A 72,089-nucleotide genomic window follows, 5' to 3' on the forward strand; every position below is an offset into this window, starting at 1 on the left:
CTAATTTGGGCCAGAATTGTTGGCCAAACCAAACCAAACCAAACCAAACCAAACCAAACCAAACCAAAACAAACCAAACCAAACCAAACCAAACCAAACCAAACCAAACCAAACCAAACCAAACCAAACCAAACCAAACCAAACCAAACCAAACCAAACCAAACCAAACCAAACCAAACAAACCAAACCAAACCAAACCAAACCAAACCAAACCAAACCAAAACAAACCAAAGCCAAATTGCATTATCTCTTATAGTTTCCGAGATATGGACTATCGACATCTTACAATATTGGCTCTGCTTATAACTTGGGCCAGAATTGTAAAATGGTCTTATGAATTAGCGATTTCGCTCCAATTCACATTCCAAGTAATATTCGGCTTGCTAATTACGTTGCCGATTGTCAAATTGCATTATCTCTTACAGCTTCCGAGATATGATCAATCGAAATTTTACACCTTAGAGTCTGTTTCTAACTGGGGTCAAAATTGTAAAACGGTCTTATGAATTGGCAATTTCGTTCCAATTCACAATCCAAATAATATTCGGCATGCTAGTTACGTTGCCGATTGCCAAATTGCATTATCTCTTACAGTTTCCGAGATATGGTCAATCGAAATTTTACACCTTAGAGTCTGTTTCTAACTGGGGTCAAAATTGTAAAACGGTCTTATGAATTAGCGATTTCGCTCCAATTCACATTCCAAGTAATATTCGGCATGCTAATTACGTTGCCTATTGCCAAATTGCATTATCTCTTATAGTTTCCGAGATATTGACTATCGACATCTTACAATATTGGTCTTACAATAAATGGTCTTATGAATTAGCGATTTCGCTCCAATTCACATTCCATGTAATATTCGGCATGCTAATTACGTTGCCGATTGCCAAAATGCATTATCTCTTATAGTTTCCGAGATATGGACTATCGACATCTTACAATATTGGCTCTGCTTCTAACTTGGGCCAGAATTGTTGGCCAAACCAAACCAAACCAAACCAAACCAAACCAAACCAAACCAAACCAAACCAAACCAAACCAAACCAAACCAAACCAAACCAAACCAAACCAAACCAAACCAAACAAACCAAACCAAACCAAACCAAACCAAAACAAACCAAAGCCTAATTGCATTATCTCTTATAGTTTCCGAGATATGGACTATCGACATCTTACAATATTGGCTCTGCTTATAACTTGGGCCAGAATTGTAAAATGGTCTTATGAATTAGCGATTTCGCTCCAATTCAAATTCCAAGTAATATTCGGCATGCTAATTACGTTGCCGATTGCCAAATTGCATTATCTCTTATAGTTTCCTAGATATGGACTATCGACATCTTACAATATTGGCTCTGCTTCTAACTTGGGCCAGAATTGTAAAATGGTCTTATGAATTAGCGATTTCGCTCCAATTCACATTCCAAGTAATATTCGGCTTGCTAGTTACGTTGCCGATAGCCAAATTGCATTATCTCTTATAGTTTCCGAGATATGGGCAATCGAAATTTTACACCTTAGAGTCTGTTTCTAACTGGGGTCAAAATTGTAAAATTTTCTTATGAATTAGCGATTTCGCTCCAATTCACATTCCAAGTAATATTCGGCTTGCTAATTACGTTGCCGATAGCCAAATTGCATTATCTCTTATAGTTTCCGAGATATGGGCAATCGAAATTTTACACCTTAGAGTCTGTTTCTAACTGGGGTCAAAATTGTAAAATTTTCTTATGAATTAGCGATTTCGCTCCAATTCACATTCCAAGTAATATTCGGCATGCTAATTACGTTGCCGATTGCCAAATTGCATTATCTCTTATAGTTTCCGAGATATGGACTATCGACATCTTACAATATTGGCTCTGCTTCTAACTTGGGCCAGAATTGTAAAATGGTCTTATGAATTAGCGATTTCGCTGCAATTCACATTCCAAGTAATATTCGGCATGCTAATTACGTTGCCGATTGCCAAATTGCATTATCTCTTATAGTTTCCTAGATATGGACTATCGACATCTTAAAATATTGGCTCTGCTTCTAACTTGGGCCAGAATTGTTGGCCAAACCAAACCAAACCAAACCAAACCAAACCAAACCAAACAAAACCTCGCTTTTCGCTCCAATTCACATTCCAAGTAATATTCGGCATGCTAATTACTTTGCCGATTGCCAAATTGCATTATCTCTTATAGTTTCCTAGATATGGACTATCGACATCTTACAATATTGGCTCTGCTTCTAACTTGGGCCAGAATTGTAAAACGGTCTTATGAATTAGCGATTTCGCTCCAATTCACATTCCAAGTAATACTCGGCTTGCTAATTACGTTGCCGATAGCCAAATTGCATTATCTCTTATAGTTTCCGAGATATGGGCAATCGAAATTTTACACCTTAGAGTCTGTTTCTAACTGGGGTCAAAATTGTAAAATGGTCTTATGAATTAGCGATTTCGCTCCAATTCACATTCCAAGTAATATTCGGCATGCTAATTACGTTGCCGATTGCCAAATTGCATTATCTCTTATAGTTTCCTAGATATGGACTATCGACATCTTACAATATTGGCTCTGCTTCTAACTTGGGCCAGAATTGTAAAACGGTCTTATGAATTAGCGATTTCGTTCCAATTCACAATCCAAGTAATATTCGGCATGCTAATTACGTTGCCGATTGCCAAATTGCATTATCTCTTACAGTTTCCGTGATATGGTCAATCGAAATTTTACACCTTAGAGTCTGTTCCTAACTGGGGTCAAAATTGTTAAACGGTCTTATGAATTGGCGATTTCGTTCCAATTCACAATCCAAGTAATATTCGGCATGCTAATTACGTTGCCGATTGCCAAATTGCATTATCTCTTACAGTTTCCGAGATATGGTCAATCGAAATTTTACACCTTAGAGTCTGTTTCTAACTGGGGTCAAAATTGTAAAACGGTCTTATGAATTAGCGATTTCGCTCCAATTCACATTCCAAGTAATATTCGGCATGCTAATTACGTTGCCTATTGCCAAATTGCATTATCTCTTATAGTTTCCGAGATATGGACTATCGACATCTTACAATATTGGCTCTGCTTCTAACTTGGGCCAGAATTGTAAAATGGTCTTATGAATTAGCGATTTCGCTCCAATTCACATTCCAAGTAATATTCGGCATGCTAATTACGTTGCCGATTGCCAAATTCCATTATCTCTTATAGTTTGCGAGATATGGGCAATCGAAATTTTACACCTAAGAGTCTGTTTCTAACTGGGGTCAAAATTGTAAAACGGTCTTATGAATTAGCGATTTCGTTCCAATTCACAATCCAAGTAATATTCGGCATGCTAATTACGTTGCCGATTGCCAAATTGCATTATCTCTTACAGTTTCCGAGATATGGTCAATCGAAATTTTACACCTTAGAGTCTGTTTCTAACTGGGGTCAAATTTGTAAAACGGTCTTATGAATTAGCGATTTCGCTCCAATTCACATTCCAAGTAATATTCGGCATGCTAATTACGTTGCCTATAGCCAAATTGCATTATCTCTTATAGTTTCCGAGATATGGACTATCGGCATCTTACAATATTGGCTCTGCTTCTAACTTGGGCCAGAATTGTTGGCCAAACCAAACCAAACCTAACCAAACCAAACCAAACCAAAACAAACCAAACCAAACCAAACCAAACCAAAGCCAAATTGCATTATCTCTTATAGTTTCCGAGATATGGACTATCGGCATCTTACAATATTGGCTCTGCTTCTAACTTGGGCCAGAATTGTAAAATGGTCTTATGAATTAGCGATGTCGCTCCAATTCACATTCCAAGTAATATTTGGCATGCTAATTACGTTGCCGATTGCCAAATTGCATTATCCCTTATAGTTTCCTAGATATGGACTATCGACATCTTACAATATTGGCTCTGCTTCTAACTTGGGCCAGAATTGCAAAATGGTCTTATGAATTAGCGATTTCGCTCCAATTCACATTCCAAGTAATATTAGGCATGCTAATTACGTTGCCGATTGCCAGATTGCATTATCTCTTATAGTTTCCTAGATATGGTCAATCGAAATTTGCACCTTAGAGTCTGTTTCTAACTGGGGTCAAATTTGTAAAACGGTCTTATGAATTAGCGATTTCGCTCCAATTCACATTCCAAGTAATATTCGGCATGCTAATTACGTTGCCTATTGCCAAATTGCATTATCTCTTATAGTTTCCGAGATATGGACTATCGGCATCTTACAATATTGGCTCTGCTTCTAACTTGGGCCAGAATTGTTGGCCAAACCAAACCAAACCTAACCAAACCAAACCAAACCAAAACAAACCAAACCAAACCAAACCAAAGCCAAATTGCATTATCTCTTATAGTTTCCGAGATATGGACTATCGACATCTTACAATATTGGCTCTGTTTCTAACTTGGGCCAGAATTGTAAAATGGTCTTTTGAATAAGCGATGTCGCTCCAATTCACATTCCAAGTAATATTTGGCATGCTAATTACGTTGCCGATTCCCAAATTGCATTATCCCTTATAGTTTCCTAGATATGGACTATCGACATCTTACAATATTGGCTCTGCTTCTAACTTGGGCCAGAATTGTAAAATGGTCTTATGAATTAGCGATTTCGCTCCAATTCACATTCCAAGTAATATTAGGCATGCTAATTACGTTGCCGATTGCCAAATTGCATTATCTCTTACAGTTTCCGAGATATGGTCAATCGAAATTTTACACCTTAGAGTCTGTTTCTAACTGGGGTCAAAATTGTAAAACGGTCTTATGAATTGGCGATTTCGCTCCAATTCACAATCCAAGTAATATTTGGCATGCTAATTTCGTTGCCGATTGCCAAATTGCATTATCTCTTACAGTTTCCGAGATATGGTCAATCGAAATTTTACACCTTAGAGTCTGTTTCTAACTGGGGTCAAAATTGTAAAACGGTCTTATGAATTAGCGATTTCGTTCCAATTCACATTCCAAGTAATATTCGGCATGCTAATTAGGTTGCCTATTGCCAAATTGCATTATCTCTTATAGTTTCCGAGATATGGACTATCGACATCTTACAATATTGGCTCTGCTTCTAACTTGGGCCAGAATTGTAAAATGGTCTTATGAATTAGCGATTTCGCTCCAATTTACATTCCAAGTAATATTCGGCTTGCTAATTACGTTGCCGATAGCCAAATTGCATTATCTCTTATAGTTTCCGAGATATGGGCAATCGAAATTTTACACCTTAGAGTCTGTTTCTAACTGGGGTCAAAATTGTAAAATGGTCTTATGAATTAGCGATTTCGCTCCAATTCACATTCCAAGTAATATTCGGCATGCTAATTAGGTTGCCTATTGCCAAATTGCATTATCTCTTATAGTTTCCGAGATATGGACTATCGACATCTTACAATATTGGCTCTGCTTCTAACTTGGGCCAGAATTGTAAAACGGTCTTATGAATTAGCGATTTCGTCCCAATTCACAATCCAAGTAATATTCGGCATGCTAATTACGTTGCCGATTGCCAAATTGCATTATCTCTTACAGTTTCCGTGATATGGTCAATCGAAATTTTACACCTTAGAGTCTGTTCCTAACTGGGGTCAAAATTGTTAAACGGTCTTATGAATTGGCGATTTCGTTCCAATTCACAATCCAAGTAATATTCGGCATGCTAATTACGTTGCCGATTGCCAAATTGCATTATCTCTTACAGTTTCCGAGGTATGGTCAATCGAAATTTTACACCTTAGAGTCTGTTTCTAACTGGGGTCAAAATTGTAAAAGGGTCTTATGAATTAGCGATTTCGCTCCAATTCACATTCCAAGTAATATTCGACATGCTAATTACGTTGCCTATTGCCAAATTGCATTATCTCTTATAGTTTCCGAGATATGGACTATCGACATCTTACAATATTGGCTCTGCTTCTAACTTGGGCCAGAATTGTAAAATGGTCTTATGAATTAGCGATTTCGCTCCAATTCACATTCCAAGTAATATTCGGCATGCTAATTACGTTGCCGATTGCCAAATTGCATTATCTCTTATAGTTTCCGAGATATGGGCAATCGAAATTTTACACCTGAGAGTCTGTTTCTAACTGGGGTCAAAATTGTAAAACGGTCTTATGAATTAGCGATTTTGTTCCAATTCACAATCCTAGTAATATTCGGCATGCTAATTACGTTGCCGATTGCCAAATTACATTATCTCTTACAGTTTCCGAGATATGGTCAATCGAAATTTTACACCTTAGAGTCTGTTTCTAACTGGGGTCAAATTTGTAAAACGGTCTTATGAATTAGCGATTTCGCTCCAATTCACATTCCAAGTAATATTCGGCATGCTAATTACGTTGCCTATTGCCAAATTGCATTATCTCTTATAGTTTCCGAGATATGGACTATCGGCATCTTACAATATTGGCTCTGCTTCTAACTTGGGCCAGAATTGTTGGCCAAACCAAACCAAACCTAACCATACCAAACCAAACCATAACAAACCAAACCATACCAAACCAAACCAAAATAAAGCCAAATTGCATTATCCCTTATAGTTTCCGAGATATGGACTATCGACATCTTACAATATTGGCTCTGCTTCTAACTTGGGCCAGAAATGTAAAACGGTCTTATGAATTAGCGATTTCGTTCCAATTTAAAATCCAAGTAATATTCGGCATGCTAATTTCGTTGCCGATTGCCAAATTGCATTATCTCTTACAGTTTCCGTGATATGGTCAATCGAAATTTTACACCTTAGAGTCTGTTCCTAACTGGGGTCAAAATTGTTAAACGGTCTTATGAATTGGCGATTTCGTTCCAATTCACAATCCAAGTAATATTCGGCATGCTAATTACGTTGCCGATTGCCAAATTGCATTATCTCTTACAGTTTCCGAGATATGGTCAATCGAAATTTTACACCTTAGAGTCTGTTTCTAACTGGGGTCAAAATTGTAAAACGGTCTTATGAATTAGCGATTTCGCTCCAATTCACATTCCAAGTAATATTCGGCATGCTAATTACGTTGCCTATAGCCAAATTGCATTATCTCTTATAGTTTCCGAGATATGGACTATCGACATCTTACAATATTGGCTCTGCTTCTAACTTGGGCCAGAATTGTTGGCCAAACCAAACCAAACCAAACCATACCAAACCAAACCAAAACAAACCAAACCAAACCAAACCAAACCAAACCAAAGCCAAATTGCATTATCTCTTATAGTTTCCGAGATATGGACTATCGACATCTTACAATATTGGCTCTGCTTCTAACTTGGGCCAGAATTGTAAAATGGTCTTATGAATTAGCGATGTCGCTCCAATTCACATTCCATGTAATATTCGGCTTGCTAATTACGTTGCCGATAGCCAAATTGCATTATCTCTTATAGTTTCCGAGATATGGGCAATCGAAATTTTACACCTTAGAGTCTGTTTCTAACTGGGGTCAAAATTGTAAAATGGTCTTATGAATTAGCGATTTCGCTCCAATTCACATTCCAAATAATATTTGGCATGCTAATTAGGTTGCCTATTGCCAAATTGCATTATCTCTTATAGTTTCCGAGATATGGACTATCGACATCTTACAATATTGGCTCTGCTTCTAACTTGGGCCAGAATTGTAAAATGGTCTTATGAATTAGCGATGTCGCTCCAATTCACATTCCATGTAATATTCGGCTTGCTAATTACGTTGCCGATAGCCAAATTGCATTATCTCTTATAGTTTCCGAGATATGGGCAATCGAAATTTTACACCTTAGAGTCTGTTTCTAACTGGGGTCAAAATTGTAAAATGGTCTTATGAATTAGCGATTTCGTTCCAATTCACAATCCAAGTAATATTCGGCATGCTAATTACGTTGCCGATTGCCAAATTGCATTATCTCTTACAGTTTCCGAGATATGGTCAATCGAAATTTTACACCTTAGAGTCTGTTTCTAACTGGGGTCAAAATTGTAAAACGGTCTTATGAATTAGCGATTTCGCTCCAATTCATATTCCAAGTAATATTCGGCATGCTAATTACGTTGCCTATTGCCAAATTGCATTATCTCTTATAGTTTCCGAGATATGGACTATCGACATCTTACAATATTGGTCTTACAATAAATGGTCTTATGAATTAGCGATTTCGCTCCAATTCACATTCCATGTAATATTCGGCATGCTTATTACGTTGCCGATTGCCAAAATGCATTATCTCTTATAGTTTCCGAGATATGGACTATCGACATCTTACAATATTGGCTCTGCTTCTAACTTGGGCCAGAATTGTTGGCCAAAAGAAACCAAACCAAACCAAACAAAACCAAACCAAACCAAAACAAACCAAACCAAACCAAACCAAACCAAACCAAACCAAACCAAACCAAACCAAACCAAACCAAACCAAACCAAACCAAACCAAACCAAACCAAACAAACCAAACCAAACCAAACCAAACCAAACCAAACCAAACCAAAACAAACCAAAGCCTAATTGCATTATCTCTTATAGTTTCCGAGATATGGACTATCGACATCTTACAATATTGGCTCTGCTTATAACTTGGGCCAGAATTGTAAAATGGTCTTATGAATTAGCGATTTCGCTCCAATTCACATTCCAAGTAATATTCGGCTTGCTAATTACGTTGCCGATAGCCAAATTGCATTATCTCTTATAGTTTCCGAGATATGGGCAATCGAAATTTTACACCTTAGAGTCTGTTTCTAACTGGGGTCAAAATTGTAAAATGGTCTTATGAATTAGCGATTTCGCTCCAATTCACATTCCAAGTAATATTTGGCATGCTAATTAGGTTGCCTATTGCCAAATTGCATTATCTCTTATAGTTTCCGAGATATGGACTATCGACATCTTACAATATTGGCTCTGCTTCTAACTTGGGCCAGAATTGTAAAATGGTCTTATGAATTAGCGATTTCGCTCCAATTCACATTCCAAGTAATATTCGGCTTGCTAATTACGTTGCCGATAGCCAAATTGCATTATCCCTTATAGTTTCCGAGATATGGGCAATCGAAATTTTACAATTTAGAGTCTGTTTCTAACTGGGGTCAAAATTGTAAAATGGTCTTATGAATTAGCGATTTCGCTCCAATTCACATTCCAAGTAATATTCGGCATGCTAATTACGTTGCCGATTGCCAAATTGCATTATCTCTTATAGTTTCCGAGATATGGACTATCGACATCTTACAATATTGGCTGTGCTTCTATCTTGGGCCTGAATTGTAAAACGGTCTTATGAATTAGCGATTTCGTTCCAATTCACAATCCAAGTAATATTCAGCATGCTAATTACGTTGCCGATTGCCAAATTGCATTATCTCTTATAGTTTCCTAGATATGGACTATCGACTTCTTACAATATTGGCTCTGCTTCTAACTTGGGCCAGAATTGTTGGCCAAACCAAACCAAACCAAACCAAACCAAACCAAAGCAAACCAAACAAAACCAAACCAAAGCCAAATTGCATTATCTCTTATAGTTTCCGAGATATGGACTATCGACATCTTACAATATTGGCTCTGCCTCTAACTTGGGCCAGAAATGTAAAATGGTCTTATGAATTAGCGATTTCGCTCCAATTCACATTCCAAGTAATATTCGGCATGCTAATTACGTTGCCGATTGCCAAATTGCATTATATCTTATAGTTTCCTAGATATGGACTATCGACATCTTACAATATTGGCTCTGCTTCTAACTTGGGCCAGAAATGCAAAACGGTCTTATGAATTAGCGATTTCGTTCCAATTCACAATCCAAGTAATATTCGGCATGCTAATTACGTTGCCGATTGCCAAATTGCATTATCTCTTACAGCTTCCGAGATATGATCAATCGAAATTTTACACCTTAGAGTCTGTTTCTAACTGGGGTCAAAATTGTAAAACGGTCTTATGAATTGGCAATTTCGTTCCAATTCACAATCCAAGTAATATTCGGCATGCTAATTACGTTGCCGATTGCCAAATTGCATTATCTCTTACAGTTTCCGAGATATGGTCAATCGAAATTTTACACCTTAGAGTCTGTTTCTAACTGGGGTCAAAATTGTAAAACGGTCTTATGAATTAGCGATTTCGCTCCAATTCATATTCCAAGTAATATTCGGCATGCTAATTACGTTGCCTATTGCCAAATTGCATTATCTCTTATAGTTTCCGAGATATGGACTATCGACATCTTACAATATTGGTCTTACAATAAATGGTCTTATGAATTAGCGATTTCGCTCCAATTCACATTCCATGTAATATTCGGCATGCTAATTACGTTGCCGATTGCCAAAATGCATTATCTCTTATAGTTTCCGAGATATGGACTATCGACATCTTACAATATTGGCTCTGCTTCTAACTTGGGCCAGAATTGTTGGCCAAACCAAACCAAACCAAACCAAACAAAACCAAACCAAACCAAAACAAACCAAACCAAACCAAACCAAACCAAACCAAACCAAACCAAACCAAACCAAACCAAACCAAACCAAACCAAACCAAACCAAACCAAACCAAACAAACCAAACCAAACCAAACCAAACCAAACCAAACCAAACTAAACCAAAACAAACCAAAGCCTAATTACATTATCTCTTATAGTTTCCGAGATATGGACTATCGACATCTTACAATATTGGCTCTGCTTATAACTTGGGCCAGAATTGTAAAATGGTCTTATGAATTAGCGATTTCGCTCCAATTCAAATTCCAAGTAATATTCGGCATGCTAATTACGTTGCCGATTGCCTAATTGCATTATCTCTTATAGTTTCCTAGATATGGACTATCGACATCTTACAATATTGGCTCTGCTTCTAACTTGGGCCAGAATTGTAAAATGGTCTTATGAATTAGCGATTTCGCTCCAATTCACATTCCAAGTAATATTCGGCTTGCTAATTACGTTGCCGATAGCCAAATTGCATTATCTCTTATAGTTTCCGAGATATGGGCAATCGAAATTTTACACCTTAGAGTCTGTTTCTAACTGGGGTCAAAATTGTAAAATTTTCTTATGAATTAGCGATTTCGCTCCAATTCACATTCCAAGTAATATTCGGCATGCTAATTACGTTGCCGATTGCCAAATTGCATTATCTCTTATAGTTTCCGAGATATGGACTATCGACATCTTACAATATTGGCTCTGCTTCTAACTTGGGCCTGAATTGTAAAACGGTCTTATGAATTAGCGATTTCGCTCCAATTCACATTCCAAGTAATATTCGGCATGCTAATTAGGTTGCCTATTGCCAAATTGCATTATGTCTTATAGTTTCCGAGATATGGACTCTCGACATCTTACAATATTGGCTCTGCTTCTAACTTGGGCCAGAATTGTAAAATGGTCTTATGAATTAGCGATTTCGCTGCAATTCACATTCCAAGTAATATTCGGCTTGCTAATTACGTTGCCGATTGCCAAATTGCATTATCTCTTATAGTTTCCTAGATATGGACTATCGACATCTTACAATATTGGCTCTGCTTCTAACTTGGGCCAGAATTGTTGGCCAAACCAAACCAAACCAAACCAAACCAAACCAAACCAAACAAAACCTCGCTTTTCGCTCCAATTCACATTCCAAGTAATATTCGGCATGCTAATTACTTTGCCGATTGCCAAATTGCATTATCTCTTATAGTTTCCTAGATATGGACTATCGACATCTTACAATATTGGCTCTGCTTCTAACTTGGGCCAGAATTGTAAAACGGTCTTATGAATTAGCGATTTCGTTCCAATTCACAATCCAAGTAATATTCGGCATGCTAATTACGTTGCCGATTGCCAAATTGCATTATCTCTTACAGTTTCCGTGATATGGTCAATCGAAATTTTACACCTTAGAGTCTGTTCCTAACTGGGGTCAAAATTGTTAAACGGTCTTATGAATTGGCGATTTCGTTCCAATTCACAATCCAAGTAACATTCGGCATGCTAATTACGTTGCCGATTGCCAAATTGCATTATCTCTTACAGTTTCCGAGATATGGTCAATCGAAATTTTACACCTTAGAGTCTGTTTCTAACTGGGGTCAAAATTGTAAAACGGTCTTATGAATTAGCGATTTCGCTCCAATTCACATTCCAAGTAATATTCGGCATGCTAATTACGTTGCCTATTGCCAAATTGCATTATCTCTTATAGTTTCCGAGATATGGACTATCGACATCTTACAATATTGGCTCTGCTTCTAACTTGGGCCAGAATTGTAAAATGGTCTTATGAATTAGCGATTTCGCTCCAATTCACATTCCAAGTAATATTCGGCATGCTAATTACGTTGCCGATTGCCAAATTCCATTATCTCTTATAGTTTCCGAGATATGGGCAATCGAAATTTTACACCTAAGAGTCTGTTTCTAACTGGGGTCAAAATTGTAAAACGGTCTTATGAATTAGCGATTTCGTTCCAATTCACAATCCAAGTAATATTCGGCATGCTAATTACGTTGCCGATTGCCAAATTGCATTATCTCTTACAGTTTCCGAGATATGGTCAATCGAAATTTTACACCTTAGAGTCTGTTTCTAACTGGGGTCAAATTTGTAAAACGGTCTTATGAATTAGCGATTTCGCTCCAATTCACATTCCAAGTAATATTCGGCATGCTAATTACGTTGCCTATAGCCAAATTGCATTATCTCTTATAGTTTCCGAGATATGGACTATCGGCATCTTACAATATTGGCTCTGCTTCTAACTTGGGCCAGAATTGTTGGCCAAACCAAACCAAACCTAACCATACCCAACCAAACCAAAACAAACCAAACCAAACCAAACCAAACCAAACCAAACCAAAGCCAAATTGCATTATCTCTTATAGTTTCCGAGATATGGACTATCGACATCTTACAATATTGGCTCTGCTTCTAACTTGGGCCAGAATTGTAAAATGGTCTTATGAATTAGCGATTTCGCTCCAATTCACATTCCAAGTAATATTCGGCATGCTAATTACGTTGCCGATTGCCAAATTGCATTATCTCTTATAGTTTCCGAGATATGGACTATCGACATCTTACAATATTGGCTGTGCTTCTATCTTGGGCCTGAATTGTAAAACGGTCTTATGAATTAGCGATTTCGTTCCAATTCACAATCCAAGTAATATTCAGCATGCTAATTACGTTGCCGATTGCCAAATTGCGTTATCTCTTATAGTTTCCTAGATATGGACTATCGACATCTTACAATATTGGCTCTGCTTCTAACTTGGGCCAGAATTGTTGGCCAAACCAAACCAAACCAAACCAAACCAAACCAAAGCAAACCAAACAAAACCAAACCAAAGCCAAATTGCATTATCTCTTATAGTTTCCGAGATATGGACTATCGACATCTTACAATATTGGCTCTGCCTCTAACTTGGGCCAGAAATGTAAAATGGTCTTATGAATTAGCGATTTCGCTCCAATTCACATTCCAAGTAATATTCGGCATGCTAATTACGTTGCCGATTGCCAAATTGCATTATATCTTATAGTTTCCTAGATATGGACTATCGACATCTTACAATATTGGCTCTGCTTCTAACTTGGGCCAGAAATGCAAAACGGTCTTATGAATTAGCGATTTCGTTCCAATTCACAATCCAAGTAATATTCGGCATGCTAATTACGTTGCCGATTGCCAAATTGCATTATCTCTTACAGCTTCCGAGATATGATCAATCGAAATTTTACACCTTAGAGTCTGTTTCTAACTGGGGTCAAAATTGTAAAACGGTCTTAGGAATTGGCAATATCGTTCCAATTCACAATCCAAGTAATATTCGGCATGCTAATTACGTTGCCGATTGCCAAATTGCATTATCTCTTACAGTTTCCGAGATATGGTCAATCGAAATTTTACACCTTAGAGTCTGTTTCTAACTGGGGTCAAAATTGTAAAACGGTCTTATGAATTAGCGATTTCGCTCCAATTCATATTCCAAGTAATATTCGGCATGCTAATTACGTTGCCTATTGCCAAATTGCATTATCTCTTATAGTTTCCGAGATATGGACTATCGACATCTTACAATATTGGTCTTACAATAAATGGTCTTATGAATTAGCGATTTCGCTCCAATTCACATTCCATGTAATATTCGGCATGCTAATTACGTTGCCGATTGCCAAAATGCATTATCTCTTATAGTTTCCGAGATATGGACTATCGACATCTTACAATATTGGCTCTGCTTCTAACTTGGGCCAGAATTGTTGGCCAAACCAAATCAAACCAAACCAAACCAAACAAAACCAAACCAAACCAAAACAAACCAAACCAAACCAAACCAAACCAAACCAAACCAAACCAAACCAAACCAAACCAAACCAAACCAAACCAAACAAACCAAACCAAACCAAACCAAACCAAACCAAACCAAAACAAACCAAAGCCTAATTGCATTATCTCTTATAGTTTCCGAGATATCTACTATCGACATCTTACAATATTGGCTCTGCTTATAACTTGGGCCAGAATTGTAAAATGGTCTTATGAATTAGCGATTTCGCTCCAATTCAAATTCCAAGTAATATTCGGCATGCTAATTACGTTGCCGATTGCCAAATTGCATTATCTCTTATAGTTTCCTAGATATGGACTATCGACATCTTACAATATTGGCTCTGCTTCTAACTTGGGCCAGAATTGTAAAATGGTCTTATGAATTAGCGATTTCGCTCCAATTCACATTCCAAGTAATATTCGGCATGCTAATTAGGTTGCCTATTGCCAAATTGCATTATGTCTTATAGTTTCCGAGATATGGACTATCGACATCTTACAATATTGGCTCTGCTTCTAACTTGGGCCAGAATTGTAAAATGGTCTTATGAATTAGCGATTTCGCTCCAATTCACATTCCAAGTAATATTCGGCATGCTAATTACGTTGCCGATTGCCAAATTGCATTATCTCTTATAGTTTCCTAGATATGGACTATCGACATCTTACAATATTGGCTCTGCTTCTAACTTGGGCCAGAATTGTTGGCCAAACCAAACCAAACCAAACCAAACCAAACCAAACCAAACAAAACCAAACAAAACCTCGCTTTTCGCTCCAATTCACATTCCAAGTAATATTCGGCATGCTAATTACTTTGCCGATTGCCAAATTGCATTATCTCTTATAGTTTCCTAGATATGGACTATCGACATCTTACAATATTGGCTCTGCTTCTAACTTGGGCCAGAATTGTAAAACGGTCTTATGAATTAGCGATTTCGTTCCAATTCACAATCCAAGTAATATTCGGCATGCTAATTACGTTGCCGATTGCCAAATTGCATTATCTCTTACAGTTTAAGTGATATGGTCAATCGAAATTTTACACCTTAGAGTCTGTTCCTAACTGGGGTCAAAATTGTTAAACGGTCTTATGAATTGGCGATTTCGTTCCAATTCACAATCCAAGTAATATTCGGCATGCTAATTACGTTGCCGATTGCCAAATTGCATTATCTCTTACAGTTTCCGAGATATGGTCAATCGAAATTTTACACCTTAGAGTCTGTTTCTATCTGGGGTCAAAATTGTAAAACGGTCTTATGAATTAGCGATTTCGCTCCAATTCACATTCCAAGTAATATTCGGCATGCTAATTACGTTGCCTATTGCCAAATTGCATTATCTCTTATAGTTTCCGAGATATGGACTATCGACATCTTACAATATTGGCTCTGCTTCTAACTTGGGCCAGAATTGTAAAATGGTCTTATGAATTAGCGATTTCGCTCCAATTCACATTCCAAGTAATATTCGGCATGCTAATTACGTTGCCGATTGCCAAATTCCATTATCTCTTATAGTTTCCGAGATATGGGCAATCGAAATTTTACACCTAAGAGTCTGTTTCTAACTGGGGTCAAAATTGTAAAACGGTCTTATGAATTAGCGATTTCGTTCCAATTCACAATCCAAGTAATATTCGGCATGCTAATTACGTTGCCGATTGCCAAATTGCATTATCTCTTACAGTTTCCGAGATATGGTCAATCGAAATTTTACACCTTAGAGTCTGTTTCTAACTGGGGTCAAATTTGTAAAACGGTCTTATGAATTAGCGATTTCGCTCCAATTCACATTCCAAGTAATATTCGGCATGCTAATTACGTTGCCTATAGCCAAATTGCATTATCTCTTATAGTTTCCGAGATATGGACTATCGGCATCTTACAATATTGGCTCTGCTTCTAACTTGGGCCAGAATTGTTGGCCAAACCAAACCAAACCTAACCATACCAAACCAAACCAAAACAAACCAAACCAAACCAAACCAAACCAAACCAAACCAAACCAAACCAAAGCCAAATTGCATTATCTCTTATAGTTTCCGAGATATGGACTATCGACATCTTACAATATTGGCTCTGCTTCTAACTTGGGCCAGAATTGTAAAATGGTCTTATGAATTAGCGATGTCGCTCCAATTCACATTCCAAGTAATATTCGGCATGCTAATTACGTTGCCGATTGCCAAATTGCATTATCCCTTATAGTTTCCTAGATATGGACTATCGACATCTTACAATATTGGCTCTGCTTCTAACTTGGGCCAGAATTGTAAAATGGTCTTATGAATTAGCGATTTCGCTCCAATTCACATTCCAAGTAATATTAGGCATGCTAATTACGTTGCCGATTGCCAAATTGCATTATCTCTTATAGTTTCCTAGATATGGACCATCGACATCTTACAATATTGGCTCTGCTTCTAACTTGGGCCAGAATTGTAAAACGGTCTTATGAATTAGCGATTTCGTTCCAATTCACAATCCAAGTAATATTCGGCATGCTAATTACGTTGCCGATTGCCAAATTGCATTATCTCTTATAGTTTCCGAGATATGGTCAATCGAAATTTTACACCTTAGAGTCTGTTTCTAACTGGGGTCAAAATTGTAAAACGGTCTTATAAATTGGCGATTTCGTTCCAATTCACAATCCAAGTAATATTCGGCATGCTAATTACGTTGCCGATTGCCAAATTGCATTATCTCTTACAGTTTCCGAGATATGGTCAATCGAAATTTTACACCTTAGAGTCTGTTTCTAACTGGGGTCAAAATTGTAAAACGGTATTATGAATTAGCGATTTCGCTCCAATTCACATTCCAAGTAATATTCGGCATGCTAATTAGGTTGCCTATTGTCAAATTGCATTATCTCTTATAGTTTCCGAGATATGGACTATCGACATCTTACAATATTGGCTCTGCTTCTAACTTGGGCCAGAATTGTTGGCCAAACCAAACTAACCCAAACCAAACCAAACCAAACCAAACCAAACAAAACCAAACCAAAGCCAAATTGCATTATCTCTTATAGTTTCCGAGATATGGACTATCGACATCTTACAATATTGGCTCTGCCTCTAACTTGGGCCAGAAATGTAAAATGGTCTTATGAATTAGCGATTTCGCTCCAATTCACATTCCAAGTAATATTCGGCATGCTAATTACGTTGCCGATTGCCAAATTGCATTATATCTTATAGTTTCCTAGATATGGACTATCGACATCTTACAATATTGGCTCTGCTTCTAACTTGGGCCAGAATTGTAAAATTGTCTTATGAATTAGCGATTTCGCTCCTATTCACATTCCAAGTAATATTCGGCATGCTAATTACTTTGCCGATTGCCAAATTGCATTATCTCATATAGTTTCCTAGATATGGACTATCGACATCTTACAATATTGGCTCTGCTTCTAACTTGGGCCAGAATTGCAAAACGGTCTTATGAATTAGCGATTTCGTTCCAATTCACAATCCAAGTAATATTCGGCATGCTAATTACGTTGCCGATTGCCAAATTGCATTATCTCTTACAGCTTCCGAGATATGATCAATCGAAATTTTACACCTTAGAGTCTGTTTCTAACTGGGGTCAAAATTGTAAAACGGTCTTATGAATTGGCAATTTCGTTCCAATTCACAATCCAAGTAATATTCGGCATGCTAATTACGTTGCCGACTGCCAAATTGCATTATCTCTTACAGTTTCCGAGATATGGTCAATCGAAATTTTACACCTTAGAGTCTGTTTCTAACTGGGGTCAAAATTGTAAAACGGTCTTATGAATTAGCGATTTCGCTCCAATTCACATTCCAAGTAATATTCGGCATGCTAATTACGTTGCCTATTGCCAAATTGCATTATCTCTTATAGTTTCCGAGATATTGACTATCGACATCTTACAATATTGGTCTTACAATAAATGGTCTTATGAATTAGCGATTTCGCTCCAATTCACATTCCATGTAATATTCGGCATGCTAATTACGTTGCCGATTGCCAAAATGCATTATCTCTTATAGTTTCCGAGATATGGACTATCGACATCTTACAATATTGGCTCTGCTTCTAACTTGGGCCAGAATTGTTGGCCAAACCAAACCAAACCAAACCAAACCAAACCAAACCAAACCAAACCAAACCAAACCAAACCAAACCAAACCAAACCAAACCAAACCAAACCAAACCAAACAAACCAAACCAAACCAAACCAAACCAAACCAAAACAAACCAAAGCCTAATTGCATTATCTCTTATAGTTTCCGAGATATGGACTATCGACATCTTACAATATTGGCTCTGCTTATAACTTGGGCCAGAATTGTAAAATGGTCTTATGAATTAGCGATTTCGCTCCAATTCAAATTCCAAGTAATATTCGGCATGCTAATTACGTTGCCGATTGCCAAATTGCATTATCTCTTATAGTTTCCTAGATATGGACTATCGACATCTTACAATATTGGCTCTGCTTCTAACTTGGGCCAGAATTGTAAAATCGTCTTATGAATTAGCGATTTCGCTCCAATTCACATTCCAAGTAATATTCGGCTTGCTAATTACGTTGCCGATAGCCAAATTGCATTATCTCTTATAGTTTCCGAGATATGGGCAATCGAAATTTTACACCTTAGAGTCTGTTTCTAACTGGGGTCAAAATTGTAAAATTTTCTTATGAATTAGCGATTTCGCTCCAATTCACATTCCAAGTAATATTCGGCTTGCTAATTACGTTGCCGATAGCCAAATTGCATTATCTCTTATAGTTTCCGAGATATGGGCAATCGAAATTTTACACCTTAGAGTCTGTTTCTAACTGGGGTCAAAATTGTAAAATGGTCTTATGAATTAGCGATTTCGCTCCAATTCACATTCCAAGTAATATTCGGCTTGCTAATTACGTTGCCGATAGCCAAATTGCATTATCTCTTATAGTTTCCGAGATATGGACTATCGACATCTTACAATATTGGCTCTGCTTCTAACTTGGGCCAGAATTGTAAAATGGTCTTATGAATTAGCGATTTCGCTCCAATTCACATTCCAAGTAATATTCGGCATGCTAATTACGTTGCCGATTGCCAAATTGCATTATCTCTTATAGTTTCCGAGATATGGACTATCGACATCTTACAATATTGGCTCTGCTTCTAACTTGGGCCAGAATTGTTGGCCAAACCAAACCAAACCAAACCAAACCAAACCAAACCAAACCAAACCAAACCAAACCAAACCAAACCAAACAAAACCTCGCGTTTCGCTCCAATTCACATTCCAAGTAATATTCGGCATGCTAATTACTTTGCCGATTGCCAAATTGCATTATCTCTTATAGTTTCCTAGATATGGACTATCGACATCTTACAATATTGGCTCTGCTTCTAACTTGGGCCAGAATTGTAAAACGGTCTTATGAATTAGCGATTTCGTTCCAATTCACAATCCAAGTAATATTCGGCATGCTAATTACGTTGCCTATTGCCAAATTGCATTATCTCTTATAGTTTCCGAGATATGGACTATCGACATCTTACAATATTGGCTCTGCTTCTAACTTGGGCCAGAATTGTAAAATGGTCTTATGAATTAGCGATTTCGCTCCAATTCACATTCCAAGTAATACTCGGCTTGCTAATTACGTTGCCGATAGCCAAATTGCATTATCTCTTATAGTTTCCGAGATATGGGCAATCGAAATTTTACACCTTAGAGTCTGTTTCTAACTGGGGTCAAAATTGTAAAATGGTCTTATGAATTAGCGATTTCGCTCCAATTCACATTCCAAGTAATATTCGGCATGCTAATTACGTTGCCGATTGCCAAATTGAATTATCTCTTATAGTTTCCTAGATATGGACTATCGACATCTTACAATATTGGCTCTGCTTCTAACTTGGGCCAGAATTGTAAAACGGTCTTATGAATTAGCGATTTCGTTCCAATTCACAATCCAAGTAATATTCGGCATGCTAATTACGTTGCCGATTGCCAAATTGCATTATCTCTTACAGTTTCCGTGATATGGTCAATCGAAATTTTACACCTTAGAGTCTGTTCCTAACTGGGGTCAAAATTGTTAAACGGTCTTATGAATTGGCGATTTCGTTCCAATTCACAATCCAAGTAATATTCGGCATGCTAATTACGTTGCCGATTGCCAAATTGCATTATCTCTTACAGTTTCCGAGATATGGTCAATCGAAATTTTACACCTTAGAGTCTGTTTCTAACTGGGGTCAAAATTGTAAAACGGTCTTATGAATTAGCGATTTCGCTCCAATTCACATTCCAAGTAATATTCGGCATGCTAATTACGTTGCCTATTGCCAAATTGCATTATCTCTTATAGTTTCCGAGATATGGACTATCGACATCTTACAATATTGGCTCTGCTTCTAACTTGGGCCAGAATTGTAAAATGGTCTTATGAATTAGCGATTTCGCTCCAATTCACATTCCAAGTAATATTCGGCATGCTAATTACGTTGCCGATTGCCAAATTCCATTATCTCTTATAGTTTCCGAGATATGGGCAATCGAAATTTTACACCTAAGAGTCTGTTTCTAACTGGGGTCAAAATTGTAAAACGGTCTTATGAATTAGCGATTTCGTTCCAATTCACAATCCAAGTAATATTCGGCATGCTAATTACGTTGCCGATTGCCAAATTGCATTATCTCTTACAGTTTCCGAGATATGGTCAATCGAAATTTTACACCTTAGAGTCTGTTTCTAACTGGGGTCAAATTTGTAAAACGGTCTTATGAATTAGCGATTTCGCTCCAATTCACATTCCAAGTAATATTCGGCATGCTAATTACGTTGCCTATAGCCAAATTGCATTATCTCTTATAGTTTCCGAGATATGGACTATCGGCATCTTACAATATTGGCTCTGCTTCTAACTTGGGCCAGAATTGTTGGCCAAACCAAACCAAACCTAACCAAACCAAACCAAACCAAAACAAACCAAACCAAACCAAACCAAACCAAAGCCAAATTGCATTATCTCTTATAGTTTCCGAGATATGGACTATCGGCATCTTACAATATTGGCTCTGCTTCTAACTTGGGCCAGAATTGTAAAATGGTCTTATGAATTAGCGATGTCGCTCCAATTCACATTGCAAGTAATATTTGGCATGCTAATTACGTTGCCGATTGCCAAATTGCATTATTCCTTATAGTTTCCTAGATATGGACTATCGACATCTTACAATATTGGCTCTGCTTCTAACTTGGGCCAGAATTGTAAAATGGTCTTATGAATTAGCGATTTCGCTCCAATTCACATTCCAAGTAATATTCGGCATGCTAATTACGTTGCCGATTGCCAAATTGCATTATCTCTTATAGTTTCCTAGATATGGTCAATCGAAATTTTACACCTTAGAGTCTGTTTCTAACTGGGGTCAAATTTGTAAAACGGTCTTATGAATAAGCGATTTCGCTCCAATTCACATTCCAAGTAATATTCGGCATGCTAATTACGTTGCCTATTGCCAAATTGCATTATCTCTTATAGTTTCCGAGATATTGACTATCGACATCTTACAATATTGTTCTTACAATAAATGGTCTTATGAATTAGCGATTTCGCTCCAATTCACATTCCATGTAATATTCGGCATGCTAATTACGTTGCCGATTGCCAAAATGCATTATCTCTTATAGTTTCCGAGATATGGACTATCGACATCTTACAATATTGGCTCTGCTTCTAACTTGGGCCAGAATTGTTGGCCAAACCAAACCAAACCAAACCAAACCAAACCAAACCAAACCAAAACAAACCAAACCAAACCAAACCAAACCAAACCAAACCAAACCAAACCAAACCAAACCAAACCAAACAAACCAAACCAAACCAAACCAAACCAAACCAAAACAAACCAAAGCCTAATTGCATTATCTCTTATAGTTTCCGAGATATGGACTATCGACATCTTACAATATTGGCTCTGCTTATAACTTGGGCCAGAATTGTAAAATGGTCTTATGAATTAGCGATTTCGCTCCAATTCAAATTCCAAGTAATATTCGGCATGCTAATTACGTTGCCGATTGCCAAATTGCATTATCTCTTATAGTTTCCTAGATATGGACTATCGACATCTTACAATATTGGCTCTGCTTCTAACTTGGGCCAGAATTGTAAAATCGTCTTATGAATTAGCGATTTCGCTCCAATTCACATTCCAAGTAATATTCGGCTTGCTAATTACGTTGCCGATAGCCAAATTGCATTATCTCTTATAGTTTCCGAGATATGGGCAATCGAAATTTTACACCTTAGAGTCTGTTTCTAACTGGGGTCAAAATTGTAAAATTTTCTTATGAATTAGCGATTTCGCTCCAATTCACATTCCAAGTAATATTCGGCTTGCTAATTACGTTGCCGATAGCCAAATTGCATTATCTCTTATAGTTTCCGAGATATGGGCAATCGAAATTTTACACCTTAGAGTCTGTTTCTAACTGGGGTCAAAATTGTAAAATGGTCTTATGAATTAGCGATTTCGCTCCAATTCACATTCCAAGTAATATTCGGCTTGCTAATTACGTTGCCGATAGCCAAATTGCATTATCTCTTATAGTTTCCGAGATATGGACTATCGACATCTTACAATATTGGCTCTGCTTCTAACTTGGGCCAGAATTGTAAAATGGTCTTATGAATTAGCGATTTCGCTGCAATTCACATTCCAAGTAATATTCGGCATGCTAATTACGTTGCCGATTGCCAAATTGCATTATCTCTTATAGTTTCCGAGATATGGACTATCGACATCTTACAATATTGGCTCTGCTTCTAACTTGGGCCAGAATTGTTGGCCAAACCAAACCAAACCAAACCAAACCAAACCAAACCAAACCAAACCAAACCAAACCAAACAAAACCTCGCGTTTCGCTCCAATTCACATTCCAAGTAATATTCGGCATGCTAATTACTTTGCCGATTGCCAAATTGCATTATCTCTTATAGTTTCCTAGATATGGACTATCGACATCTTACAATATTGGCTCTGCTTCTAACTTGGGCCAGAATTGTAAAACGGTCTTATGAATTAGCGATTTCGTTCCAATTCACAATCCAAGTAATATTCGGCATGCTAATTACGTTGCCTATTGCCAAATTGCATTATCTCTTATAGTTTCCGAGATATGGACTATCGACATCTTACAATATTGGCTCTGCTTCTAACTTGGGCCAGAATTGTAAAATGGTCTTATGAATTAGCGATTTCGCTCCAATTCACATTCCAAGTAATACTCGGCTTGCTAATTACGTTGCCGATAGCCAAATTGCATTATCTCTTATAGTTTCCGAGATATGGGCAATCGAAATTTTACACCTTAGAGTCTGTTTCTAACTGGGGTCAAAATTGTAAAATGGTCTTATGAATTAGCGATTTCGCTCCAATTCACATTCCAAGTAATATTCGGCATGCTAATTACGTTGCCGATTGCCAAATTGAATTATCTCTTATAGTTTCCTAGATATGGACTATCGACATCTTACAATATTGGCTCTGCTTCTAACTTGGGCCAGAATTGTAAAACGGTCTTATGAATTAGCGATTTCGTTCCAATTCACAATCCAAGTAATATTCGGCATGCTAATTACGTTGCCGATTGCCAAATTGCATTATCTCTTACAGTTTCCGAGATATGGTCAATCGAAATTTTACACCTTAGAGCCTGTTCCTAACTGGGGTCAAAATTGTTAAACGGTCTTATGAATTGGCGATTTCGTTCCAATTCACAATCCAAGTAATATTCGGCATGCTAATTACGTTGCCGATTGCCAAATTGCATTATCTCTTACAGTTTCCGAGATATGGTCAATCGAAATTTTACACCTTAGAGTCTGTTTCTAACTGGGGTCAAAATTGTAAAACGGTCTTATGAATTAGCGATTTCGCTCCAATTCACATTCCAAGTAATATTCGGCATGCTAATTACGTTGCCTATTGCCAAATTGCATTATCTCTTATAGTTTACGAGATATGGACTATCGACATCTTACAATATTGGCTCTGCTTCTAACTTGGGCCAGAATTGTAAAATGGTCTTATGAATTAGCGATTTCGCTCCAATTCACATTCCAAGTAATATTCGGCATGCTAATTACGTTGCCGGTTGCCAAATTCCATTATCTCTTATAGTTTCCGAGATATGGGCAATCGAAATTTTACACCTAAGAGTCTGTTTCTAACTGGGGTCAAAATTGTAAAACGGTCTTATGAATTAGCGATTTCGTTCCAATTCACAATCCAAGTAATATTCGGCATGCTAATTACGTTGCCGATTGCCAAATTGCATTATCTCTTACAGTTTCCGAGATATGGTCAATCAAAATTTTACACCTTAGAGTCTGTTTCTAACTGGGGTCAAATTTGTAAAACGGTCTTATGAATTAGCGATTTCGCTCCAATTCACATTCCAAGTAATATTCGGCATGCTAATTACGTTGCCTATAGCCAAATTGCATTATCTCTTATAGTTTCCGAGATATGGACTATCGGCATCTTACAATATTGGCTCTGCTTCTAACTTGGGCCAGAATTGTTGGCCAAACCAAACCAAACCTAACCAAACCAAACCAAACCAAAACAAACCAAACCAAACCAAACCAAAGCCAAATTGCATTATCTCTTATAGTTTCCGAGATATGGACTATCGGCATCTTACAATATTGGCTCTGCTTCTAACTTGGGCCAGAATTGTAAAATGGTCTTATGAATTAGCGATGTCGCTCCAATTCACATTGCAAGTAATATTTGGCATGCTAATTACGTTGCCGATTGCCAAATTGCATTATCCCTTATAGTTTCCTAGATATGGACTATCGACATCTTACAATATTGGCTCTGCTTCTAACTTGGGCCAGAATTGTAAAATGGTCTTATGAATTAGCGATTTCGCTCCAATTCACATTCCAAGTAATATTAGGCATGCTAATTACGTTGCCGATTGCCAAATTGCATTATCTCTTATAGTTTCCTAGATATGGTCAATCGAAATTTTACACCTTAGAGTCTGTTTCTAACTGGGGTCAAATTTGTAAAACGGTCTTATGAATTAGCGATTTCGCTCCAATTCACATTCCAAGTAATATTCGGCATGCTAATTACGTTGCCTATTGCCAAATTGCATTATCTCTTATAGTTTCCGAGATATGGACTATCGGCATCTTACAATATTGGCTCTGCTTCTAACTTGGGCCAGAATTGTTGGCCAAACCAAACCAAACCTAACCAAACCAAACCAAACCAAAACAAACCAAACCAAACCAAACCAAAGCCAAATTGCATTATCTCTTATAGTTTCCGAGATATGGACTATCGACATCTTACAATATTGGCTCTGCTTCTAACTTGGGCCAGAATTGTAAAATGGTCTTTTGAATTAGCGATGTCGCTCCAATTCACATTCCAAGTAATATTTGGCATGCTAATTACGTTGCCGATTGCCAAATTGCATTATCCCTTATAGTTTCCTAGATATGGACTATCGACATCTTACAATATTGGCTCTGCTTCTAACTTGGGCCAGAATTGTAAAATGGTCTTATGAATTAGCGATTTCGCTCCAATTCACATTCCAAGTAATATTAGGCATGCTAATTACGTTGCCGATTGCCAAATTGCATTATCTCTTACAGTTTCCGAGATATGGTCAATCGAAATTTTACACCTTAGAGTCTGTTTCTAACTGGGGTCAAAATTGTAAAACGGTCTTATGAATTGGCGATTTCGTTCCAATTCACAATCCAAGTAATATTTGGCATGCTAATTTCGTTGCCGATTGCCAAATTGCATTATCTCTTACAGTTTCCGAGATATGGTCAATCGAAATTTTACACCTTAGAGTCTGTTTCTAACTGGGGTCAAAATTGTAAAACGGTCTTATGAATTAGCGATTTCGCTCCAATTCACATTCCAAGTAATATTCGGCATGCTAATTAGGTTGCCTATTGCCAAATTGCATTATCTCTTATAGTTTCCGAGATATGGACTATCGACATCTTACAATATTGGCTCTGCTTCTAACTTGGGCCAGAATTGTAAAATGGTCTTATGAATTAGCGATTTCGCTCCAATTTACATTCCAAGTAATATTCCGCTTGCTAATTACGTTGCCGATAGCCAAATTGCATTATCTCTTATAGATTCCGAGATATGGGCAATCGAAATTTTACACCTTAGAGTCTGTTTCTAACTGGGGTCAAAATTGTAAAATGGTCTTATGAATTAGCGATTTCGCTCCAATTCACATTCCAAGTAATATTCGGCATGCTAATTAGGTTGCCTATTGCCAAATTGCATTATCTCTTATAGTTTCCGAGATATGGACTATCGACATCTTACAATATTGGCTCTGCTTCTAACTTGGGCCAGAATTGTAAAACGGTCTTATGAATTAGCGATTTCGTCCCAATTCACAATCCAAGTAATATTCGGCATGCTAATTACGTTGCCGATTGCCAAATTGCATTATCTCTTACAGTTTCCGTGATATGGTCAATCGAAATTTTACACCTTAGAGTCTGTTCCTAACTGGGGTCAAAATTGTTAAACGGTCTTATGAATTGGCGATTTCGTTCCAATTCACAATCCAAGTAATATTCGGCATGCTAATTACGTTGCCGATTGCCAAATTGCATTATCTCTTACAGTTTCCGAGGTATGGTCAATCGAAATTTTACACCTTAGAGTCTGTTTCTAACTGGGGTCAAAATTGTAAAACGGTCTTATGAATTAGCGATTTCGCTCCAATTCACATTCCAAGTAATATTCGACATGCTAATTACGTTGCCTATTGCCAAATTGCATTATCTCTTATAGTTTCCGAGATATGGACTATCGACATCTTACAATATTGGCTCTGCTTCTAACTTGGGCCAGAATTGTAAAATGGTCTTATGAATTAGCGATTTCGCTCCAATTCACATTCCAAGTAATATTCGGCATGCTAATTACGTTGCCGATTGCCAAATTGCATTATCTCTTATAGTTTCCGAGATATGGGCAATCGAAATTTTACACCTGAGAGTCTGTTTCTAACTGGGGTCAAAATTGTAAAACGGTCTTATGAATTAGCGATTTCGTTCCAATTCACAATCCAAGTAATATTCGGCATGCTAATTACGTTGCCGATTGCCAAATTACATTATCTCTTACAGTTTCCGAGATATGGTCAATCGAAATTTTACACCTTAGAGTCTGTTTCTAACTGGGGTCAAATTTGTAAAACGGTCTTATGAATTAGCGATTTCGCTCCAATTCACATTCCAAGTAATATTCGGCATGCTAATTACGTTGCCTATTGCCAAATTGCATTATCTCTTATAGTTTCCGAGATATGGACTATCGGCATCTTACAATATTGGCTCTGCTTCTAACTTGGGCCAGAATTGCTGGCCAAACCAAACCAAACCTAACCAAACCAAACCAAAACAAACCAAACCAAACCAAACCAAAGCCAAATTGCATTATCTCTTATAGTTTTCGAGATATGGACTATCGACATCTTACAATATTGGCTCTGCTTCTAACTTGGGCCAGAAATGTAAAACGGTCTTATGAATTAGCGATTTCGTTCCAATTTAAAATCCAAGTAATATTCGGCATGCTAATTTCGTTGCCGATTGCCAAATTGCATTATCTCTTACAGTTTCCGTGATATGGTCAATCGAAATTTTACACCTTAGAGTCTGTTCCTAACTGGGGTCAAAATTGTTAAACGGTCTTATGAATTGGCGATTTCGTTCCAATTCACAATCCAAGTAATATTCGGCATGCTAATTACGTTGCCGATTGCCAAATTGCATTATCTCTTACAGTTTCCGAGATATGGTCAATCGAAATTTTACACCTTAGAGTCTGTTTCTAACTGGGGTCAAAATTGTAAAACGGTCTTATGAATTAGCGATTTCGTTCCAATTCACAATCCAAGTAATATACGGCATGCTAATTAGGTTGCCTATTGCCAAATTGCATTATCTCTTATAGTTTCCGAGATATGGACTATCGACATCTTACAATATTGGCTCTGCTTCTAACTTGGGCCAGAATTGTAAAATGGTCTTATGAATTAGCGATTTCGCTCCAATTCACATTCCAAGTAATATTCGGCATGCTAATTACCTTGCCGATTGCCAAATTGCATTATCTCTTATAGTTTCCGAGATATGGGCAATCGAAATTTTACACCTTAGAGTCTGTTTCTAACTGGGGTCAAAATTGTAAAACGGTCTTATGAATTAGCGATTTCGTTCCAATTCACAATCCAAGTAATATTCGGCATGCTAATTACGTTGCCGATTGCCAAATTGCATTATCTCTTACAGTTTCCGAGATATGGTCAATCGAAATTTTACACCTTAGAGTCTGTTTCTAACTGGGGTCAAATTTGTAAAACGGTCTTATGTATTAGCGATTTCGCTCCAATTCACATTCCAAGTAATATTCGGCATGCTAATTACGTTGCCTATTGCCAAATTGCATTATCTCTTATAGTTTCCGAGATATGGACTATCGGCATCTTACAATATTGGCTCTGCTTCTAACTTGGGCCAGAATTGTTGGCCAAACCAAACCAAACCTAACCAAACCAAACCAAACCAAAACAAACCAAACCAAACCAAACCAAAGCCAAATTGCATTATCTCTTATAGTTTCCGAGATATGGACTATCGACATCTTACAATATTGGCTCTGCTTCTAACTTGGGCCAGAATTGTAAAATGGTCTTATGAATTAGCGATGTCGCTCCAATTCACATTCCAAGTAATATTCGACATGCTAATTACGTTGCCGATTGCCAAATTGCATTATACCTTATAGTTTCCTAGATATGGACTATCGACATCTTACAATATTGGCTCTGCTTCTAACTTGGGCCAGAATTGTAAAATGGTCTTATGAATTAGCGATTTCGCTCCAATTCACATTCCAAGTAATATTAGGCATGCTAATTACGTTGCCGATTGCCAAATTGCATTATCTCTTATAGTTTCCTAGATATGGACCATCGACATCTTACAATATTGGCTCTGCTTCTAACTTGGGCCAGAATTGTAAAACGGTCTTATGAATTAGCGATTTCGTTCCAATTCACAATCCAAGTAATATTCGGCATGCTAATTATGTTGCCGATTGCCAAATTGCATTATCTCTTACAGTTTCCGAGATATGGTCAATCGAAATTTTACACCTTAGAGTCTGTTTCTAACTGGGGTCAAAATTGTAAAACGGTCTTATGAATTGGCGATTTCGTTCCAATTCACAATCCAAGTAATATTCGGCATGCTAATTTCGTTGCCGATTGCCAAATTGCATTATCTCTTACAGTTTCCGAGATATGGTCAATCGAAATTTTACACCTTAGAGTCTGTTTCTAACTGGGGTCAAAATTGTAAAACGGTCTTATGAATTAGCGATTTCGCTCCAATTCACATTCCAAGTAATATTCGGCATGCTAATTAGGTTGCCTATTGCCAAATTGCATTATCTCTTATAGTTTCCGAGATATGGACTATCGACATCTTACAATATTGGCTCTGCTTCTAACTTGGGCCAGAATTGTAAAATGGTCTTATGAATTAGCGATTTCGCTCCAATTCACATTCCAAGTAATATTCGGCTTGCTAATTACGTTGCCGATAGCCAAATTGCATTATCTCTTATAGTTTCCGCTATATGGGCAATCGAAATTTTACACCTTAGAGTCTGTTCCTAACTGGGGTCAAAATTGTAAAATGGTCTTATGAATTAGCGATTTCGCTCCAATTCACATTCCAAGTAATATTCGGCATGCTAATTAGGTTGCCTATTGCCAAATTGCATTATCTCTTATAGTTTCCGAGATATGGACTATCGACATCTTACAATATTGGCTCTGCTTCTAACTTGGGCCAGAATTGTAAAATGGTCTTATGAATTAGCGATTTCGCTCCAATTCACATTCCAAGTAATATTCGGCTTGCTAATTACGTTGCCGATAGCCAAATTGCATTATCTCTTATAGTTTCCGAGATATGGGCAATCTATATTTTACACCTTAGAGTCTGTTCCTAACTGGGGTCAAAATTGTAAAATGGTCTTATGAATTAGCGATTTCGCTCCAATTCACATTCCAAGTAATATTCGGCATGCTAATTAGGTTGCCTATTGCCAAATTGCATTATCTCTTATAGTTTCCGAGATATGGACTATCGACATCTTACAATATTGGCTCTGCTTCTAACTTGGGCCAGAATTGTAAAATGGTCTTATGAATTAGCGATTTCGCTCCAATTCATATTCCAAGTAATATTCGGCTTGCTAATTACGTTGCCGATAGCCAAATTGCATTATCTCTTATAGTTTCCGAGATATGGGCAATCGAAATTTTACACCTTAGAGTCTGTTTCTAACTGGGGTCAAAATTGTAAAATGGCCTTATGAATTAGCGATTTCGCTCCAATTCACATTCCAAGTAATATTCGGCTTGCTAATTACGTTGCCGATAGCCAAATTGCATTATCTCTTATAGTTTCCGAGATATGGGCAATCGAAATTTTACACCTTAGTGTCTGTTTCTAACTGGGGTCAAAATTGTAAAATGGTCTTATGAATTAGCGATTTCGCTCCAATTCACATTCCAAGTAATATTCGGCATGCTAATTACGTTGCCGATTGCCAAATTGCATTGTCTCTTATAGTTTCCGAGATATGGACTATCGACATCTTACAGTATTGGCTCTGCTTCTAACTTGGGCCTGAATTGTAAAACGGTCTTATGAATTAGCGATTTCGTTCCAATTCACAATCCAAGTAATATTCGGCATGCTAATTACGTTGCCGATTGCCAAATTGCATTATCTCTTACAGTTTCCGAGATATGGGCAATCGAAATTTTACACCTTAGAGTCTGTTTCTAACTGGGGTCAAAATTGTAAAACGGTCTTATGAATTAGCGATTTCGTTCCAATTCACAATCCAAGTAATATTCGGCATGCTAATTACGTTGCCGATTGCCAAATTGCATTATCTCTTACAGTTTCGGAGATATGGTCAATCGAAATTTTACACCTTAGAGTCTGTTTCTAACTGGGGTCAAATTTGTAAAACGGTCTTATGAATTAGCGATTTCGCTCCAATTCACATTCCAAGTAATATTCGGCATGCTAATTACGTTGCCTATTGCCAAATTGCATTATCTCTTATAGTTTCCGAGATATGGACTATCGGCATCTTACAATATTGGCTCTGCTTCTAACTAGGGCCAGAATTGTTGGCCAAACCAAACCAAACCTAACCAAACCAAACCAAACCAAAACAAACCAACCAAACCAAACCAAAGCCAAATTGCATTATCTCTTATAGTTTCCGAGATATGGACTATCGACATCTTACAATATTGGCTCTGCTTCTAACTTGGGCCAGAATTGTAAAATGGTCTTATGAATTAGCGATGTCGCTCCAATTCACATTCCAAGTAATATTCGGCATGCTAATTACGTTGCCGATTGCCAAATTGCATTATACCTTATAGTTTCCTAGATATGGACTATCGATATCTTACAATATTGGCTCTGCTTCTAACTTGGGCCAGAATTGTAAAACGGTCTTATGAATTAGCGATTTCGTTCCAATTCACAATCCAAGTAATATTCGGCATGCTAATTACGTTGCCGATTGCCAAATTGCATTATCTCTTACAGTTTCCGAGATATGGTAAATCGAAATTTTACACCTTAGAGTCTGTTTCTAACTGGGGTCAAAATTGTAAAACGGTCTTATGAATTGGCGATTTCGTTCCAATTCACAATCCAAGTAATATTCGGCATGCTAATTTCGTTGCCGATTGCCAAATTGCATTATCTCTTACAGTTTCCGAGATATGGTCAATCGAAGTTTTACACCTTAGAGTCTGTTTCTAACTGGGGTCAAAATTGTAAAACGGTCTTATGAATTAGCGATTTCGCTCCAATTCACATTCCAAGTAATATTCGGCATGCTAATTAGGTTGCCTATTGCCAAATTGCATTATCTCTTATAGTTTCCGAGATATGGTCAATCGAAATTTTACACCTTAGAGTCTGTTTCTAACTGGGGTCAAAATTGTAAAACGGTCTTATGAATTAGCGATTTCGCTCCAATTCACATTCCAAGTAATATTCGGCATGCTAATTAGGTTGCCTATTGCCAAATTGCATTATCTCTTATAGTTTCCGAGATATGGACTATCGACATCTTACAATATTGGCTCTGCTTCTAACTTGGGCCAGAATTGTAAAATGGTCTTATGAATTAGCGATTTCGCTCCAATTCACATTCCAAGTAATATTCGGCTTGCTAATTACGTTGCCGATAGCCAAATTGCATTATCTCTTATAGTTTCCGCTATATGTGCAATCGAAATTTTACACCTTAGAGTCTGTTCCTAACTGGGGTCAAAATTGTAAAATGGTCTTATGAATTAGCGATTTCGCTCCAATTCACATTTCAAGTAATATTCGGCATGCTAATTAGGTTGCCTATTGCCAAATTGCATTATCTCTTATAGTTTCCGAGATATGGACTATCGACATCTTACAATATTGGCTCTGCTTCTAACTTGGGCCAGAATTGTAAAATGGTCTTATGAATTAGCGATTTCGCTCCAATTCACATTCCAAGTAATATTCGGCTTGCTAATTACGTTGCCGATAGCCAAATTGCATTATCTCTTATAGTTTCCGAGATATGGGCAATCTATATTTTACACCTTAGAGTCTGTTCCTAACTGGGGTCAAAATTGTAAAATGGTCTTATGAATTAGCGATTTCGCTCCAATTCACATTCCAAGTAATATTCGGCATGCTAATTAGGTTGCCTATTGCCAAATTGCATTATCTCTTATAGTTTCCGAGATATGGACTATCGACATCTTACAATATTGGCTCTGCTTCTAACTTGGGCCAGAATTGTAAAATGGTCTTATGAATTAGCGATTTCGCTCCAATTCATATTCCAAGTAATATTCGGCTTGCTAATTACGTTGCCGATAGCCAAATTGCATTATCTCTTATAGTTTCCGAGATATGGGCAATCGAAATTTTACACCTTAGAGTCTGTTTCTAACTGGGGTCAAAATTGTAAAATGGCCTTATGAATTAGCGATTTCGCTCCAATTCACATTCCAAGTAATATTCGGCTTGCTAATTACGTTGCCGATAGCCAAATTGCATTATCTCTTATAGTTTCCGAGATATGGGCAATCGAAATTTTACACCTTAGAGTCTGTTTCTAACTGGGGTCAAAATTGTGAAATGGTCTTATGAATTAGCGATTTGGCTCCAATTCACATTCCAAGTAATATTCGGCATGCTAATTACGTTGCCGATTGCCAAATTGCATTGTCTCTTATAGTTTCCGGGATATGGACTATCGACATCTTACAATATTGGCTCTGCTTCTAACTTGGGCCAGTATTGTAAAACGGTCTTATGAATTAGCGATTTCGTTCCAATTCACAATCCAAGTAATATTCGGCATGCTAATTACGTTGCCGATTGCCAAATTGCATTATCTCTTACAGTTTCCGAGATATGGGCAATCGAAATTTTACACCTTAGAGTCTGTTTCTAACTGGGGTCGAAATTGTAAAACGGTCTTATGAATTAGCGATTTCGTTCCAATTCACAATCCAAGTAATATTCGGCATGCTAATTACGTTGCCGATTGCCAAATTGCATTATCTCTTACAGTTTCCGAGATATGGTCAATCGAAATTTTACACCTTAGAGTCTGTTTCTAACTGGGGTCAAATTTGTAAAACGGTCTTATGAATTAGCGATTTCGCTCCAATTCACATTCCAAGTAATATTCGGCATGCTAATTACGTTGCCTATTGCCAAATTGCATTATCTCTTATAGTTTCCGAGATATGGACTATCGGCATCTTACAATATTGGCTCTGCTTCTAACTTGGGCCAGAATTGTTGGCCAAACCAAACCAAACCAAACCAAACCAAACCAAACCAAACAAAACCTCGCTTTTCGCTCCAATTCACATTCCAAGTAATATTCGGCATGCTAATTACTTTGCCGATTGCCAAATTGCATTATCTCTTATAGTTTCCTAGATATGGACTATCGACATCTTACAATATTGGCTCTGCTTCTAACTTGGGCCAGAATTGTAAAACGGTATTATGAATTAGCGATTTCGTTCCAATTCACAATCCAAGTAATATTCGGCATGCTAATTACGTTGCCTATTGCCAAATTGCATTATCTCTTATAGTTTCCGAGATATGGACTATCGACATCTTACAATATTGGCTCTGCTTCTAACTTGGGCCAGAATTGTAAAATGGTCTTATGAATTAGCGATTTCGCTCCAATTCACATTCCAAGTAATACTCGGCTAGCTAATTACGTTGCCGATAGCCAAATTGCATTATCTCTTATAGTTTCCGAGATATGGGCAATCGAAATTTTACACCTTAGAGTCTGTTTCTAACTGGGGTCAAAATTGTAAAATGGTCTTATGAATTAGCGATTTCGCTCCAATTCACATTCCAAGTAATATTCGGCATGCTAATTACGTTGCCGATTGCCAAATTGCATTATCTCTTATAGTTTCCTAGATATGGACTATCGACATCTTACAATATTGGCTCTGCTTCTAACTTGGGCCAGAATTGTAAAACGGTCTTATGAATTAGCGATTTCGTTCCAATTCACAATCCAAGTAATATTCGGCATGCTAATTACGTTGCCGATTGCCAAATTGCATTATCTCTTACAGTTTCCGTGATATGGTCAATCGAAATTTTACACCTTAGAGTCTGTTCCTAACTGGGGTCAAAATTGTTAAACGGTCTTATGAATTGGCGATTTCGTTCCAATTCACAATCCAAGTAATATTCGGCATGCTAATTACGTTGCCGATTGCCAAATTGCATTATCTCTTACAGTTTCCGAGATATGGTCAATCGAAATTTTACACCTTAGAGTCTGTTTCTAACTGGGGTCAAAATTGTAAAACGGTCTTATGAATTAGCGATTTCGCTCCAATTCACATTCCAAGTAATATTCGGCATGCTAATTACGTTGCCTATTGCCAAATTGCATTATCTCTTATAGTTTCCGAGATATGGACTATCGACATCTTACAATATTGGCTCTGCTTCTAACTTGGGCCAGAATTGTAAAATGGTCTTATGAATTAGCGATTTCGCTCCAATTCACATTCCAAGTAATATTCGGCATGCTAATTACGTTGCCGATTGCCAAATTCCATTATCTCTTATAGTTTCCGAGATATGGGCAATCGAAATTTTACACCTAAGAGTCTGTTTCTAACTGGGGTCAAAATTGTAAAACGGTCTTATGAATTAGCGATTTCGTTCCAATTCACAATCCAAGTAATATTCGGCATGCTAATTACGTTGCCGATTGCCAAATTGCATTATCTCTTACAGTTTCCGAGATATGGTCAATCGAAATTTTACACCTTAGAGTCTGTTTCTAACTGGGGTCAAATTTGTAAAACGGTCTTATGAATTAGCGATTTCGTTCCAATTCACAATCCAAGTAATATTCGGCATGCTAATTACGTTGCCTATAGCCAAATTGCATTATCTCTTATAGTTTCCGAGATATGGACTATCGGCATCTTACAATATTGGCTCTGCTTCTAACTTGGGCCAGAATTGTTGGCCAAACCAAACCAAACCTAACCAAACCAAACCAAACCAAAACAAACCAAACCAAACCAAACCAAAGCCAAATTGCATTATCTCTTATAGTTTCCGAGATATGGACTATCGGCATCTTACAATATTGGCTCTGCTTCTAACTTGGGCCAGAATTGTAAAATGGTCTTATGAATTAGCGATGTCGCTCCAATTCACATTCCAAGTAATATTTGGCATGCTAATTACGTTGCCGATTGCCAAATTGCATTATCCCTTATAGTTTCCTAGATATGGACTATCGACATCTTACAATATTGGCTCTGCTTCTAACTTGGGCCAGAATTGTAAAATGGTCTTATGAATTAGCGATTTCGCTCCAATTCACATTCCAAGTAATATTAGGCATGCTAATTACGTTGCCGATTGCCAAATTGCATTATCTCTTATAGTTTCCTAGATATGGTCAATCGAAATTTTACACCTTAGAGTCTGTTTCTAACTGGGGTCAAATTTGTAAAACGGTCTTATGAATTAGCGATTTCGCTCCAATTCACATTCCAAGTAATATTCGGCATGCTAATTACGTTGCCTATTGCCAAATTGCATTATCTCTTATAGTTTCCGAGATATGGACTATCGGCATCTTACAATATTGGCTCTGCTTCTAACTTGGGCCAGAATTGTTGGCCAAACCAAACCAAACCTAACCAAACCAAACCAAACCAAAACAAACCAAACCAAACCAAACCAAAGCCAAATTGCATTATCTCTTATAGTTTCCGAGATATGGACTATCGACATCTTACAATATTGGCTCTGCTTCTAACTTGGGCCAGAATTGTAAAATGGTCTTTCGAATTAGCGATGTCGCTCCAATTCACATTCCAAGTAATATTTGGCATGCTAATTACGTTGCCGATTGCCAAATTGCATTATCCCTTATAGTTTCCTAGATATGGACTATCGACATCTTACAATATTGGCTCTGCTTCTAACTTGGGCCAGAATTGTAAAATGGTCTTATGAATTAGCGATTTCGCTCCAATTCACATTCCAAGTAATATTAGGCATGCTAATTACGTTGCCGATTGCCAAATTGCATTATCTCTTACAGTTTCCGAGATATGGTCAATCGAAATTTTACACCTTAGAGTCTGTTTCTAACTGGGGTCAAAATTGTAAAACGGTCTTATGAATTGGCGATTTCGTTCCAATTCACAATCCAAGTAATATTTGGCATGCTAATTTCGTTGCCGATTGCCAAATTGCATTATCTCTTACAGTTTCCGAGATATGGTCAATCGAAATTTTACACCTTAGAGTCTGTTTCTAACTGGGGTCAAAATTGTAAAACGGTCTTATGAATTAGCGATTTCGCTCCAATTCACATTCCAAGTAATATTCGGCATGCTAATTAGGTTGCCTATTGCCAAATTGCATTATCTCTTATAGTTTCCGAGATATGGACTATCGACATCTTACAATATTGGCTCTGCTTCTAACTTGGGCCAGAATTGTAAAATGGTCTTATGAATTAGCGATTTCGCTCCAATTTACATTCCAAGTAATATTCGGCTTGCTAATTACGTTGCCGATAGCCAAATTGCATTATCTCTTATAGATTCCGAGATATGGGCAATCGAAATTTTACACCTTAGAGTCTGTTTCTAACTGGGGTCAAAATTGTAAAATGGTCTTATGAATTAGCGATTTCGCTCCAATTCACATTCCAAGTAATATTCGGCATGCTAATTAGGTTGCCTATTGCCAAATTGCATTATCTCTTATAGTTTCCGAGATATGGACTATCGACATCTTACAATATTGGCTCTGCTTCTAACTTGGGCCAGAATTGTAAAACGGTCTTATGAATTAGCGATTTCGTCCCAATTCACAATCCAAGTAATATTCGGCATGCTAATTACGTTGCCGATTGCCAAATTGCATTATCTCTTACAGTTTCCGTGATATGGTCAATCGAAATTTTACACCTTAGAGTCTGTTCCTAACTGGGGTCAAAATTGTTAAACGGTCTTATGAATTGGCGATTTCGTTCCAATTCACAATCCAAGTAATATTCGGCATGCTAATTACGTTGCCGATTGCCAAATTGCATTATCTCTTACAGTTTCCGAGGTATGGTCAATCGAAATTTTACACCTTAGAGTCTGTTTCTAACTGGGGTCAAAATTGTAAAACGGTCTTATGAATTAGCGATTTCGTTCCAATTCACAATCCAAGTAATATACGGCATGCTAATTAGGTTGCCTATTGCCAAATTGCATTATCTCTTATAGTTTCCGAGATATGGACTATCGACATCTTACAATATTGGCTCTGCTTCTAACTTGGGCCAGAATTGCTGGCCAAACCAAACCAAACCTAACCAAACCAAACCAAAACAAACCAAACCAAACCAAACCAAAGCCAAATTGCATTATCTCTTATAGTTTTCGAGATATGGACTATCGACATCTTACAATATTGGCTCTGCTTCTAACTTGGGCCAGAAATGTAAAACGGTCTTATGAATTAGCGATTTCGTTCCAATTTAAAATCCAAGTAATATTCGGCATGCTAATTTCGTTGCCGATTGCCAAATTGCATTATCTCTTACAGTTTCCGTGATATGGTCAATCGAAATTTTACACTTTAGAGTCTGTTCCTAACTGGGGTCAAAATTGTTAAACGGTCTTATGAATTGGCGATTTCGTTCCAATTCACAATCCAAGTAATATTCGGCATGCTAATTACGTTGCCGATTGCCAAATTGCATTATCTCTTACAGTTTCCGAGATATGGTCAATCGAAATTTTACATCTTAGAGTCTGTTTCTAACTGGGGTCAAAATTGTAAAACGGTCTTATGAATTAGCGATTTCGTTCCAATTCACAATCCAAGTAATATACGGCATGCTAATTAGGTTGCCTATTGCCAAATTGCATTATCTCTTATAGTTTCCGAGATATGGACTATCGACATCTGACAATATTGGCTCTGCTTCTAACTTGGGCCAGAATTGTAAAATGGTCTTATGAATTAGCGATTTCGCTCCAATTCACATTCCAAGTAATATTCGGCATGCTAATTACCTTGCCGATTGCCAAATTGCATTATCTCTTATAGTTTCCGAGATATGGGCAATCGAAATTTTACACCTTAGAGTCTGTTTCTAACTGGGGTCAAAATTGTAAAACGGTCTTATGAATTAGCGATTTCGTTCCAATTCACAATCCAAGTAATATTCGGCATGCTAATTACGTTGCCGATTGCCAAATTGCATTATCTCTTACAGTTTCCGAGATATGGTCAATCGAAATTTTACACCTTAGAGTCTGTTTCTAACTGGGGTCAAATTTGTAAAACGGTCTTATGTATTAGCGATTTCGCTCCAATTCACATTCCAAGTAATATTCGGCATGCTAATTACGTTGCCTATTGCCAAATTGCATTATCTCTTATAGTTTCCGAGATATGGACTATCGGCATCTTACAATATTGGCTCTGCTTCTAACTTGGGCCAGAATTGTTGGCCAAACCAAACCAAACCTAACCAAACCAAACCAAACCAAAACAAACCAAACCAAACCAAACCAAAGCCAAATTGCATTATCTCTTATAGTTTCCGAGATATGGACTATCGACATCTTGCAATATTGGCTCTGCTTCTAACTTGGGCCAGAATTGTAAAATGGTCTTATGAATTAGCGATGTCGCTCCAATTCACATTCCAAGTAATATTCGACATGCTAATTACGTTGCCGATTGCCAAATTGCATTATACCTTATAGTTTCCTAGATATGGACTATCGACATCTTACAATATTGGCTCTGCTTCTAACTTGGGCCAGAATTGTAAAATGGTCTTATGAATTAGCGATTTCGCTCCAATTCACATTCCAAGTAATATTAGGCATGCTAATTACGTTGCCGATTGCCAAATTGCATTATCTCTTATAGTTTCCTAGATATGGACCATCGACATCTTACAATATTGGCTCTGCTTCTAACTTGGGCCAGAATTGTAAAACGGTCTTATGAATTAGCGATTTCGTTCCAATTCACAATCCAAGTAATATTCGGCATGCTAATTATGTTGCCGATTGCCAAATTGCATTATCTCTTACAGTTTCCGAGATATGGTCAATCGAAATTTTACACCTTAGAGTCTGTTTCTAACTGGGGTCAAAATTGTAAAACGGTCTTATGAATTGGCGATTTCGTTCCAATTCACAATCCAAGTAATATTCGGCATGCTAATTACCTTGCCGATTGCCAAATTGCATTATCTCTTATAGTTTCCGAGATATGGGAAATCGAAATTTTACACCTTAGAGTCTGTTTCTAACTGGGGTCAAAATTGTAAAACGGTCTTATGAATTAGCGATTTCGTTCCAATTCACAATCCAAGTAATATTCGGCATGCTAATTACGTTGCCGATTGCCAAATTGCATTATCTCTTACAGTTTCCGAGATATGGTCAATCGAAATTTTACACCTTAGAGTCTGTTTCTAACTGGGGTCAAATTTGTAAAACGGTCTTATGTATTAGCGATTTCGCTCCAATTCACATTCCAAGTAATATTCGGCATGCTAATTACGTTGCCTATTGCCAAATTGCATTATCTCTTATAGTTTCCGAGATATGGACTATCGGCATCTTACAATATTGGCTCTGCTTCTAACTTGGGCCAGAATTGTTGGCCAAACCAAACCAAACCTAACCAAACCAAACCAAACCAAAACAAACCAAACCAAACCAAACCAAAGCCAAATTGCATTATCTCTTATAGTTTCCGAGATATGGACTATCGACATCTTACAATATTGGCTCTGCTTCTAACTTGGGCCAGAATTGTAAAATGGTCTTATGAATTAGCGATTTCGCTCCAATTCACATTCCAAGTAATATTAGGCATGCTAATTACGTTGCCGATTGCCAAATTGCATTATCTCTTATAGTTTCCTAGATATGGACCATCGACATCTTACAATATTGGCTCTGCTTCTAACTTGGGCCAGAATTGTAAAACGGTCTTATGAATTAGCGATTTCGTTCCAATTCACAATCCAAGTAATATTCGGCATGCTAATTATGTTGCCGATTGCCAAATTGCATTATCTCTTACAGTTTCCGAGATATGGTCAATCGAAATTTTACACCTTAGAGTCTGTTTCTAACTGGGGTCAAAATTGTAAAACGGTCTTATGAATTGGCGATTTCGTTCCAATTCACAATCCAAGTAATATTCGGCATGCTAATTTCGTTGCCGATTGCCAAATTGCATTATCTCTTACAGTTTCCGAGATATGGTCAATCGAAATTTTACACCTTAGAGTCTGTTTCTAACTGGGGTCAAAATTGTAAAACGGTCTTATGAATTAGCGATTTCGCTCCAATTCACATTCCAAGTAATATTCGGCATGCTAATTAGGTTGCCTATTGCCAAATTGCATTATCTCTTATAGTTTCCGAGATATGGACTATCGACATCTTACAATATTGGCTCTGCTTCTAACTTGGGCCAGAATTGTAAAATGGTCTTATGAATTAGCGATTTCGCTCCAATTCACATTCCAAGTAATATTCGGCTTGCTAATTACGTTGCCGATAGCCAAATTGCATTATCTCTTATAGTTTCCGCTATATGGGCAATCGAAATTTTACACCTTAGAGTCTGTTCCTAACTGGGGTCAAAATTGTAAAATGGTCTTATGAATTAGCGATTTCGCTCCAATTCACATTCCAAGTAATATTCGGCATGCTAATTAGGTTGCCTATTGCCAAATTGCATTATCTTTTATAGTTTCCGAGATATGGACTATCGACATCTTACAATATTGGCTCTGCTTCTAACTTGGGCCAGAATTGTAAAATGGTCTTATGAATTAGCGATTTCGCTCCAATTCACATTCCAAGTAATATTCGGCTTGCTAATTACGTTGCCGGTAGCCAAATTGCATTATCTCTTATAGTTTCCGAGATATGGGCAATCTATATTTTACACCTTAGAGTCTGTTCCTAACTGGGGTCAAAATTGTAAAATGGTCTTATGAATTAGCGATTTCGCTCCAATTCACATTCCAAGTAATATTCGGCATGCTAATTAGGTTGCCTATTGCCAAATTGCATTATCTCTTATAGTTTCCGAGATATGGACTATCGACATCTTACAATATTGGCTCTGCTTCTAACTTGGGCCAGAATTGTAAAATGGTCTTATGAATTAGCGATTTCGCTCCAATTCATATTCCAAGTAATATTCGGCTTGCTAATTACGTTGCCGATAGCCAAATTGCATTATCTCTTATAGTTTCCGAGATATGGGCAATCGAAATTTTACACCTTAGAGTCTGTTTCTAACTGGGGTCAAAATTGTAAAATGGCCTTATGAATTAGCGATTTCGCTCCAATTCACATTCCAAGTAATATTCGGCTTGCTAATTACGTTGCCGATAGCCAAATTGCATTATCTCTTATAGTTTCCGAGATATGGGCAATCGAAATTTTACACCTTAGTGTCTGTTTCTAACTGGGGTCAAAATTGTAAAATGGTCTTATGAATTAGCGATTTCGCTCCAACTCACATTCCAAGTAATATTCGGCATGCTAATTACGTTGCCGATTGCCAAATTGCATTATCTCTTATAGTTTCCGAGATATGGACTATCGACATCTTACAATATTGGCTCTGCTTCTAACTTGGGCCAGAATTGTAAAATGGTCTTATGAATTAGCGATTTCGCTCCAATTCATATTCCAAGTAATATTCGGCTTGCTAATTACGTTGCCGATTGCCTAATTGCATTATCTCTTATAGTTTCCGAGACATGGGCAATAGAAATTTTACACCTTAGAGTCTGTTTCTAAATGGGGTCAAAATTGTAAAATGGCCTTATGAATTAGCGATTTCGCTCCAATTCACATTCCAAGTAATATTCGGCATGCTAATTACGTTGCCGATTGCCAAATTGCATTGTCTCTTATAGTTTCCGAGATATGGACTATCGACATCTTACAATATTGGCTCTGCTTCTAACTTGGGCCTGAATTGTAAAACGGTCTTATGAATTAGCGATTTCGTTCCAATTCACAATCCAAGTAATATTCGGCATGCTAATTACGTTGCCGATTGCCAAATTGCATTATCTCTTACAGTTTCCGAGATATGGTCAATCGAAATTTTACACCTTAGAGTCTGTTTCTAACAGGGGTCAAAATTGTAAAACGGTCTTATGAATTAGCGATTTCTCTCCAATTCACATTCCAAGTAATATTCGGCATGCTAATTACGTTGCCTATTGCCAAATTGCATTATCTCTTATAGTTTCCGAGATATGGTCAATCGAAATTTTACACCTTAGAGTCTGTTTCTAACTGGGGTCAAAATTGTAAAACGGTCTTATGAATTAGCGATTTCGCTCCAATTCACATTCCAAGTAATATTCGGCATGCTAATTAGGTTGCCTATTGCCAAATTGCATTATCTCTTATAGTTTCCGAGATATGGACTATCGACATCTTACAATATTGGCTCTGCTTCTAACTTGGGCCAGAATTGTAAAATGGTCTTATGAATTAGCGATTTCGCTCCAATTCACATTCCAAGTAATATTCGGCTTGCTAATTACGTTGCCGATAGCCAAATTGCATTATCTCTTATAGTTTCCGAGATATGGGCAATCGAAATTTTACACCTTAGAGTCTGTTTCTAACTGGGGTCAAAATTGTAAAATGGTCTTATGAATTAGCGATTTCGCTCCAATTCACATTCCAAGTAATATTCGGCATGCTAATTACGTTGCCGATTGCCAAATTGCATTATCTCTTATAGTTTCCGAGATATGGACTATCGACATCTTACAATATTGGCTCTGCTTCTAACTTGGGCCAGAATTGTAAAATGGTCTTATGAATTAGCGATTTCGCTCCAATTCACATTCCAAGTAATATTCGGCTTGCTAATTACGTTGCCGATAGCCAAATTGCATTATCTCTTATAGTTTCCGCTATATGGGCAATCGAAATTTTACACCTTAGAGTCTGTTCCTAACTGGGGTCAAAATTGTAAAATGGTCTTATGAATTAGCGATTTCGCTCCAATTCACATTCCAAGTAATATTCGGCATGCTAATTAGGTTGCCTATTGCCAAATTGCATTATCTTTTATAGTTTCCGAGATATGGACTATCGACATCTTACAATATTGGCTCTGCTTCTAACTTGGGCCAGAATTGTAAAATGGTCTTATGAATTAGCGATTTCGCTCCAATTCACATTCCAAGTAATATTCGGCTTGCTAATTACGTTGCCGGTAGCCAAATTGCATTATCTCTTATAGTTTCCGAGATATGGGCAATCTATATTTTACACCTTAGAGTCTGTTCCTAACTGGGGTCAAAATTGTAAAATGGTCTTATGAATTAGCGATTTCGCTCCAATTCACATTCCAAGTAATATTCGGCATGCTAATTAGGTTGCCTATTGCCAAATTGCATTATCTCTTATAGTTTCCGAGATATGGACTATCGACATCTTACAATATTGGCTCTGCTTCTAACTTGGGCCAGAATTGTAAAATGGTCTTATGAATTAGCGATTTCGCTCCAATTCATATTCCAAGTAATATTCGGCTTGCTAATTACGTTGCCGATAGCCAAATTGCATTATCTCTTATAGTTTCCGAGATATGGGCAATCGAAATTTTACACCTTAGAGTCTGTTTCTAACTGGGGTCAAAATTGTAAAATGGCCTTATGAATTAGCGATTTCGCTCCAATTCACATTCCAAGTAATATTCGGCTTGCTAATTACGTTGCCGATAGCCAAATTGCATTATCTCTTATAGTTTCCGAGATATGGGCAATCGAAATTTTACACCTTAGTGTCTGTTTCTAACTGGGGTCAAAATTGTAAAATGGTCTTATGAATTAGCGATTTCGCTCCAATTCACATTCCAAGTAATATTCGGCATGCTAATTACGTTGCCGATTGCCAAATTGCATTGTCTCTTATAGTTTCCGAGATATGGACTATCGACATCTTACAATATTGGCTCTGCTTCTAACTTGGGCCTGAATTGTAAAACGGTCTTATGAATTAGCGATTTCGTTCCAATTCACAATCCAAGTAATATTCGGCATGCTAATTACGTTGCCGATTGCCAAATTGCATTATCTCTTACAGTTTCCGAGATATGGGCAATCGAAATTTTACACCTTAGAGTCTGTTTCTAACTGGGGTCAAAATTGTAAAACGGTCTTATGAATTAGCGATTTCGTTCCAATTCACAATCCAAGTAATATTCGGCATGCTAATTACGTTGCCGATTGCCAAATTGCATTATCTCTTACAGTTTCCGAGATATGGTCAATCGAAATTTTACACCTTAGAGTCTGTTTCTAACTGGGGTCAAATTTGTAAAACGGTCTTATGAATTAGCGATTTCGCTCCAATTCACATTCCAAGTAATATTCGGCATGCTAATTACGTTGCCTATTGCCAAATTGCATTATCTCTTATAGTTTCCGAGATATGGACTATCGGCATCTTACAATATTGGCTCTGCTTCTAACTAGGGCCAGAATTGTTGGCCAAACCAAACCAAACCTAACCAAACCAAACCAAACCAAAACAAACCAACCAAACCAAACCAAAGCCAAATTGCATTATCTCTTATAGTTTCCGAGATATGGACTATCGACATCTTACAATATTGGCTCTGCTTCTAACTTGGGCCAGAATTGTAAAATGGTCTTATGAATTAGCGATGTCGCTCCAATTCACATTCCAAGTAATATTCGGCATGCTAATTACGTTGCCGATTGCCAAATTGCATTATACCTTATAGTTTCCTAGATATGGACTATCGACATCTTACAATATTGGCTCTGCTTCTAACTTGGGCCAGAATTGTAAAACGGTCTTATGAATTAGCGATTTCGTTCCAATTCACAATCCAAGTAATATTCGGCATGCTAATTACGTTGCCGATTGCCAAATTGCATTATCTCTTACAGTTTCCGAGATATGGTAAATCGAAATTTTACACCTTAGAGTCTGTTTCTAACTGGGGTCAAAATTGTAAAACGGTCTTATGAATTGGCGATTTCGTTCCAATTCACAATCCAAGTAATATTCGGCATGCTAATTTCGTTGCCGATTGCCAAATTGCATTATCTCTTACAGTTTCCGAGATATGGTCAATCGAAGTTTTACACCTTAGAGTCTGTTTCTAACAGGGGTCAAAATTGTAAAACGGTCTTATGAATTAGCGATTTCGCTCCAATTCACATTCCAAGTAATATTCGGCATGCTAATTAGGTTGCCTATTGCCAAATTGCATTATCTCTTATAGTTTCCGAGATATGGTCAATCGAAATTTTACACCTTAGAGTCTGTTTCTAACTGGGGTCAAAATTGTAAAACGGTCTTATGAATTAGCGATTTCGCTCCAATTCACATTCCAAGTAATATTCGGCATGCTAATTAGGTTGCCTATTGCCAAATTGCATTATCTCTTATAGTTTCCGAGATATGGACTATCGACATCTTACAATATTGGCTCTGCTTCTAACTTGGGCCAGAATTGTAAAATGGTCTTATGTATTAGCGATTTCGCTCCAATTCACATTCCAAGTAATATTCGGCTTGCTAATTACGTTGCCGATAGCCAAATTGCATTATCTCTTATAGTTTCCGAGATATGGGCAATCGAAATTTTACACCTTAGAGTCTGTTTCTAACTGGGGTCAAAATTGTAAAATGGTCTTATGAATTAGCGATTTCGCTCCAATTCACATTCCAAGTAATATTCGGCATGCTAATTACGTTGCCGATTGCCAAATTGCATTGTCTCTTATAGTTTCCGAGATATGGACTATCGACATCTTACAATATTGGCTCTGCTTCTAACTTGGGCCTGAATTGTAAAATGGTCTTATGAATTAGCGATTTCGCTCCAATTCACATTCCAAGTAATATTAGGCATGCTAATTACGTTGCCGATTGCCAAATTGCATTATCTCTTACAGTTTCCGAGATATGGTCAATCGAAATTTTACACCTTAGAGTCTGTTTCTAACTGGGGTCAAAATTGTAAAACGGTCTTATGAATTAGCGATTTCGCTCCAATTCACATTCCAAGTAATATTCGGCATGCTAATTACGTTGCCTATTGCCAAATTGCATTATCTCTTATAGTTTCCGAGATATGGACTATCGACATCTTACAATATTGGCTCTGCTTCTAACTTGGGCCAGAATTGTTGGTCAAACCAAACCAAACCAAACCAAACCAAACCAAACCAAACCAAACCAAACCAAACCAAACCAAAGCCAAATTGCATTATCTCTTATAGTTTCCGAGATATGGACTATCGACATCTTACAATATTGGCTCTGCTTCTAACTTGGGCCAGAATTGTAAAATGGTCTTATGAATTAGCGATGTCGCTCCAATTCACATTCCAAGTAATATTCGGCATGCTAATTACGTTGCCGATTGCCAAATTGCATTATACCTTATAGTTTCCTAGATATGGACTATCGACATCTTACAATATTGGCTCTGCTTCTAACTTGGGCCAGAATTGTAAAACGGTCTTATGAATTAGCGATTTCGTTCCAATTCACAATCCAAGTAATATTCGGCATGCTAATTACGTTGCCGATTGCCAAATTGCATTATCTCTTACAGTTTCCGAGATATGGACTATCGGCATCTTACAATATTGGCTCTGCTTCTAACTTGGGCCAGAATTGTTGGCCAAACCAAACCAAACCTAACCAAGCCAAACCAAAACAAACCAAACCAAACCAAACCAAAGCCAAATTGCATTATCTCTTATAGTTTTCGAGATATGGACTATCGACATCTTACAATATTTGCTCTGCTTCTAACTTGGGCCAGAAATGTAAAACGGTCTTATGAATTAGCGATTTCGTTCCATTTCACAATCCAAGTAATATTCGGCATGCTAATTTCGTTGCCGATTGCCAAATTGCATTATCTCTTACAGTTTCCGTGATATGGTCAATCGAAATTTTACACCTTAGAGTCTGTTCCTAACTGGGGTCAAAATTGTTAAACGGTCTTATGAATTGGCGATTTCGTTCCAATTCACAATCCAAGTAATATTCGGCATGCTAATTACGTTGCCGATTGCCAAATTGCATTATCTCTTACAGTTTCCGAGATATGGTCAATCGAAATTTTACACCTTAGAGTCTGTTTCTAACTGGGGTCAAAATTGTAAAACGGTCTTATGAATTAGCGATTTCGTTCCAATTCACAATCCAAGTAATATTCGGCATGCTAATTAGGTTGCCTATTGCCAAATTGCATTATCTCTTATAGTTTCCGAGATATGGACTATCGACATCTTACAATATTGGCTCTGCTTCTAATTTGTGCCAGAATTGTAAAATGGTCTTATGAATTAGCGATTTCGCTCCAATTCACATTCCAAGTAATATTCGGCATGCTAATTACCTTGCCGATTGCCAAATTGCATTATCTCTTATAGTTTCCGAGATATGGGCAATCGAAATTTTACACCTTAGAGTCTGTTTCTAACTGGGGTCAAAATTGTAAAACGGTCTTATGAATTAGCGATTTCGTTCCAATTCACAATCCAAGTAATATTCGGCATGCTAATTACGTTGCCGATTGCCAAATTGCATTATCTCTTACAGTTTCCGAGATATGGTCAATCGAAATTTTACACCTTAGAGTCTGTTTCTAACTGGGGTCAAATTTGTAAAACGGTCTTATGTATTAGCGATTTCGCTCCAATTCACATTCCAAGTAATATTCGGCATGCTAATTACGTTGCCTATTGCCAAATTGCATTATCTCTTATAGTTTCCGAGATATGGACTATCGGCATCTTACAATATTGGCTCTGCTTCTAACTTGGGCCAGAATTGTTGGCCAAACCAAACCAAACCTAACCAAACCAAACCAAACCAAAACAAACCAAACCAAACCAAACCAAAGCCAAATTGCATTATCTCTTATAGTTTCCGAGATATGGACTATCGACATCTTACAATATTGGCTCTGCTTCTAACTTGGGCCAGAATTGTAAAATGGTCTTATGAATTAGCGATGTCGCTCCAATTCACATTCCAAGTAATATTCGACATGCTAATTACGTTGCCGATTGCCAAATTGCATTATACCTTATAGTTTCCTAGATATGGACTATCGACATCTTACAATATTGGCTCTGCTTCTAACTTGGGCCAGAATTGTAAAATGGTCTTATGAATTAGCGATTTCGCTCCAATTCACATTCCAAGTAATATTAGGCATGCTAATTACGTTGCCGATTGCCAAATTGCATTATCTCTTATAGTTTCCTAGATATGGACCATCGACATCTTACAATATTGGCTCTGCTTCTAACTTGGGCCAGAATTGTAAAACGGTCTTATGAATTAGCGATTTCGTTCCAATTCACAATCCAAGTAATATTCGGCATGCTAATTATGTTGCCGATTGCCAAATTGCATTATCTCTTACAGTTTCCGAGATATGGTCAATCGAAATTTTACACCTTAGAGTCTATTTCTAACTGGGGTCAAAATTGTAAAACGGTCTTATGAATTAGCGATTTCGCTCCAATTCACATTCCAAGTAATATTCGGCATGCTAATTAGGTTGCCTATTGCCAAATTGAATTATCTCTTATAGTTTCCGAGATATGGACTATCGACATCTTACAATATTGGCTCTGCTTCTAACTTGGGCCAGAATTGTTGGCCAAACCAAACCAAACCTAACCAAACCAAACCAAACCAAAACAAACCAAACCAAACCAAAGCCAAATTGCATTATCTCTTATAGTTTCCGAGATATGGACTATCGACATCTTACAATATTGGCTCTGCTTCTAACTTGGGCCAGAATTGTAAAATGGTCTTATGAATTAGCGATTTCGCTCCAATTCACATTCCAAGTAATATTAGGCATGCTAATTACGTTGCCGATTGCCAAATTGCATTATCTCTTATAGTTTCCTAGATATGGACCATCGACATCTTACAATATTGGCTCTGCTTCTAACTTGGGCCAGAATTGTAAAACGGTCTTATGAATTAGCGATTTCGTTCCAATTCACAATCCAAGTAATATTCGGCATGCTAATTTCGTTGCCGATTGCCAAATTGCATTATCTCTTACAGTTTCCGAGATATGGTCAATCGAAATTTTACACCTTAGAGTCTGTTTCTAACTGGGGTCAAAATTGTAAAACGGTCTTATGAATTGGCGATTTCGTTCCAATTCACAATCCAAGTAATATTCGGCATGCTAATTTCGTTGCCGATTGCCAAATTGCATTATCTCTTACAGTTTCCGAGATATGGTCAATCGAAATTTCACACCTTAGAGTCTGTTTCTAACTGGGGTCAAAATTGTAAAACGGTCTTATGAATTAGCGATTTCGCTCCAATTCACATTCCAAGTAATATTCGGCATGCTAATTAGGTTGCCTATTGCCAAATTGCATTATCTCTTATAGTTTCCGAGATATGGACTATCGACATCTTACAATATTGGCTCTGCTTCTAACTTGGGCCAGAATTGTAAAATGGTCTTATGAATTAGCGATTTCGCTCCAATTCACATTCCAAGTAATATTCGGCTTGCTAATTACGTTGCCGATAGCCAAATTGCATTATCTCTTATAGTTTCCGAGACATGGGCAATCGAAATTTTACACCTTAGAGTCTGTTTCTAACTGGGGTCAAAATTGTAAAATGGTCTTATGAATTAGCGATTTCGCTCCAATTCACATTCCAAGTAATATTCGGCATGCTAATTACGTTGCCGATTGCCAAATTGCATTATCTCTTATAGTTTCCGAGATATGGACTATCGACATCTTACAATATTCCTCTGCTTCTAACTTGGGCCTGAATTGTAAAACGGTCTTATGAATTAGCGATTTCGTTCCAATTCACAATCCAAGTAATATTCGGCATGCTAATTACGTTGCCGATTGCCAAATTGCATTATCTCTTACAGTTTCCGAGATATGGTCAATCGAAATTTTACACCTTAGAGTCTGTTTCTAACTGGGGTCAAATTTGTAAAACGGTCTTATGAATTGGCGATTTCGCTCCAATTCACATTCCAAGTAATATTCGGCATGCTAATTACGTTGCCTATTGCCAAATTGCATTATCTCTTATAGTTTCCGAGATATGGACTATCGGCATCTTACAATATTGGCTCTGCTTCTAACTTGGGCCAGAATTGTTGGCCAAACCAAACCAAACCTAACCAAACCAAACCAAACCAAAACAAACCAAACCAAAGCCAAATTGCATTATCTCTTATAGTTTCCGAGATATGGACTATCGACATCTTACAATATTGGCTCTGCTTCTAACTTGGGCCAGAATTGTAAAATGGTCTTATGAATTAGCGATTTCGCTCCAATTCACATTCCAAGTAATATTCGGCATGCTAATTACGTTGCCGATTGCCAAATTGCATTATACCTTATAGTTTCCTAGATATGGACTATCGACATCTTACAATATTGGCTCTGCTTCTAACTTGGGCCAGAATTGTAAAACGGTCTTATGAATTAGCGATTTCGTTCCAATTCACAATCCAAGTAATATTCGGCATGCTAATTACGTTGCCGATTGCCAAATTGCATTATCTCTTACAGTTTCCGAGATATGGACTATCGGCATCTTACAATATTGGCTCTGCTTCTAACTTGGGCCAGAATTGTTGGCCAAACCAAACCAAACCTAACCAAACCAAACCAAAACAAACCAAACCAAACCAAACCAAAGCCAAATTGCATTATCTCTTATAGTTTTCGAGATATGGACTATCGACATCTTACAATATTGGCTCTGCTTCTAACTGGGGTCAAAATTGTTAAACGGTCTTATGAATTGGCGATTTCGTTCCAATTCACAATCCAAGTAATATTCGGCATGCTAATTACGTTGCCGATTGCCAAATTGCATTATCTCTTACAGTTTCCGAGATATGGTCAATCGAAATTTTACACATTAGAGTCTGTTTCTAACTGGGGTCAAAATTGTAAAACGGTCTTATGAATTAGCGATTTCGTTCCAATTCACAATCCAAGTAATATTCGGCATGCTAATTAGGTTGCCTATTGCCAAATTGCATTATCTCTTATAGTTTCCGAGATATGGACTATCGACATCTTACAATATTGGCTCTGCTTCTAACTTGGGCCAGAATTGTAAAATGGTCTTATGAATTAGCGATTTCGCTCCAATTCACATTCCAAGTAATATTCGGCATGCTAATTACCTTGAAGATTGCCAAATTGCATTATCTCTTATAGTTTCCGAGATATGGGCAATCGAAATTTTACACCTTAGAGTCTGTTTCTAACTGGGGTCAAAATTGTAAAACGGTCTTATGAATTAGCGATATCGTTCCAATTCACAATCCAAGTAATATTCGGCATGCTAATTACGTTGCCGATTGCCAAATTGCATTATCTCTTACAGTTTCCGAGATATGGTCAATCGAAATTTTACACCTTAGAGTCTGTTTCTAACTGGGGTCAAATTTGTAAAACGGTCTTATGTATTAGCGATTTCGCTCCAATTCACATTCCAAGTAATATTCGGCATGCTAATTACGTTGCCTATTGCCAAATTGCATTATCTCTTATAGTTTCCGAGATATGGACTATCGGCATCTTACAATATTGGCTCTGCTTCTAACTTGGGCCAGAATTGTTGGCCAAACCAAACCAAACCTAACCAAACCAAACCAAACCAAAACAAACCAAACCAAACCAAACCAAAGCCAAATTGCATTATCTCTTATAGTTTCCGAGATATGGACTATCGACATCTTACAATATTGGCTCTGCTTCTAACTTGGGCCAGAATTGTAAAATGGTCTTATGAATTAGCGATGTCGCTCCAATTCACATTCCAAGTAATATTCGGCATGCTAATTACTTTGCCGATTGCCAAATTGCATTATACCTTATAGTTTCCTAGATATGGACTATCGACATCTTACAATATTGGCTCTGCTTCTAACTTGGGCCAGAATTGTAAAACGGTCTTATGAATTAGCGATTTCGTTCCAATTCACAATCCAAGTAATATTCGGCATGCTAATTACGTTGCCGATTGCCAAATTGCATTATCTCTTACAGTTTCCGAGATATGGTAAATCGAAATTTTACACCTTAGAGTCTGTTTCTAACTGGGGTCAAAATTGTAAAACGGTCTTATGAATTGGCGATTTCGTTCCAATTCACAATCCAAGTAATATTCGGCATGCTAATTTCGTTGCCGATTGCCAAATTGCATTATCTCTTACAGTTTCCGAGATATGGTCAATCGAAGTTTTACACCTTAGAGTCTGTTTCTAACTGGGGTCAAAATTGTAAAACGGTCTTATGAATTAGCGATTTCGCTCCAATTCACATTCCAAGTAATATTCGGCATGCTAATTAGGTTGCCTATTGCCAAATTGCATTATCTCTTATAGTTTTCGAGATATGGACTATCGACATCTTACAATATTGGCTCTGCTTCTAACTTGGGCCAGAATTGTAAAATGGTCTTATGAATTAGCGATTTCGCTCCAATTCACATTCCAAGTAATATTAGGCATGCTAATTACGTTGCCGATTGCCAAATTGCATTATCTCTTACAGTTTCCGAGATATGGTCAATCGAAATTTTACACCTTAGAGTCTGTTTCTAACTGGGGTCAAAATTGTAAAACGGTCTTATGAATTGGCGATTTCGTTCCAATTCACAATCCAAGTAATATTCGGCATGCTAATTTCGTTGCCGATTGCCAAATTGCATTATCTCTTACAGTTTCCGAGATATGGTCAATCGAAATTTTACACCTTAGAGTCTGTTTCTAACTGGGGTCAAAATTGTAAAACGGTCTTATGAATTAGCGATTTCGCTCCAATTCACATTCCAAGTAATATTCGGCATGCTAATTAGGTTGCCTATTGCCAAATTGCATTATCTCTTATAGTTTCCGAGATATGGACTATCGACATCTTACAATATTGGCTCTGCTTCTAACTTGGGCCAGAATTGTAAAACGGTCTTATGAATTAGCGATTTCGTTCCAATTCACAATCCAAGTAATATTCGGCATGCTAATTACGTTGCCGATTGCCAAATTGCATTATCTCTTACAGTTTCCGAGATATGGTCAATCGAAATTTTACACCTTAGAGTCTGTTCCTAACTGGGGTCAAAATTGTTAAACGGTCTTATGAATTGGCGATTTCGTTCCAATTCACAATCCAAGTAATATTCGGCATGCTAATTACGTTGTCGATTGCCAAATTGCATTATCTCTTACAGTTTCCGAGATATGGTCAATCGAAATTTTACACCTTAGAGTCTGTTTCTAACTGGGGTCAAAATTGTAAAACGGTCTTATGAATTAGCGATTTCGCTCCAATTCACATTCCAAGTAATATTCGGCATGCTAATTACGTTGCCTATTGCCAAATTGCATTATCTCTTATTGTTTCCGAGATATGGACTATCGACATCTTACAATATTGGCTCTGCTTCTAACTTGGGCCAGAATTGTAAAATGGTCTTATGAATTAGCGATTTCGCTCCAATTCACATTTCAAGTAATATTCGGCATGCTAATTACGTTGCCGATTGCCAAATTGCATTATCTCTTATAGTTTCCGAGATATGGGCAATCGAAATTTTACACCTTAGAGTCTGTTTCTAACTGGGGTCAAAATTGTAAAACGGTCTTATGAATTAGCGATTTCGTTCCAATTCACAATCCAAGTAATATTCGGCATGCTAATTACGTTGCCGATTGCCAAATTGTATTATCTCTTACAGTTTCCGAGATATGGACAATCGAAATTTTACACCTTAGAGTCTGTTTCTAACTGGTGTCAAATTTGTAAAACGGTCTTATGAATTAGCGATTTCGCTCTAATTCACATTCCAAGTAATATTCGGCATGCTAATTACGTTGCCTATTGCCAAATTGCATTATCTCTTATAGTTTCCGAGATATGGACTATCGGCATCTTACAATATTGGCTCTGCTTCTAACTTGGGCCAGAATTGTTGGCCAAACCAAACCAAACCTAACCAAACCAAACCAAACCAAACCAAACCAAAGCCAAATTGCATTATCTCTTATAGTTTCCGAGATATGGACTATCGACATCTTACAATATTGGCTCTGCTTCTAACTTGGGCCAGAATTGTAAAATGGTCTTATGAATTAGCGATGTCGCTCCAATTCACATTCCAAGTAATATTCGACATGCTAATTACGTTGCCGATTGCCAAATTGCATTATACCTTATAGTTTCCTAGATATGGACTATCGACATCTTACAATATTGGCTCTGCTTCTAACTTGGGCCAGAATTGTAAAATGGTCTTATGAATTAGCGATTTCGCTCCAATTCACATTCCAAGTAATATTAGGCATGCTAATTACGTTGCCGATTGCCAAATTGCATTATCTCTTATAGTTTCCTAGATATGGACCATCGACATCTTACAATATAGGCTCTGCTTCTAACTTGGGCCAGAATTGTAAAACGGTCTTATGAATTAGCGATTTCGTTCCAATTCACAATCCAAGTAATATTCGGCATGCTAATTTCGTTGCCGATTGCCAAATTGCATTATCTCTTACAGTTTCCGAGATATGGTCAATCGAAATTTTAGACCTTAGAGTCTGTTTCTAACTGGGGTCAAAATTGTAAAACGGTCTTATGAATTGGCGATTTCGTTCCAATTCACAATCCAAGTAATATTCGGCATGCTAATTTCGTTGCCGATTGCCAAATTGCATTATCTCTTACAGTTTCCGAGATATGGTCAATCGAAATTTTACACCTTAGAGTCTGTTTCTAACTGGGGTCAAAATTGTAAAACGGTCTTATGAATTAGCGATTTCGCTCCAATTCACATTCCAAGTAATATTCGGCATGCTAATTAGGTTGCCTATTGCCAAATTGCATTATCTCTTATAGTTTCCGAGATATGGACTATCGACATCTTACAATATTGGCTCTGCTTCTAACTTGGGCCAGAATTGTAAAATGGTCTTATGAATTAGCGATTTCGCTCCAATTCACATTCCAAGTAATATTCGGCTTGCTAATTACGTTGCCGATAGCCAAATTGCATTATCTCTTATAGTTTCCCAGATATGGGCAATCGAAATTTTACACCTTAGAGTCTGTTTCTAACTGGGGTCAAAATTGTAAAATGGTCTTATGAATTAGCGATTTCGCTCCAATTCACATTCCAAGTAATATTCGGCATGCTAATTAGGTTGCCTATTGCCAAATTGCATTATCTCTTATAGTTTCCGAGATATGGACTATCGACATCTTACAATATTGGCTCTGCTTCTAACTTGGGCCAGAATTGTAAAATGGTCTTATGAATTAGCGATTTCGCTCCAATTCACATTCCAAGTAATATTCGGCTTGCTAATTACGTTGCCGATAGCCAAATTGCATTATCTCTTATAGTTTCCGAGATATGGGCAATCGAAATTTTACACCTTAGAGTCTGTTTCTAACTGGGGTCAAAATTGTAAAATGGTCTTATGAATTAGCGATTTCGCTCCAATTCACATTCCAAGTAATATTCGGCATGCTAATTACGTTGCCGATTGCCAAATTGCATTGTCTCTTATAGTTTCCGAGATATGGACTATCGACATCTTACAATATTGGCTCTGCTTCTAACTTGGGCCTGAATTGTAAAACGGTCTTATGAATTAGCGATTTCGTTCCAATTCACAATCCAAGTAATATTCGGCATGCTAATTACGTTGCCGATTGCCAAATTGCATTATCTCTTACAGTTTCCGAGATATGGGCAATCGAAATTTTACACCTTAGAGTCTGTTTCTAACTGGGGTCAAAATTGTAAAACGGTCTTATGAATTAGCGATTTCGTTCCAATTCACAATCCAAGTAATATTCGGCATGCTAATTACGTTGCCGATTGCCAAATTGCATTATCTCTTACAGTTTCCGAGATATGGTCAATCGAAATTTTACACCTTAGAGTCTGTTTCTAACTGGGGTCAAATTTGTAAAACGGTCTTATGAATTAGCGATTTCGCTCCAATTCACATTCCAAGTAATATTCGGCATGCTAATTACGTTGCCTATTGCCAAATTGCATTATCTCTTATAGTTTCCGAGATATGGACTATCGGCATCTTACAATATTGGCTCTGCTTCTAACTTGGGCCAGAATTGTTGGCCAAACCAAACCAAACCAAACCAAACCAAACCAAACCAAAACAAACCAAACCAAACCAAACCAAAGCCAAATTGCATTATCTCTTATAGTTTCCGAGATATGGACTATCGACATCTTACAATATTGGCTCTGCTTCTAACTTGGGCCAGAATTGTAAAATGGTCTTATGAATTAGCGATGTCGCTCCAATTCACATTCCAAGTAATATTCGGCATGCTAATTACGTTACCGATTGCCAAATTGCATTATACCTTATAGTTTCCTAGATATGGACTATCGACATCTTACAATATTGGCTCTGCTTCTAACTTGGGCCAGAATTGTAAAACGGTCTTATGAATTAGCGATTTCGTTCCAATTCACAATCCAAGTAATATTCGGCATGCTAATTACGTTGCCGATTGCCAAATTGCATTATCTCTTACAGTTTCCGAGATATGGTCAATCGAAATTTTACACCTTAGAGTCTGTTTCTAACTGGGGTCAAAATTGTAAAACGGTCTTATGAATTGGCGATTTCGTTCCAATTCACAATCCAAGTAATATTCGGCATGCTAATTTCGTTGCCGATTGCCAAATTGCATTATCTCTTACAGTTTCCGAGATATGGTCAATCGAAATTTTACACCTTAGAGTCTGTTTCTAACTGGGGTCAAAATTGTAAAACGGTCTTATGAATTAGCGATTTCGCTCCAATTCACATTCCAAGTAATATTCGGCATGCTAATTAGGTTGCCTATTGCCAAATTGCATTATCTCTTATAGTTTCCGAGATATGGACTATCGACATCATACAATATTGGCTCTGCTTCTAACTTGGGCCAGAATTGTAAAATGGTCTTATGAATTAGCGATTTCGCTCCAATTCACATTTCAAGTAATATTCGGCATGCTAATTACGTTGCCGATTGCCAAATTGCATTATCTCTTATAGTTTCCGAGATATGGGCAATCGAAATTTTACACCTTAGAGTCTGTTCCTAACTGGGGTCAAAATTGTTAAACGGTCTTATGAATTGGCGATTTCGTTCCAATTCACAATCCAAGTAATATTCGGCATGCTAATTACGTTGTCGATTGCCAAATTGCATTATCTCTTACAGTTTCCGAGATATGGTCAATCGAAATTTTACACCTTAGAGTCTGTTTCTAACTGGGGTCAAAATTGTAAAACGGTCTTATGAATTAGCGATTTCGCTCCAATTCACATTCCAAGTAATATTCGGCATGCTAATTACGTTGCCTATTGCCAAATTGCATTATCTCTTATAGTTTCCGAGATATGGACTATCGACATCTTACAATATTGGCTCTGCTTCTAACTTGGGCCAGAATTGTAAAATGGTCTTATGAATTAGCGATTTCGCTCCAATTCACATTTCAAGTAATATTCGGCATGCTAATTACGTTGCCGATTGCCAAATTGCATTATCTCTTATAGTTTCCGAGATATGGGCAATCGAAATTTTACACCTTAGAGTCTGTTTCTAACTGGGGTCAAAATTGTAAAACGGTCTTATGAATTAGCGATTTCGTTCCAATTCACAATCCAAGTAATATTCGGCATGCTAATTACGTTGCCGATTGCCAAATTGCATTATCTCTTACAGTTTCCGAGATATGGTCAATCGAAATTTTACACCTTAGAGTCTGTTTCTAACTGGGGTCAAATTTCTAAAACGGTCTTATGAATTAGCGATTTCGCTCCAATTCACATTCCAAGTAATATTCGGCATGCTAATTACGTTGCCTATTGCCAAATTGCATTATCTCTTATAGTTTCCGAGATATGGACTATCGGCATCTTACAATATTGGCTCTGCTTCTAACTTGGGCCAGAATTGTTGGCCAAACTAAACCAAACCTAACCAAACCAAACCAAACCAAAACAAACCAAACCAAACCAAACCAAACCAAAGAAAAATTGCATTATCTCATATAGTTTCCGAGATATGGACTATCGACATCTTACAATATTGGCTCTGCTTCTAACTTGCGCCAGAATTGTAAAATGGTCTTATGAATTAGCGATTTCGCTCCAATTCACATTCCAAGTAATATTAGGCATGCTAATTACGTTGCCGATTGCCAAATTGCATTATCTCTTATAGTTTCCTAGATATGGACCATCGACATCTTACAATATTGGATCTGCTTCTAACTTGGGCCAGAATTGTAAAACGGTCTTATGAATTAGCGATTTCGTTCCAATTCACAATCCAAGTAATATTCGGCATGCTAATTTCGTTGCCGATTGCCAAATTGCATTATCTCTTACAGTTTCCGAGAAATGGTCAATCGAAATTTTACACCTTAGAGTCTGTTTCTAACTGGGGTCAAAATTGTAAAACGGTCTTATGAATTGGCGATTTCGTTCCAATTCACAATCCAAGTAATATTCGGCATGCTAATTTCGTTGCCGATTGCCAAATTGCATTATCTCTTACAGTTTCCGAGATATGGTCAATCGAAATTTTACACCTTAGAGTCTGTTTCTAACTGGGGTCAAAATTGTAAAACTGTCTTATGAATTAGCGATTTCGCTCCAATTCACATTCCAAGTAATATTCGGCATGCTAATTAGGTTGCCTATTGCCAAATTGCATTATCTCTTATAGTTTCCGAGATATGGACTATCGACATCTTACAATATTGGCTCTGCTTCTAACTTGGGCCAGAATTGTAAAATGGTCTTATGAATTAGCGATTTCGCTCCAATTCACATTCCAAGTAATATTCGGCTTGCTAATTACGTTGCCGATAGCCAAATTGCATTATCTCTTATAGTTTCCCAGATATGGGCAATCGAAATTTTACACCTTAGAGTCTGTTTCTAACTGGGGTCAAAATTGTAAAATGGTCTTATGAATTAGCGATTTCGCTCCAATTCACATTCCAAGTAATATTCGGCATGCTAATTAGGTTGCCTATTGCCAAATTGCATTATCTCTTATAGTTTCCGAGATATGGACTATCGACATCTTACAATATTGGCTCTGCTTCTAACTTGGGCCAGAATTGTAAAATGGTCTTATGAATTAGCGATTTCGTTCCAATTCACATTCCAAGTAATATTCGGCTTGCTAATTACGTTGCCGATAGCCAAATTGCATTATCTCTTATAGTTTCCGAGATATGGGCAATCGAAATTTTACACCTTAGAGTCTGTTTCTAACTGGGGTCAAAATTGTAAAATGGTCTTATGAATTAGCGATTTCGCTCCAATTCACATTCCAAGTAATATTCGGCATGCTAATTACGTTGCCGATTGCCAAATTGCATTGTCTCTTATAGTTTCCGAGATATGGACTATCGACATCTTACAATATTGGCTCTGCTTCTAACTTGGGCCTGAATTGTAAAACGGTCTTATGAATTAGCGATTTCGTTCCAATTCACAATCCAAGTAATATTCGGCATGCTAATTACGTTGCCGATTGCCAAATTGCATTATCTCTTATAGTTTCCGAGATATGGGCAATCGAAATTTTACACCTTAGAGTCTGTTTCTAACTGGGGTCAAAATTGTAAAACGGTCTTATGAATTAGCGATTTCGTTCCAATTCACAATCCAAGTAATATTCGGCATGCTAATTACGTTGCCGATTGCCAAATTGCATTATCTCTTACAGTTTCCGTGATATGGACTATCGACATCTTACAATATTGGCTCTGCTTCTAACTTGGGCCTGAATTGTAAAACGGTCTTATGAATTAGCGATTTCGTTCCAATTCACAATCCAAGTAATATTCGGCATGCTAATTACGTTGCCGATTGCCAAATTGCATTATCTCTTACAGTTTCCGAGATATGGGCAATCGAAATTTTACACCTTAGAGTCTGTTTCTAACTGGGGTCAAAATTGTAAAACGGTCTTATGAATTAGCGATTTCGTTCCAATTCACAATCCAAGTAATATTCGGCATGCTAATTACGTTGCCGATTGCCAAATTGCATTATCTCTTACAGTTTCCGAGATATGGTCAATCGAAATTTTACACCTTAGAGTCTGTTTCTAACTGGGGTCAAATTTGTAAAACGGTCTTATGAATTAGCGATTTCGCTCCAATTCACATTCCAAGTAATATTCGGCATGCTAATTACGTTGCCTATTGCCAAATTGCATTATCTCTTATAGTTTCCGAGATATGGACTATCGGCATCTTACAATATTGGCTCTGCTTCTAACTTGGGCCAGAATTGTTGGCCAAACCAAACCAAACCTAACCAAACCAAACCAAACCAAAACAAACCAAACCAAACCAAACCAAAGCCAAATTGCATTATCTCTTATAGTTTCCGAGATATGGACTATCGACATCTTACAATATTGGCTCTGCTTCTAACTTGGGCCAGAATTGTAAAATGGTCTTATGAATTAGCGATGTCGCTCCAATTCACATTCCAAGTAATATTCGGCATGCTAATTACGTTGCCGATTGCCAAATTGCATTATTCCTTATAGTTTCCTAGATATGGACTATCGACATCTTACAATATTGGCTCTGCTTCTAACTTGGGCCAGAATTGTAAAACGGTCTTATGAATTAGCGATTTCGTTCCAATTCACAATCCAAGTAATATTCGGCATGCTAATTAGGTTGCCGATTGCCAAATTGCATTATCTCTTACAGTTTCCGAGATATGGTCAATCGAAATTTTACACCTTAGAGTCTGTTTCTAACTGGGGTCAAAATTGTAAAACGGTCTTATGAATTGGCGATTTCGTTCCAATTCACAATCCAAGTAATATTCGGCATGCTAATTTCGTTGCCGATTGCCAAATTGCATTATCTCTTACAGTTTCCGAGATATGGTCAATCGAAATTTTACACCTTAGAGTCTGTTTCTAACTGGGGTCAAAATTGTAAAACGGTCTTATGAATTAGCGATTTCGCTCCAATTCACATTCCAAGTAATATGCGGCATGCTAATTAGGTTGCCTATTGCCAAATTGCATTATCTCTTATAGTTTCCGAGATATGGACTATCGACATCTTACAATATTGGCTCTGCTTCTAACTTGGGCCAGAATTGTAAAATGGTCTTATGAATTAGCGATTTCGCTCCAATTCACATTTCAAGTAATATTCGGCATGCTAATTACGTTGCCGATTGCCAAATTGCATTATCTCTTATAGTTTCCGAGATATGGGCAATCGAAATTTTACACCTTAGAGTCTGTTTCTAACTGGGGTCAAAATTGTAAAACGGTCTTATGAATTAGCGATTTCGTTCCAATTCACAATCCAAGTAATATTCGGCATGCTAATTACGTTGCCGATTGCCAAATTGCATTATCTCTTACAGTTTCCGTGATATGGTCAATCGAAATTTTACACCTTAGAGTCTGTTTCTAACTGGGGTCAAAATTGTTAAACGGTCTTATGAATTGGCGATTTCGTTCCAATTCACAATCCAAGTAATATTCGGCATGCTAATTACGTTGTCGATTGCCAAATTGCATTATCTCTTACAGTTTCCGAGATATGGTCAATCGAAATTTTACACCTTAGAGTCTGTTTCTAACTGGGGTCAAAATTGTAAAACGGTCTTATGAATTAGCGATTTCGCTCCAATTCACATTCCAAGTAATATTCGGCATGCTAATTACGTTGCCTATTGCCAAATTGCATTATCTCTTATAGTTTCCGAGATATGGACTATCGACATCTTACAATATTGGCTCTGCTTCTAACTTGGGCCAGAATTGTAAAATGGTCTTATGAATTAGCGATATCGCTCCAATTCACATTTCAAGTAATATTCGGCATGCTAATTACGTTGCCGATTGCCAAATTGCATTATCTCTTATAGTTTCCGAGATATGGGCAATCGAAATTTTACACCTTAGAGTCTGTTTCTAACTGGGGTCAAAATTGTAAAACGGTCTTATGAATTAGCGATTTCGTTCCAATTCACAATCCAAGTAATATTCGGCATGCTAATTACGTTGCCGATTGCCAAATTGCATTATCTCTTATAGTTTCCGAGATATGGACTATCGGCATCTTACAATATTGGCTCTGCTTCTAACTTGGGCCAGAATTGTTGGCCAAACCAAACCAAACCTAACCAAACCAAACCAAACCAAAACAAACCAAACCAAACCAAACCATACCAAAGCCAAATTGCATTATCTCATATAGTTTCCGAGATATGGACTATCGACATCTTACAATATTGGCTCTGCTTCTAACTTGGGCCAGAAATGTAAAACGGTCTTATGAATTAGCGATTTCGTTCCAATTCACAATCCAAGTAATATTCGGCATGCTAATTACGTTGCCGATTGCCAAATTGCATTATCTCTTACAGTTTCCGTGATATGGTCAATCGAAATTTTACACCTTAGAGTCTGTTCCTAACTGGGGTCAAAATTGGTCTTATGAATTGGCGATTTCGTTCCAATTCACAATCAAAGTAATATTCGGCATGCTAATTACGTTGCCGATTGCCAAATTGCATTATCTCTTATAGTTTCCTAGATATGGACCATCGACATCTTACAATATTGGCTCTGCTTCTAACTTGGGCCAGAATTGTAAAATGGTCTTATGAATTAGCGATTTCGTTCCAATTCACAATCCAAGTAATATTCGGCATGCTAATTACGTTGCCGATTGCCAAATTGCATTATCTCTTACAGTTTCCGAGATATGGTCAATCGAAATTTTACACCTTAGAGTCTGTTTCTAACTGGGGTCAAAATTGTAAAACGGTCTTATGAATTAGCTATTTCGCTCCAATTCACATTCCAAGTAATATTCGGCATGCTAATTAGGTTGCCTATTGCCAAATTGCATTATCTCTTATAGTTTCCGAGATATGGACTATCGACATCTTACAATATTGGCTCTGCTTCTAACTTGGGCCAGAATTGTAAAATGGTCTTATGAATTAGCGATTTCGCTCCAATTCACATTCCAAGTAATATTCGGCTTGCTAATTACGTTGCCGATAGCCAAATTGCATTATCTCTTATAGTTTCCGAGATATGGGCAATCGAAATTTTACACCTTAGAGTCTGTTTCTAACTGGGGTCAAAATTGTAAAATGGTCTTATGAATTAGCGATTTCACTCCAATTCACATTCCAAGTAATATTCGGCATGCTAATTAGGTTGCCTATTGCCAAATTGCATTATCTCTTATAGTTTCCGAGATATGGACTATCGACATCTTACAATATTGGCTCTGCTTCTAACTTGGGCCAGAATTGTAAAATGGTCTTATGAATTAGCGATTTCGCTCCAATTCACATTCCAAGTAATATTCGGCTTGCTAATTACGTTGCCGATAGCCAAATTGCATTATCTCTTATAGTTTCCGAGATATGGGCAATCGAAATTTTACACCTTAGAGTCTGTTTCTAACTGGGGTCAAAATTGTAAAATGGTCTTATGAATTAGCGATTTCGCTCCAATTCACATTCCAAGTAATATTCGGCATGCTAATTACGTTGCCGATTGCCAAATTGCATTGTCTCTTATAGTTTCCGAGATATGGACTATCGACATCTTACAATATTGGCTCTGCTTCTAACTTGGGCCTGAATTGTAAAACGGTCTTATGAATTAGCGATTTCGTTCCAATTCACAATCCAAGTAATATTCGGCATGCTAATTACGTTGCCGATTGCTAAATTGAATTATCTCTTACAGTTTCCGAGATATGGGCACTCGAAATTTTACACCTTAGAGTCTGTTTCTAACTGGGGTCAAAATTGTAAAACGGTCTTATGAATTAGCGATTTCGTTCCAATTCACAATCCAAGTTATATTCGGCATGCTAATTACGTTGCCGATTGCCAAATTGCATTATCTCTTACAGTTTCCGAGGTATGGTCAATCGAAATTTTACACCTTAGAGTCTGTTTCTAACTGGGGTCAAATTTGTAAAACGGTCTTATGAATTAGCGATTTCGCTCCAATTCACATTCCAAGTAATATTCGGCATGCTAATTACGTTGCCGATTGCCAAATTGCATCATCTCTTATAGTTTCCGAGATATGGACTATCGACATCTTACAATATTGGCTCTGTTTCTAACTTGGGCCAAAATTGTAAAATGTTCTTATGAATAAGCGATTTCGTTCCAATTCACATTCCAAGTAATATTCGGCATGCTAATTACACTGCCGATTGCCAAATTGCATTATTTCTTACAGTTTCCGAGATATGGTCAATCGAAATTTTACACCTTAGAGTCTGTCTCTAACTGGGGTCACAATTGTAAAATGGTCTTATGAATTAGCGATTTCGCTCCATTTCACATTCCAAGTAATATTCGGCATGCTAATTACGTTGCCGATTGCCAAATTGCATTATCACTTACAGTTTCTGAGATATGGACTACCGACATCTTACAATATTGGCTCTGCTTCTCACTTGGGCCAGAATTGTAAAATGGTCTTACGAATTAGCGATTTCGTTCCAATTCACATTCCAAGTAATATTCGGCTTGCTAATTACGTTGCCGATTGCCAAATTGCATTATCTCTTATAGTTTCCGAGATATGGGCAATCGAAATTTTACTCCTTAGAGTCTGTTTCTAACTGGGGTCAAAATTGTAAAATGGTCCTATGAATTAGCGATTTCTCTCCAATTCACATTCCAAGTAATATTCGGCATGCTAATTACGTTGCCGATTGCCAAATTGCATTATCTCTTATAGTTTCCGAGATATGGACTATCGACATCTTACAATATTGGCTCTGCTTCTAACTTGGGCCAGAATTGTAAAATGGTCTTATGAATTAGCGATTTCGCTCCAATTCACATTCCAAGTAATATTCGGCATGCTAATTACGTTGCCGATTGCCAAATTGCATTATCTCTTATAGTTTCCGAGATATGGGCAATCGAAATTTTATACCTTAGAGTCTGTTTCTAACTGGGGTCAAAATTGTAAAACGGTCTTATGAATTAGCGATTTCGTTCCAATTCACAATCCAAGTAATATTCGGCATGCTAATTACGTTGCCGATTGCCAAATTGCATTACCTCTTACAGTTTCCGAGATATGGTCAATCGAAATTTTACACCTTAGAGTCTGTTTCTAATTGGGGTCAAATTTGTAAAACGGTCTTATGTATAGCGATTTCGCTCCAATTCACATTCCAAGTAATATTCGGCATGCTAATTACGTTGCCTATTGCCAAATTGCATTATCTCTTATAGTTTCCGAGATATGGACTATCGGCATCTTACAATATTGGCTCTGCTTCTAACTTGGGCCAGAATTGTTGGCCAAACCAAACCAAACCTAACCAAACCAAACCAAACCAAAACAAACCAAACCAAACCAAAACAAAGCCAAATTGCATTATCTCTTATAGTTTCCGAGATATGGACTATCGACATCTTACAATATTGGCTCTGCTTCTAACTTGGGCCAGAATTGTAAAATGGTCTTATGAATTAGCGATGTCGCTCCAATTCACATTCCAAGTAATATTGGGCATGCTAATTACGTTGCCGATTGCCAAATTGCATTATACCTTATAGTTTCCTAGATATGGACTATCGACATCTTACAATATTGGCTCTGCTTCTAACTTGGGCCAGAATTGTAAAATGGTCTTATGAATTAGCGATTTCGCTCCAATTCACATTCCAAGTAATATTAGGCATGCTAATTACGTTGCCGATTGCCAAATTGCATTATCTCTTATAGTTTCCTAGATATGGACTATCGACATCTTACAATATTGGCTCTGCTTCTAACTTGGGCCAGAATTGTAAAACGGTCTTATGAATTAGCGATTTCGTTCCAATTCACAATCCAAGTAATATTCGGCATGCTAATTACGTTGCCGATTGCCAAATTGCATTACCTCTTACAGTTTCCGAGATATGGTCAATCGAAATTTTACACCTTAGAGTCTGTTTCTAACTGGGGTCAAATTTGTAAAACGGTCTTATGTATAGCGATTTCGCTCCAATTCACATTCCAAGTAATATTCGGCATGCTAATTACGTTGCCTATTGCCAAATTGCATTATCTCTTATAGTTTCCGAGATATGGATTATCGGCCTCTTACAATATTGGCTCTGCTTCTAACTTGGGCCAGAATTGTTGGCCAAACCAAACCAAACCTAACCAAACCAAACCAAACCAAAACAAACCAAACCAAACCAAAACAAAGCCAAATTGCATTATCTATTATAGTTTCCGAGATATGGACTATCGACATCTTACAATATTGGCTCTGCTTCTAACTTGGGCCAGAATTGTAAAATGGTCTTATGAATTAGCGATGTCGCTCCAATTCACATTCCAAGTAATATTCGGCATGCTAATTACGTTGCCGATTGCCAAATTGCATTATACCTTATAGTTTCCTAGATATGGACTATCGACATCTTACAATATTGGCTCTGCTTCTAACTTGGGCCAGAATTGTAAAATGGTCTTATGAATTAGCGATTTCGCTCCAATTCACATTCCAAGTAATATTAGGCATGCTAATTACGTTGCCGATTGCCAAATTGCATTATCTCTTATAGTTTCCTAGATATGGACCATCGACATCTTACAATATTGGCTCTGCTTCTAACTTGGGCCAGAAATGTAAAACGGTCTTATGAATTAGCGATTTCGTTCCAATTCACAATCCAAGTAATATTCGGCATGCTAATTACGTTGCCGATTGCCAAATTGCATTATCTCTTACAGTTTCCGTGATATGGTCAATCGAAATTTTACACCTTAGAGTCTGTTCCTAACTGGGGTCAAAATTGGTCTTATGAATTGGCGATTTTGTTCCAATTCACAATCAAAGTAATATTCGGCATGCTAATTACGTTGCCGATTGCCAAATTGCATTATCTCTTATAGTTTCCTAGATATGGACCATCGACATCTTACAATATTGGCTCTGCTTCTAACTTGGGCCAGAATTGTAAAACGGTCTTATGAATTAGCGATTTCGTTCCAATTCACAATCCAAGTAATATTCGGCATGCTAATTACGTTGCCGATTGCCAAATTGCATTATCTTTTACAGTTTCCGAGATATGGTCAATCGAAATTTTACACCTTAGAGTCTGTTTCTAACTGGGGTCAAAATTGTAAAACGGTCTTATGAATTAGCTATTTCGCTCCAATTCACATTCCAAGTAATATTCGGCATGCTAATTACGTTGCCGATTGCCAAATTGCATTATCTCTTACAGTTTCCGTGATATGGTCAATCGAAATTTTACACCTTAGAGTCTGTTCCTAACTGGGGTCAAAATTGGTCTTATGAATTGGCGATTTCGTTCCAATTCACAATCAAAGTAATATTCGGCATGCTAATTACGTTGCCGATTGCCAAATTGCATTATCTCTTATAGTTTCCTAGATATGGACCATCGACATCTTACAATATTGGCTCTGCTTCTAACTTGGGCCAGAATTGTAAAACGGTCTTATGAATTAGCGATTTCGTTCCAATTCACAATCCAAGTAATATTCGGCATGCTAATTACGTTGCCGATTGCCAAATTGCATTATCTCTTACAGTTTCCGAGATATGGTCAATCGAAATTTTACACCTTAGAGTCTGTTTCTAACTGGGGTCAAAATTGTAAAACGGTCTTATGAATTAGCTATTTCGCTCCAATTCACATTCCAAGTAATATTCGGCATGCTAATTAGGTTGCCTATTGCCAAATTGCATTATCTCTTATAGTTTCCGAGATATGGACTATCGACATCTTACAATATTGGCTCTGCTTCTAACTTGGGCCAGAATTGTAAAATGGTCTTATGAATTAGCGATTTCGCTCCAATTCACATTCCAAGTAATATTCGGCTTGCTAATTACGTTGCCGATAGCCAAATTGCATTATCTCTTATAGTTTCCGAGATATGGGCAATCGAAATTTTACACCTTAGAGTCTGTTTCTAACTGGGGTCAAAATTGTAAAATGGTCTTATGAATTAGCGATCTCACTCCAATTCACATTCCAAGTAATATTCGGCATGCTAATTAGGTTGCCTATTGCCAAATTGCATTATCTCTTATAGTTTCCGAGATATGGACTATCGACATCTTACAATATTGGCTCTGCTTCTAACTTGGGCCAGAATTGTAAAATGGTCTTATGAATTAGCGATTTCGCTCCAATTCACATTCCAAGTAATATTCGGCTTGCTAATTACGTTGCCGATAGCCAAATTGCATTATCTTTTATAGTTTCCGAGATATGGGCAATCGAAATTTTACACCTTAGAGTCTGTTTCTAACTGGGGTCAAAATTGTAAAATGGTCTTATGAATTAGCGATTTCGCTCCAATTCACATTCCAAGTAATATTCGGCATGCTAATTACGTTGCCGATTGCCAAATTGCATTGTCTCTTATAGTTTCCGAGATATGGACTATCGACATCTTACAATATTGGCTCTGCTTCTAACTTGGGCCTGAACTGTAAAACGGTCTTATGAATTAGCGATTTCGTTCCAATTCACAATCCAAGTAATATTCGGCATGCTAATTACGTTGCCGATTGCTAAATTGCATTATCTCTTACAGTTTCCGAGATATGGGCACTCGAAATTTTACACCTTAGAGTCTGTTTCTAACTGGGGTCAAAATTGTAAAACGGTCTTATGAATTAGCGATTTCGTTCCAATTCACAATCCAAGTAATATTCGGCATGCTAATTACGTTGCCGATTGCCAAATTGCATTATCTCTTACAGTTTCCGAGGTATGGTCAATCGAAATTTTACACCTTAGAGTCTGTTTCTAACTGGGGTCAAATTTGTAAAACGGTCTTATGAATTAGCGATTTCGCTCCAATTCACATTCCAAGTAATATTCGGCATGCTAATTACGTTGCCGATTGCCAAATTGCATCATCTCTTATAGTTTCCGGGATATGGACTATCGACATCTTACAATATTGGCTCTGTTTCTAACTTGGGCCGAAATTGTAAAATGTTCTTATGAATTAGCGATTTCGTTCCAATTCACATTCCAAGTAATATTCGGCATGCTAATTACACTGCCGATTGCCAAATTGCATTATCTCTTACAGTTTCCGAGATATGGTCAATCGAAATTTTACACCTTAGAGTCTGTCTCTAACTGGGGTCACAATTGTAAAATGGTCTTATGAATTAGCGATTTCGCTCCATTTCACATTCCAAGTAATATTCGGCATGCTAATTACGTTGCCGATTGCCAAATTGCATTATCACTTACAGTTTCTGAGATATGGACTACCGACATCTTACAATATTGGCTCTGCTTCTCACTTGGGCCAGAATTGTAAAATGGTCTTACGTATTAGCGATTTCGTTCCAATTCGCATTCCAAGTAATATTCGGCTTGCTAATTACGTTGCCAATTGCCAAATTGCATTATCTCTTATAGTTTCCGAGATATGGGCAATCGAAATTTTACTCCTTAGAGTCTGTTTCTAACTGGGGTCAAAATTGTAAAATGGTCCTATGAATTAGCGATTTTTCTCCAATTCACATTCCAAGTAATATTCGGCATGCTAATTACGTTGCCGATTGCCAAATTGCATTATCTCTTATAGTTTCCGAGATATGGACTATCGACATCTTACAATATTGGCTCTGCTTCTAACTTGGGCCAGAATTGTAAAATGGTCTTATGAATTAGCGATTTCGCTCCAATTCACATTCCAAGTAATATTCGGCATGCTAATTACGTTGCCGATTGCTAAATTGCATTATCTCTTATAGTTTCCGAGATATGGGCAATCGAAATTTTATACCTTAGAGTCTGTTTCTAACTGGGGTCAAAATTGTAAAACGGTCTTATGAATTAGCGATTTCGTTCCAATTCACAATCCAAGTAATATTCGGCATGCTAATTACGTTGCCGATTGCCAAATTGCATTACCTCTTACAGTTTCCGAGATATGGTCAATCGAAATTTTACACCTTAGAGTCTGTTTCTAACTGGGGTCAAATTTGTAAAACGGTCTTATGAATAGCGATTTCGCTCCAATTCACATTCCAAGTAATATTCGGCATGCTAATTACGTTGCCTATTGCCAAATTGCATTATCTCTTATAGTTTCCGAGATATGGACTATCGGCATCTTACAATATTGGCTCTGCTTCTAACTTGGGCCAGAATTGTTGGCCAAACCAAACCAAACCTAACCAAACCAAACCAAACCAAAACAAACCAAACCAAACCAAAACAAAGCCAAATTGCATTATCTCTTATAGTTTCCGAGATATGGACTATCGACATCTTACAATATTGGCTCTGCTTCTAACTTGGGCCAGAATTGTAAAATGGTCTTATGAATTAGCGATGTCGCTCCAATTCACATTCCAAGTAATATTCGGCATGCTAATTACGTTGCCGATTGCCAAATTGCATTATACCTTATAGTTTCCTAGATATGGACTATCGACATCTTACAATATTGGCTCTGCTTCTAACTTGGGCCAGAATTGTAAAATGGTCTTATGAATTAGCGATTTCGCTCCAATTCACATTCCAAGTAATATTAGGCATGCTAATTACGTTGCCGATTGCCAAATTGCATTATCTCTTATAGTTTCCTAGATATGGACCATCGACATCTTACAATATTGGCTCTGCTTCTAACTTGGGCCAGAATTGTAAAACGGACTTATGAATTAGCGATTTCGTTCCAATTCACAATCCAAGTAATATTCGGCATGCTAATTACGTTGCCGATTGCCAAATTGCATTATCTCTTACAGTTTCCGAGATATGGTCAATCGAAATTTTACACCTTAGAGTCTGTTTCTAACTGGGGTCAAAATTGTAAAA

Source organism: Rhynchophorus ferrugineus, unplaced genomic scaffold (assembly GCF_030347505.1).
Source record: "Rhynchophorus ferrugineus isolate W39M unplaced genomic scaffold, kcgeb_rfMv2 rfM13, whole genome shotgun sequence".
Lineage (NCBI taxonomy): Eukaryota > Metazoa > Arthropoda > Insecta > Coleoptera > Curculionidae > Rhynchophorus > Rhynchophorus ferrugineus.